At 45.3% G+C, this 68,210-nt stretch overlaps 9 protein-coding genes and 2 long non-coding RNA genes across 16 annotated transcripts; 9 read left to right on the top strand and 2 right to left on the bottom strand.

Moving 5' to 3' along the window:
- Positions 1–12,080: 12,080 nt before the first annotated feature.
- On the top strand, positions 12,081–17,935 carry LOC120673508 (glucosidase 2 subunit beta-like). 2 transcript variants are annotated; one of them, XM_039954359.1, is made up of 16 exons: positions 12,081–12,315; positions 12,419–12,532; positions 12,747–12,842; positions 13,024–13,263; positions 13,380–13,558; positions 14,107–14,181; positions 14,276–14,353; positions 14,995–15,334; positions 15,405–15,509; positions 15,600–15,701; positions 16,359–16,416; positions 16,509–16,577; positions 16,964–17,051; positions 17,131–17,192; positions 17,278–17,329; positions 17,411–17,935. In XM_039954359.1, exons 1-16 carry the CDS (start codon positions 12,222–12,224, stop codon positions 17,468–17,470), a joined length of 1,812 nt encoding a protein of 603 aa, XP_039810293.1. In that variant the 5' UTR covers positions 12,081–12,221; the 3' UTR covers positions 17,471–17,935. The 2 variants fall into 2 exon arrangements, with proteins under 2 accessions (XP_039810293.1, XP_039810295.1); XM_039954361.1 differs by lacking the exon at positions 14,276–14,353 and having other exon boundaries at positions 12,108–12,315.
- Positions 17,936–25,176: 7,241 nt separating this feature from the next.
- LOC120673507 lies at positions 25,177–25,784 on the top strand. The gene is made up of 3 exons (XR_005674671.1): positions 25,177–25,311; positions 25,509–25,652; positions 25,757–25,784. It is a non-coding gene; the product is annotated as an uncharacterized LOC120673507 (long non-coding RNA).
- Positions 25,785–25,885: 101 nt separating this feature from the next.
- Positions 25,886–27,230, top strand: LOC120674599 (zinc finger MYM-type protein 1-like). Its single transcript, XM_039955757.1, has 3 exons — positions 25,886–26,118; positions 26,284–27,085; positions 27,195–27,230. Exons 1-3 carry the CDS (start codon positions 25,886–25,888, stop codon positions 27,228–27,230), a joined length of 1,071 nt encoding a protein of 356 aa, XP_039811691.1.
- A 107-nt stretch (positions 27,231–27,337) lies between these two features.
- Positions 27,338–28,518, top strand: LOC120673505. Its single transcript, XM_039954357.1, has 2 exons — positions 27,338–28,320; positions 28,497–28,518. Exon 1 carries the CDS (start codon positions 27,355–27,357, stop codon positions 28,315–28,317), a length of 963 nt encoding a protein of 320 aa, XP_039810291.1. The 5' UTR covers positions 27,338–27,354; the 3' UTR covers positions 28,318–28,320; positions 28,497–28,518.
- Positions 28,519–28,521: 3 nt separating this feature from the next.
- LOC120673503 (pyruvate kinase, cytosolic isozyme-like) lies at positions 28,522–34,513 on the top strand. Its single transcript, XM_039954351.1, has 3 exons — positions 28,522–28,856; positions 32,923–33,384; positions 33,464–34,513. Exons 1-3 carry the CDS (start codon positions 28,590–28,592, stop codon positions 34,274–34,276), a joined length of 1,542 nt encoding a protein of 513 aa, XP_039810285.1. The 5' UTR covers positions 28,522–28,589; the 3' UTR covers positions 34,277–34,513.
- A 211-nt stretch (positions 34,514–34,724) lies between these two features.
- Positions 34,725–37,178, bottom strand: LOC120673504 (E3 ubiquitin-protein ligase SIRP1-like). Of its 4 annotated transcripts, none has more exons than XM_039954354.1 (2): positions 36,817–37,178; positions 34,725–36,201 (listed from the first exon to the last, which is right to left on the bottom strand). In XM_039954354.1, the coding sequence occupies exon 2, from the start codon at positions 36,132–36,134 to the stop codon at positions 35,064–35,066; it is 1,071 nt and encodes a 356-aa protein (XP_039810288.1). In that variant the 5' UTR covers positions 36,135–36,201; positions 36,817–37,178; the 3' UTR covers positions 34,725–35,063. The 4 variants fall into 4 exon arrangements, with proteins under 4 accessions (XP_039810288.1, XP_039810290.1, XP_039810287.1 ...); XM_039954356.1 differs by having other exon boundaries at positions 36,655–37,172; XM_039954353.1 differs by having other exon boundaries at positions 34,725–36,204; positions 36,817–37,170.
- Positions 37,179–37,839: 661 nt separating this feature from the next.
- LOC120674598 lies at positions 37,840–39,695 on the top strand. Its single transcript, XM_039955756.1, has 5 exons — positions 37,840–37,855; positions 37,976–38,118; positions 38,261–38,551; positions 38,683–38,797; positions 39,345–39,695. Exons 1-5 carry the CDS (start codon positions 37,840–37,842, stop codon positions 39,395–39,397), a joined length of 618 nt encoding a protein of 205 aa, XP_039811690.1. The 3' UTR covers positions 39,398–39,695.
- A 1,101-nt stretch (positions 39,696–40,796) lies between these two features.
- LOC120673506 (histidine biosynthesis bifunctional protein hisIE, chloroplastic-like) lies at positions 40,797–44,639 on the top strand. The gene is made up of 5 exons (XM_039954358.1): positions 40,797–41,083; positions 42,152–42,397; positions 42,488–42,583; positions 42,662–42,810; positions 44,215–44,639. Exons 1-5 carry the CDS (start codon positions 40,865–40,867, stop codon positions 44,414–44,416), a joined length of 912 nt encoding a protein of 303 aa, XP_039810292.1. The 5' UTR covers positions 40,797–40,864; the 3' UTR covers positions 44,417–44,639.
- Positions 44,640–46,281: 1,642 nt separating this feature from the next.
- LOC120673502 lies at positions 46,282–47,389 on the top strand. The gene is made up of 2 exons (XR_005674670.1): positions 46,282–46,496; positions 46,652–47,389. It is a non-coding gene; the product is annotated as an uncharacterized LOC120673502 (long non-coding RNA).
- Positions 47,390–50,459: 3,070 nt separating this feature from the next.
- LOC120673501 (presenilin-like protein At1g08700) lies at positions 50,460–53,695 on the top strand. The gene has a single exon (XM_039954350.1). The coding sequence runs from the start codon at positions 50,556–50,558 to the stop codon at positions 51,999–52,001; it is 1,446 nt and encodes a 481-aa protein (XP_039810284.1). The 5' UTR covers positions 50,460–50,555; the 3' UTR covers positions 52,002–53,695.
- A 4,071-nt stretch (positions 53,696–57,766) lies between these two features.
- Positions 57,767–63,248, bottom strand: LOC120673499. Of its 2 annotated transcripts, none has more exons than XM_039954349.1 (3): positions 62,470–63,248; positions 58,748–60,628; positions 57,767–58,375 (listed from the first exon to the last, which is right to left on the bottom strand). In XM_039954349.1, exons 2-3 carry the CDS (start codon positions 60,617–60,619, stop codon positions 58,043–58,045), a joined length of 2,205 nt encoding a protein of 734 aa, XP_039810283.1. In that variant the 5' UTR covers positions 60,620–60,628; positions 62,470–63,248; the 3' UTR covers positions 57,767–58,042. The 2 variants fall into 2 exon arrangements, with proteins under 2 accessions (XP_039810283.1, XP_039810282.1); XM_039954348.1 differs by having other exon boundaries at positions 61,360–63,247.
- Positions 63,249–68,210: the final 4,962 nt, after the last annotated feature.

The following is a 68,210-nucleotide window of genomic DNA, read 5'->3' as shown; positions in this document are numbered from 1 at the left end:
CTCAACCATTTCCTGGTCACCTTGTTTATTTCCTTCTAGAATTGAAGTTGTTCATGGCTTTCATTTGGTTTACGGGAAAAGTAACACAAAAGGTTTATCAAAGTTGAGTTGATCCTGGATTCATGGGGTAAAGGTTATGCAATTCACACTTATTCTATCTATCACAAATATAAGTCCACTACGACATTGACGTGACCTCCAAATCCAATAGGACCTTTTGAGTGACGTGCACAGTGGGGTCCAGCCTGTTACGGGCTTGAATTTTGAAAAGATTGCGTATACGGCCTTGTAGGAAGATATAACATTGTGGTGCTTACCTTGTTAACTGCACAACCCTATTACAGTGGTTTCTACGACTTTATACCAGGACCTAAGGTCCTACAGCTTCTTAATTCTAGAAAGTACCCGGCCCTTTTGTAAAATGAGAAAAAACATGCAGAAAAACATGTCGAAAAATAGTCACAAAAATGTAAACGTTCATGTCATTTCGAGGTTTCTTGTTGTACAAAGTACAAACTGTATCCCCTTTGATTCGAGTGTCAAGCTCAGCATGCATGTGTACGTGCGTATTTTCATAATCTATTTTTAGAAAGAATTTATTATAGACAGAATCTGTACATCCATATATACGTCATATGTAGGTATTTGTGGAGAGAGTATGGTGTGTGAGCTCAGCTATACATGTGTCATCCCACCTTGCACTTGATAAGACGTGGTCACATGGATATACTGGAGGTCCTCTGTCCGTGCAATGAATGATGTGATCCATGACCATGCAGCTAGCATGTCCGTGCAATGAATGATGCGATCCATGACCATGCAGCTAGCATGCATGTCATCTATCTACCATGAGCATGTCATCCATGGAACCTTGCTTCCTAGGTCATATCCCTCTGATCGATATGACCTTTCTAGCAAAGGCACCAAAGAGCACCACTACCTGTCCACCAATACGCCCAGTATCATTTGGGTCACAGAGACAAACAAAAAAGATCTTTCCACTCCAAATTGGCCATGTTGATGTCAGAGGAAAAAAATGTGCACAGTGTGGCACTAAGGCAGGCTCTGTTTAGTTCTCACCCCGTAAACGCAAAAAAACCGTAAACGCAAAATTTTGCGAAGGAATCTTACTAATTTGAAGTACTAGATGAAGTCTATTTACAAAATTTTTTTGCATGGATGGGCTATAAATCGCGAGACGAATCTCACGAGCCTACTTAATTCATGATTTGCAACAGTGATACTACAGTAACCATCCGCTAATTACTGATTAATCATGAATTAATTAGCATCATTAGATTCGTCTCGCGATTTACAACCCATTTGTGTAAAAAGTTTTGTAAATAAACTTCATTTGGTACTTCAAATTAGTAAGATTCCCACACAAAAAAAATTTGCGTTTACATGTAAAAGAAACTAAACAGAGCCTAATAGCTCTTTGTTCAGACATGAGAGGAGAGCCACACGAACAGGCCCCGAGTTGTGGAGGCGCGTGTGAGGTGCACATCAGCCAGCCACCGTGAGCACAGGTACGTGCTGAGATGATGAGGATGACATCGTCAGGGCTGGCATGGGATGGGCCATGGCGCCACTAGCTACCGGCTTGAGCTTGATCCCACGAGACGGAGAGCCCCCGACTTGAACAATGCATGCATGCCTCAAGAATAATGCTCCCCGATCTTCTCTGCCTCGGCCTCACCACCACGTGCTCGATCACACTGCTCACCGTATGTATAACATCGATGTCGTCATATCCTGATTGTTTTCGGAATTTATCCGGATCTGGTCGATCGTTAAGTTCATCAAGAGCTCCAGTACTCCCTCCATCGTCCTAAATTGTAAGGCATTTTAGTTTATCATAGGTTCAAGTTGTCTAAGTTGATCAAATTTGTAGAGAAAAATATTAGCATTTAACATATCTAATAAATAAATATAAAAAATATATTTCATAATGGATCTAATTATTTTCTTTTGACATTGACAATATTATCACTCTTTTCTGTAAAGTGGGTCAACAGTTTGACTTAGGGTAAATCAAAATATCTTACATTTCAGCATGGAAGGAGTAGATTATTAGATTTCTGTGACTTGCGCAGTGGGGTGGATTATTGTACGTGTTGTCAAACTTGCATGCCAAAATGCCAGACACAAGCACTATATATGGATCTGGGTGTGTGGGTGTGGGTGTGGGTGTGCGGTGATGACCAAATAGGGACGAAAAAGGAGGCGAATGCGGCGCCAAATCATGGATCCATGATCTCCCGTATATATGTTAGTGGAGGTGAGACGCACTTCCTCTGGATCGATCTTCCTGCTGCTTCTTTCCTATAGAGGCCGGGATCGGATAATGAGGGACCGAAATGGCGACCAGAGGGGTGAATGGGAGCCGATTAAAATTTCTTACAATCGGAAAGATCGGTTTAGTCCCGAAGTACACGCCCAACCCTAGAGTCCTAGACACAGTGTGGAGTAGCTATGGAGAAACTACACCAACACAAGAAAGCCCTAGGAACAAACAACACTCAACGCGGAAGCAATCAACGAAAAGCAGCGCGAGAAACAGCAAGACACAGCACGGTATAACTCACCGGTTGATCCGACGCACTGATTTGAACAGCGTCGGTTCAACCGATGAGCAGAGCTGGCAGCAGGAAAAAGCAAGCACCAGTTGAACCGACGCTACGGTTCAAACAGCGTCGGTTCAACCGACGATGGTGCACCGGATAAACTGACAAAATCAACTTTAATCGTCGGTGCAGTTGTCCAGAGACGCCTCAAAACGTGTTTAACGAGCACCGGTTAAACCGACGCTAGCAAGACCAAAGCACCGATGCAGTTGTCCAGAGGAGCAGCATTTCGAAACAACCTGATCACCGGTTTAACCGACGTCTAGGAAAATCTATACGCCGATTGAACGAGCGAAGCAGCAAATCCAGTAGTAACACCGGTTAATCCGATGCTCGTTCGAGAGCTATGCACCGGTGCAATTTGCGAACAGCAGAAAACCCTAACCCACGAAAAACCTACTCACCGGTTGAACCGACGCACCATATCACAAGTGGCGGTTTAACCGGTGATAGGAAAAAGCCTGCCCGTGCCCAGAAGCGATTTTTCAGCCCGCATTCTTTGAAAAACGTGGTGATTGGATGATCAAACCAAGTCAAACTCTCACCAAATTTTGCAGGCACGATCACAAAGACCTTGTGAACATACCCACTAAAGGAATCGACGAATCACTCCATGGTTTGGGAGGAATCGACGAAATCCTAAGCAAGATTGGGGTTTTCTCAAGAACGCCAAAACTTCAATTTGAAGGAGCTCGTGAATACGAGGGTTATAGGGCTAGGCAAGATGGATTAGGAACACCCCAACGAGTCACAAAAACGTCAAGAAACAACCCGTCATCTTGAGTTCGAGAATCGACAAAGGAAAATCGAATTTCAATCAAACCAAAGCACAAATCGTATGAGATTGAAACGAAATCAAAACCCCGGAGGGCACTAGGAGGTTAAGGCCTCCTTTCCCGATCAATTTCAATACAAAGTCTCAAGAATCCATCAACCAAATTCCTACTCTAGAGAGAGGAAGGGGGAGGAGGAAGAGAGGGAGGCGCCAGAGAGAGGGGGAGCCGGCGTGCTCTGACCCGGTAAAAAAGGAGAGAGAGAGGGGGGGTTTTAACCCCAACAACTCTCAACCCAAAAGACTAAACTACCCCTAGACTCAATTAGACACTAGAAAGCCCATAGGGGCAAAACCGGAAAAAGGTACAAGGACTCATCCGACGGTCGAGATTCTTTCTTCGAGTCGAAGTCTTCTCCGCGATGCCGCCATGTCGATGAAGATCCGGTTCGCGGTTTTGGGGGGTCTGCGAAACCCGGGTAGGTGGCCGGTTTTGAGAAAACCGTCAAAACTCCACGCGCGGGAAGATTCCCGCCTCCACGCCGTGGCCCTAGACGCCGTTCCCGCCTTGGCCTTCTGACGGCCCTAGACGCCGCCCGATGCCCGTCACCTCCTCGCCCGCAGCGAGGCCCTAGACGCCGTCGACGCCTGTCGCCTCCGTCAGTCCTGAGACCGACGCCCGTGCCTCCACGACTTGGCGTCTTCAACAGTCGTCCGTCTCCTTGGTTTTGTGGCGCAAACCAAGAAACCCGTCTTTCGTCGCCGCTTGCGCTCTTGATCCAACAGTGGACGCCACAGCTGCCGCCCGGCCCGAGCTCCTCCACGGCAACTCTCCGTTGACACTCGACGCCCGTGTACCTGCAATCCAAAGACCAGGCGCCCGATCACACCGCACGGTTGACAATTCACTCATCACAAGCAGGATAGAGTACTCAACATTCCTCAATCTCCCCCTTGATGAGTGCATTGTCAACACACCACAAACGAACCAAGATTGAAACAAAAACAATGAAGAACAAAGAAGCAAGAGAGAACTTGAACAAGTGACAAAAGCTCGAAAGAAGCAAGAACAGGTCACTTGACCAAGCAAAAATCGATTCCCTCAGACAAGGGCAACTGCTCGACGCAATCGATCAAACAAAAACATGACTCCTCAAAGACAGAGGCAGGGCTCGACACAGTCATGTCAGAAGCAAAGAGAAAACCAGGAGCGAAACAAAGCAGAAACTCCATGCATTTCCCCCTTACCAATGCAACTCTCACCACATGTATGCACTCTCAAAACCCTGTGCACAACAAATTTTTGGATCTCTCAAAAATCAAACAAGTTTCCCACTTGTTCGATCACTAAACTTCTCCCCCTTGTTGGCACATGCACACATCAAGGCTAAACAAACCTAAAGCTCCCCCTGAAACTGAGACTCCCCCTGAACATATGCTATGCAATGAATGCAATGCAGGTGGTGTAAGTGAAAGTAGTCAGGGATACAAGGATATGAGCGACAACTAGTCACAAACACATGTGTATCCATAAACAAGACCTGCATCTAGCTCAACAGAGTATATCAAATCAGTCTAGAGCTAGGCAAGTTCCAGTTCAGGAGAAATAAAAGCATCACCCTTGATCTAGCACTAGCAAGTAGGGAATGAAAAACAGTGCTAATCAAACTCATACAGGTGAGCCAAGAACATCCAAAGTATGTTGTAAACATTTATTTTGCGATCAAATTATATCAAGCAATTTAATACCAGAGGTTGAAAACTTGTCATGCTTTACTTAGCAACGAGATTAAGCCTATGCCAAAGGCAATCAGAAGCTTAAAGCACTCGTTTCAGTCATGCACAGTCTTGCCCGGGTTCTCACAAGTGCAACGTGAGCCATCCCGAAAGCTTGATCAGTGCGACAAGCAATCCCACATGGATCTTTCCATTCCATTTCAAGCACAATTCAAGCAATTTTATCAATTTTAGATCATATCAAGTATGAATTGCTGAACGAAAGGCTATACTAGCATGAATGAGATAGCAAAGCAAATCAACACACCCTAACATGCTAGTAGCCAAGACAAGGTGACCATGTTTTCAAATTTTCAAATCAGAATAACTTAACTCAGATGAAGTCATATACACAGTGGAGCAAGCTATACATGATCACATTTATAAACTCACACTAGCAAGCACTAGGAGATCATAGCAATGTATACAAGAATGCTAGTGCAAGTGAAGCAATGTAAAATGCAGAAATGTACAATGCATATGCACAATGCAACTACCAAACCTAGAAAACTAAGAGAAGAACAAATAAACCCTACAAAGCTAACCAAAGAAAAGTCAGCGATCAAAAGGGGTAACAAACCCCAAGCTCCTCTCGCAAGCGAGCAAAGGTGTCCTGATCAAGAGGTTTGGTTAGGATATCTGCGGTTTGCCTCTCTGATGGGACATGGATCAAGTCTATGTGGCCTCTCTCATGGTTATCTCGCAAGAAGCGGAACCGGATATCTATGTGTTTGGTTCTGGAGTGTAGGACATGGTTCTTTGCAATGCTAATAGCGGACATGTTGTCTACAAAGATGGGAACCCTATCAAAACTCAGTCCATAATCCTGCAAGGTTTGTTTCATCCAAAGTATCTGGGAGCAACAGATAGCAGCTGCAACATACTCAGCTTCTGTGGAAGAAAGCGCTACGCTAGCCTGCTTGCGAGAGGACCAAGACACCAAAGATGTATCGAGAAATTGACAAGTGCCGGATGTCGACTTGCGATCCAACCGACACCCACCGAAATCGGCATCAGAAAAGCCCACCAAAACCAGAGAAGAATCCGCAGAGTACCAAAGACCAAACTTAGGGGTGAATTTCAGATACCTGAAGATGCGTTTCACCACCTGCCTGTGGGAGGTGCGCGGCGAAGCCTGATACCGCGCACAGAGGCCGACGCCGAACTGAATGTCCAGCCGCGTCGCCGTTAGGTACAGGAGAGAGCCGATCATGCTCCTGTACTCCTTCTGGTCCACCGCCTCGCCGTCCAAGTCCTCATCAAGCGCCGTCGAAGTGCTGATCGGAGTCGGCTCAGGTGACAAGTCACTCATGTCGAACTTCCACAGCAAGTCCCTGGTGTACTTGGTTTGATGGACGAACGTGCCCTGAGGAGTTTGCTTGATCTGCAGCCCGAGGAAGAACTGCAGCTCACCCATCATACTCATCTCGAACTCCTTGGACATCTGATCAGGAAACATGGAGACAAGGGCGTGAGAAGAGCCACCAAAGATAATATCATCCACGTATATCTGAACTAATAGAAAATCAGTGCCAGACCGCATGAGGAACAAAGTTTTATCCACACATCCCATCTTAAAACCCTGAGCCAGCAAAAATATTTTCAGTATATCATACCAAGCTCTAGGTGCCTGTTTCAAACCATAAAGTGATTTCTGAAGTTTATAAACACGATTTGGAAACTTGGGATTTTCGAAACCAGGGGGTTGTTTCACATAAACCTTTTCTTCGATAAAGCCATTTAAGAAGGCAGATTTAACGTCCATTTGGAAGACTTTAAAACCCTTAGAAGCAGCAAATGCAAGAAAAATCCGAATCGCTTCCAAACGAGCAACTAGGGCAAAAGTTTCCTCAAAATCAATCCCTTCTTTTTCGCAAAACCCCTGGACAACAAGACGAGCCTTGTTTCGAACAACCAACACATCCTCACCTTGCTTGTTTTTGAAAACCCACTTCGTTCCGATGGGATTACAAGCAGGTGGAGGCTCGACTAAAACCCAAACTTGGTTTTTTTTCAAAATTTTCGAGTTCCTCATGCATGGCATTGACCCAATTAGAATCAGAAAGAGCGTGTCCAATATCTTTGGGCTCAAAAGAGGCAACAAACGCTGAATGAGCAAAACCAGCGATACTTGTTACCTTGGACCGTGTGACTCGCTCATTGAGGTCACCTAGCATCTGTTGAGGTGGATGACGACGCTGAATGTGTCGCGGTGCTTCCCTTGTCGAAGTCGTCTCCTCCTCAACCAAAGCTGGTGCCTCCTCAGGTGCAGCTGGTGAAAGCTGAGTCACCTGCTCGACTGGCCCTCGGGGAGTAGACGTAGTAGGATCGGGGCCGTCATCATCGTCCGAGCTCGTGGCGGAGGCAACTGAGTCCACAGCACGCGTGGTAGCCTCAGCATCACCCTCCGCAGCTTCTTCCTCCTCATCTTCAAAGATGGAGGTGCCGAGCTCATCTTCTCCTGCAACTTCAAAGACAGAAGCATTGCACGGTGCAGTCTCGTCGAAAGTGACTTCACAAGTCTCTCTGACGATGTTAGAATCAATAAGCAACACACGGTATGCTCTAGAATGAGATGGATAACCGAGAAAAATGCCGTCAGACGAGCGAGACTCAAACTTATCAAGATTTCCTTCTTTCAGCACAAAACACCGGCAACCGAAAACTCTGAGATGGTCAACACGGGGCTGGCGTCCAAATCGCAACTCATAAGAAGTCTTGTGCATAAAAGCATGCAAGAAAATGCGGTTGGACACATAACAAGCGGTATTGACCGCCTCAGCCCAGTACTTTCGAGGAGTCCTATGCTCGTCGAGCATCGTCCTCGCCATCTCAACCAGCATCCGATTCTTCCGTTCTACAACTCCATTCTGTTGTGGAGTGTAGGGAGAAGAATACTAGTGTTCAAGCCCTTGATCACTACAAAAGGTGTCAAAATGAGTGTTTTTGAATTATGTGTCATTATCACTGCGAATCGCTCGCATGACCTAGGGTAGCTCGTTTTTCAACCTGAAGATCAAGTCTCGAACAAACTCGATAGCCTCATCCTTGGTTCTCATGAAAAAGACCCAAGAATAGCGAGAAAAATCGTCCACGATCACAAGAACGTACCACTTCCCACCAACTGACATCACCCTAGAAGGTCCGACTGTGTCCATGTGTAGCAACTCTCTAGGGTGAGTGGTCATCACCTGATTCACAGGCGGATGAGAAGTAGCAATCATCTTCCCGTGGCGACACGGATGGCAAACAAGGTCCTTTTCAAACTTCAATTTGGGCAATCCTCGGATTAGGCCAAGTGAGCTAAGTCTCGACAACAAGTCAAAGCTCAAATGTCCAAGTCTCATATGCCACTTCCATAGATCAGAAGAAGGACCAGCCAACAAGCAACAAGAAGGGCCAAAAGGCGTTCCAGAGAAATCGACCAAGAAAACTCGGTCACGAGGAACGATCCGGCAAACCAGGTCTCCTCCGGAATCCAAAACACGCGAACATCCCTCCTTGAAGCGAACTTCAAACCCCTCATCAAGAAGTTGCGAAACAGAGAGCAAATTGAATCCAAGGTTCGAAACAAAAGCAACTTCCCTTAGGGTAAAGCGATCAGAAACTCTAACAGTGCCAACACCACGTACATTGCCCTTACCATTATCCCCAAATATGATGTATTCTTTGTGGCGTGTTGGGGTGAGGCTGGAGAACCATTTGTCATTCCCGGTCATATGGCGCGAACAACCGGAGTCCATGATCCACCTGTTCTCCAAGCCTCCAACCTGCACATCAGTAGTGAGACAAAGGGTGAGCAAATGTCTCAACACTGGGGTTAGCAAAGTGTGAAGCAAACCAGTGTCGAGCCATTTGCTCTACAGAGGGGTTAGCTAAATCAGGCAAATCGTATCCCCTGTCCCGTCTACCGCGAGGCTGACGAACACCACCGCGAGGAAAGCGTGGTGCATCGTAACCTCCTCCAAAGCCTCGGTCCTGTGGTCCATAGCCGTACTGAGGACGATCAGGAGCACGACCGGCAAAACGACCACCCGCTGGAGCACGGTAAACACCACCGTCTCCCTGTCCTCCACCTACACGGCGCGCCCTAGCATCTTGCCTACTACCACGCCGAGAAGGACCATGCACCCGAGCAGAGTACATGTCCGAGTTGCGTCTCTCCTGCTCACGCCTCACCGCCCGCTTCCTCCTGAAGCAAAACTCCAGGTGACCCTCTCTTTCACAGTACTCGCAGTGGTACCTCACCTCTCTCTTGGGAGGTGGAGGCCTAGCCTGCGGACGGGGAGGAGCAGCCCCCTTCTTCTGGGTAACCTGGGCTATGGCAGCAGGGAGCGTATCGAGGGGATTCCTCAGCTTATTGGGCTTTGGAACCCAAACCTGCTTCTGTGGATGTGCTTTTGATGGTTCCTTAAGCACACCATCCACGGTGTCAACAAGTGAAGGCGGTGTGCTCGTGCTAGCAGTGTTCAGAGCACTTGGGGCTCCAGCAGCCTTGCCGATCTTACCTTACAACTTGTCAAAGTCTGACTTCGTGTATGTGTAACCGACCCTAAACCCATCACCACGCTTGAACTGCTTGATCATCATGCCCAACTGCGGCTCACTAGCAGAAACCCAACTAAGAATCGCCCTAAGATAGGTATTCTCATTCTCCAAGTTGGTTTTCTCTACCGCAAGATTATCCAAATCAGAGATCAAACCAGGGCAAACATGACAATCAATAGGTGGGCTAGACTCCCCGACCTTAGTCTTCCCCAAAGACTTAATCAAGGTGTTCTTCTCATCTAGCTCCGACCTAAGCGTGGGACAAAGCTTACAGGCACCAAGCAGAACAAGCCTAGATCTAAGCTCCTCTAGTTCACAAACAACAGTGGCAAACTTAGACTGCAAAGAAGCTAGATCAGACTTAAAGATAGGACACTCATCGCATTCAAGCACATCACTAACAATGGGAGCGTCCTTAACCAGTTCAAGCTCATGCTTGGCCTTGGCTAGCTCGTGAGACACGTCAGAAAGCGAGGTCTTGGCAACATCCAAGTTCGCGACGTTCACATCATGCTTGGCACGGAGAGCAACAAGATCATTCATGTGAGATATGCAGCCAGCGCACTCATCCTCACTAGATTTCTCCCTAGCACAAGCCAGCTAAGCCCTAAGCTTTCTACGCTCTCTAGCTGCTTCCTTAAGCAGCCTCTTCTGGTTATCGAGAGCGGCATACAACTCCCTAACCTCAGTATCAAGGAGGTCGATGGTAGAGTTTACCTCTGAATCACTCTCGGATCCAGGAGAAGAGTCGACGTGCGTCGGTGTAGCATGTTCACCCGAAGACACACGAGCACCATTTGCTTCACCCGCCATGGTGCAGAAGCCCTTGCGCCAGCCGGCCGCCAAGCAAAGGCCGATGAAGCCGGTGGCATCCTTGTCCCGCTTCTTCTTCTTCTTGTCGTCGTCATCAGAGGTCGGTGAAGAAGAGCGGTCGGTGTCGGAGCTCTTGTCGAGGTTGCTGAGCTGTGCCAGGAAGGCCTTCTCCCGCTTCTTGGCCTTATACTGGAAGCGCTTCTTGAGCGACTCCTTATCGAAGCGTCCTCCCCGGTCACGACTACGGTGCTTGTGGCGCCGACGCTCCTTGTTGGAGCCTCCCTCGTCGCGGTCGCGGCGGCGGTAGTAGTCGGGGTTGTTGTTCTGGCCACCGCCGGACTTCTTGGGACACTCGGCGATGAAGTGGTTCGGATCGCCGCAGTGGTAGCACCCGGGGTTCTTCCGCCTCTGCCGGTTGTGGTAGACACGCTGGAACTTGCTAATGAGAAGGCACGAGTCGTCGTCGCCCAGCGTCTCTAGCTGCTCATCTGTAACAGAGGGCAGAGAGGCAAGAGAAAAGCCAAGAGCAGAGTTAGCGTTAGAGCTCGATCCACCTGGGCCAGTCACAAGAGCGATGCTCTTGGAAGGAGGGCCACCATTGAGCTTGGCTCGTGTCTGGTTATCCACCTCCGTGGCCTTGAGCTTGCTGAAAAGCTCATTCACAGTCAGAGTCTCATAGCCTGCAGACTCGATGATCGTGTTCACCTTGAGATCCGGCACATAGCGGTCAAGTGCGTAGAGCAACTTGAAGGCATTCTCATGCTCTGTGTACTCAAGGGCATCAGCAGATGGAGCCAGAAATTTCTAATAATCAATGTCTGACTTAAGAGTGGGAACATTTTGAATCTAGCCTTATTTCTAAAACCAAGTTGCAATGTTCCAAAATAAGAAGAAGGAAAAATGAAGAATGTGAGTCGCTGTGTTCGTTTGGTTGTGGCTGATGGCTGGTGTTGATTTGTTATGAGAGAATATTATTGCTGACTGGCTAATAGCTGGTGGTTGGTGCTGATTTGGTATGAAAAAACAGTACTGCTGGCTGGTTGACTGACAAGCCAAACGAACACAACAATTAATATTAGAAAAAAACAAAATGAAGAATAAATTGACGGTCACTGTCCCTTGTAATCTTGCATGTTCATGTTCGCGATAAAAGATATTCATCATTATCGTACGTCCTCTCTTAGCCTAATACGATATTTGTTTCAACTTGCAATTGGTAAGTTGTAACGGCACAACACAATATTCAACAAACACCCACATTTCAGCACAAGATTATAAACTCTACATTATACTAACAATCCAGCAATACATGGTTCACCAGTCTTTTAGAAATTATGTTCTTCATCTACTGGTATAGAACAAATAACACGCCCATAAAAATAATAAATAGAATTTAGCTATAATGATATGCGATAATCCTATAATACCTTCTCACAAAGAAATGCCAAGAAAATGTAATGACACCCATTAATTCTTGAACTGTGAAATAGATTTGCAAATACGCAATACGCAATATACGAATAGGTATGGATCTCGTGTATTCTACCGACGGGTACCGTACACACACAACACACTCGCCTCCGGCACTCGTTCCCGTTCCCTGATAGGCGGAGGCGGCGTGGCCTGAAGAACACCCCAGACTCGAGCAAGCCACCGCCGATCCGTTGCTCCGTGGCCGCGCAGGCATGAGGCTCCTCCTCGTCGCCGCCGTCCTCCTCTGGGCCTCCGCGGCGGTGGCGTCGAAGCCGCCCCTCGACACCCTTGGCACCCCCCCGCAAGGTTCGGCCGGATCTGTCCACGCCTGCTCTGCTGCCTTCTCCCCCACTTCCTCTAGTGCCTTCCGCAGATGCGGTTCTTGATTCGGCGTCGTGGGGATTTGCAGATGAGGCGTACTACAGGGGCGGGGTGATCAAATGCAGGGATGGATCGGGCAAGTTCTCCAGGGACCAGCTCAACGACGACTTCTGTGACTGCCCCGACGGCACCGACGAGCCCGGTACTTTCTCACCCTTCTTGCCTCAAAAGATGTTTCTTTTCCGGGTGTGATTTCCCTGGGCTTGCTCTGTTAGCTTTCGTGGTTTCATAACTTGTGCGGTTTAGTTTCAATTTCGGGAGTTTTGGGATCTATGCAGCTGAAGTTGCTAAGTTGCGATCTTGTTGGAACTGCGGGGCGCAACTAATCAGTTGAATTATGTTTCTCTTCCATGTAGGGACATCCGCGTGCCCTGAAGGGAAGTTCTACTGCAAGAATGCAGGCCACACTCCAATCACGATCTTCTCGTCACGAGTGAATGACGGCATTTGTGGTAAGTGGACAGTAATTGCTGGTATTTCTCGTTTGATTGGTTAGTTGTTTTGTTAAACAATGATGCACATACAAGGCTAGAAACCACCATAGTTCTTGGAGCTCATTGTATGCTGCGGTGCTTCGGTGCAATCTTAGCACGCTACTCTAATTCTCCATATCTCTTCCTTCCTGCCTTCTAGATTGCTGTGATGGGAGCGACGAGTATGATAGCAATGTCACCTGTAAGAACACTTGCTGGGAGGCTGGCAAGGTGGCAAGAGATAAATTGAAGAAGAAAATCGCTACGTACAAAAGCGGTGTCGTTATTCGGAAACAGGAAGTTGAAAGGGCAAAAGAGGCTTTTGCTAAAGATGAAACGGAGTTAGCAAAATTGAAGGGTGAAGAGAAATTACTCCAAGGACTTGTCGATAAGCTCAAAGGTGTGGTCTCTGTATCCATTAATCTTGAGCCATTTGTCAATGAATGATATGTCAAAGAAATGCTAACATTTTATGGAATAGTTTTAATGATGAAGTAAAGCTTTCCATCTATGCAGAGCAAAAGAAATTAATAGAGAAGGCAGAGGAAGAAGAGCGTCTAAGAAAAGAGAAGGAAGAAAAGCGAATAAAAGAAGAAGCTGAAAAGAAAGCCACTGTTGAAAAGGAAGCACAGGATGCTTCTCAGGAAGCAGATTCTAAGGAAACTGTCCCCCCTGTGCAAGAAGATGAAAGCAAGGTTGGCATTTTGTTCTATGTTTTTGTTGCCTTCCTAACTACATGTTCCTTTGTTGATTACACTTACCTCAGTTTGAGCATGTATTTTGACATTAAATATCTAAAATTGACCTTAAGTTGGGTGTTAGCATGATGAGCATGTAATGTGAATTTAGTATTGTGCTTATTATGCGTGGGAAAGTAGGTTGTTTGGATGACTATGGATTTAATCAAATCATTAACATTGCTACTGAAGAAAGCCTCCTTGCAAGTTTCATATAATTCTCTGATTATTCAGTATTCCACTAAAACAATAAATCTTAAGGTGTCATCTAATTCTGAAGCTACCAATATGCCCTGGACACTGGTGTTTCCGCAGTTGTTATTTATTGAGTATATCACTATTGTGGACTCACAGTTCACAAGGATGCTCCATTACTGTGAAACATATAGTGACCATTGTAGAACATATGCAGTAACCTGTAATCCTCAGCAGGTGTTTGCTAGGAAGCTTGTATAGTTAAACTGCTCAACCGCAATATGTTACGTTGTTTTATCTGTTGAACATAGGTCGGTGAACAACATGATGGGCATGCCACGGACCATGATAATCATGTGCCAGAAAGCAGGATATCTGTTGAGCAGGTATATTCTGATCTTTGGTATTACAAAATCAAGATTCTACTGTTAGTGTCTTGTGAAAAATTGACCAATAATATATGCTGGTCTTATATTTCAGCATGGTTCTGAAAGCCAAGGTGATAGTGGAACTGTAGTTGAATCGCCACCGAAGGAGTCTACACCTACTTTAGAGAAGGTTTATATGTTAACTGCTTGCAGATCGCTCATGTTATTTCCCCTTTTAAATAAACATATCATTCTCTATAAGACAAGTGATAGGTATCATTTTGCTGGTCTTCTCCCTACTAGTAGTTGAACCTGTATAAAAAACTAGTTTACGACCAATCTTATAACATATTCATGTGCTTCTTTATTTATTTTCAACTTTTTACCAGTTTATTGCTGTGCTCTCATCTGCCAGATTCATTTGATTCTGAGAGCCAGCAACTGCACAAATTTGATTATTGTGGATTGAATTCTAATTCCTGTTATGGTTCATGTGTGTTTTTGTAATGATATTTAGTCATTACAATTAACTTAGTTAATGGCAAGTTGCTTTAACCAGTTTTAAAACAACCTTTGGCTATTCTTTGTAGTGATTAGTTCTTGGGAAATTGACTGAAGATATATCTGTTCAGCACTTTTAATTTGCACATCATCCTTCTTCAGTGGTCAAGGGTGGTAAAAACTTTGGGACATTATCTATATTACTTATACTAGCAAAGGAAGGTACAAATTACAACATAGTAACAAAAAGATACACGGTAGGATACGCTTGGGCAATTGTTTAAACTATTGTATTGCAAATTCATCATGATATGTGCTGATAAATTTCAGGAAACTAGCTCTGACAATCCTGAGGGTTTATCAAGGGAGGAGTTAGGTCGTATGGTGGCTTCTCGCTGGACTGGAGAAAGTGTAAATGAGGTTAGTAAGGACGATAAGAAGGGGCATGAAGATGTGCATGAAATACCAGAACCAGCAGAAGAAGCATCTGAAGACGAATTAGAAATACCAGAACCTGCTGAAGAAAGTTATGGTGGTTATCATTCAGAAGTTGAGGACGACAGGCATAAATATGATGATGAAGAGTTTAATGAATCAGAAGATGAATATGCTGATGAGCATGTTGAATCTTATAAATCTGATGATGACCAGAAAGGTGGTCACCATTCAGGTAGGGTAATACAACCCCACTATTATTCTTGTTCTATTTGTCATTTTTTAATACTTATTTGTTGTTTCAGATTTAACTGCAACAGGACATTCCTCGTGGATGGACAAAATTCAGCAGACTGTACAGAATGTTCTCCAAAAATTCAACTTTTTCAAAACCCCTGTGGATTTATCAGGTAATTTGTATGTGTGTGTGTGTTTCTAATTGGCCGATCCTTAATGGATCATGAGGGGATGCTATAATACTTGCATATCTATTTTTTTAGAGGCTTCTCGTGTTCGTAAAGAGTATGATGATGCCAGCTCAAAGCTTTCAAAAATCCAGTCCAAGATATCCACGCTAACTGAGAAGCTAAAGCACGACTTTGGTAAGTGTCATTTGAAACTTTGTTCACTATGAGATTGGGTGCTCCTGCCAGTTGTATATTATAGTGTAGCTACAATGGATTCCTGTAATTTTCTCTTACATCAAATATTTCTTCTGATTGTCAAGAGTACATCCCTTAGCAAATTCACCTTATTGTTATGTTTTTGGATAGACTGACGATTGTTTGAACTTCTGGTAGAAAAGCTGTTGTCAAAATGCATAAAGAAACTCTCAGAAGCTTTGGCAATGAAGTACCTCCAAGATAAAATAAAGTTCACGCTTCAAAATTTCTGCTGGATATCTTTTTGTTCTACGAGCTGAGAGCGCTTGAGTTATAGAATTCACCTTTGCAAGACCAGACACCTTGAGTGCATCTTTACCTTTGAACTTAAAGTTTGCAGAACAATATTTTGGTACAGTACTGTTAATAGCTTTTTCAGCGTGCTTTATCTTGTTTGTTAGTGTAATTATATCAAATACCTTAAGCGCATCTTTACCTTTGCACTTTAGCAATATATTTTTGTCTATACTGCAAATTAGTAGATGTTCTAGATACACTTCATCTTGTTTATTAGACTACATGATGCATTGCCTCTGTAGAGTGTAGATTACAAATGTCTATGGAATTGGAATTTATTGAATAACATATTCTTGTTAGGTAAGGACAAGGAGTTCTATTCCTTTTATGATCAGTGCTTTGAGAGCAAGGAGGGCAAGTATGTATACTCATCCAATCTCTCTTGTTCCGTCTTGTTTATTATTTTTTTATCATTTGGTTCTCATTTGTGAACTGCATCTCTATGGATAGGTATACTTATAAGGTCTGTGCATACAAGAAAGCAACACAAGCTGAAGGACACAGTTCCACAAACCTGGGGTATGTTTATATTTCTTTGCTGTATTCTTATTATCTTTCTATTTGTAAGTTAAACTCCGTCATGTAGCTCTTTGTTGTGTTCCTTCTGATAATAAATGAACCTAGTTTGTTATGGATTCCATTGGAAACACATTCTCATTATTCCAAACTCTTAGCTTTTCAACCTAAATAAATTTGCATATTAGTAGGGCATTCTTCTAAATACATACAATACTTTCAAATCAAGGGTAACAGTGTTAGTATTTAAGAAAATGCAATGCATGATCACCTAATTATGTTTTGGAAGGTGAAGAACACTCGCTCTTTTAACATGCGACAGAATTACTTGGCTGACCTTTTTCTCTCATCACATCTTTATGCCATGAAATTAATTTTTCTGCCATCAGGTGTTGGGACAAATTTGAAGAGTCATACCGAGTAATGCAGTTTTCAAATGGGGACAGATGCTGGAATGGTCCAGACCGAAGCTTGAAAGTATGTATCTCATATGTGTTCCCTTTCTGTTTGCAGGTCGTAAATTCTAACTCTTTTTATTATTTACACTCTCGTGCAGGTTAGGCTTAGATGTGGGCTGAGTAATGAGCTTAATGATGTCGATGAGCCTAGCCGATGCGAGTATGTGAATTTGTACTGATTCAGTTTCCATTCTTCCTTCAAATTCATACTACACCATCTTATTATACACCTATTACCGTTGCAGATATGTAGCTGTATTGTCAACTCCTGCACTTTGCGTCGAGGAGAAGCTGAAGGTTCTCTCATTTCTTTCACAAATGCCTTAATATCCCTTTTTGCGAAGAGACTTGGTCCTTATACAGTTGTTAATTTGACAGGAGCTGCAAAACAAACTTGACGCTATGTCTTCAAAACAGCCCGGGCATGATGAGCTCTAAACCATTCTGGTGTGATCCAAGGAACAATAAAGAACATGTCACACTGGGAAGCATAACTCTCACATTTACAATCATAACCAAAGAGTGGAAGTCTGTGAGGTATATGAAGAGTGAAGGTCGAAGCTGGAGAAATGGTGATGTAGCGTTCAGATCACCACCGAGGCAATGTTAGGTCGCATAGAACCCTACTTTTTAGCTGAATTCTTAGGATGTTGCAATTTTGCTGCCTCGTCCTGACTTTTGTTTGGTAGAGGCGACTGCAACTGAGCTTTAATTTGTGATTTGACATTGCTCTATCTTAGGGAAAGATGCTGGACCCGTGTTGTGCCTCCAGCTTCATTGCCAACTGGACATCTGAAATTCAGAATGTCTTAGAAGTTAGAACTTGTTACTCATTTGGTGAAAACCAGTTTGAAACAGTACATCTGGAAGCATCATAATCTGAAGCCCCAGGTTGTTACGGAATCCTTTGTTCCGCGCGGTCATTTGAAAATCGCGAGGGAATTTGCCTGGTTACCATCAATGAAACCTTACTTACTTTGCAATAATACCATCAATGACATTCTGGTAATCGGGATCTTTTTTGAATTAGAACATGATTTGATATTGGTGCGGCTTCTGGAACGAAACGTGGTCGTCAGCCAGTTTGAAATTCTCCATGGAAACACGGGTCCCGTCAAAGTAAAAAAACCGGGGCTTGGAGGACTTGGCTTTGGCAGATGACAAGAAGATTCAGGTACGGACAGCAACCTTGGCCCCGTTTGGTTACGCTCGGTTACGCTCTGGAAGTTCCCGGAAGGGATTTTGACCATTAATTATGGTGTCAAATAAAATTAATTTACAAAATTAATTTTAGAACCATTGCGTCAGGAATCTTGATGATGCTAGGAACCCTGATGAACCTAATGAGGTCTTTGACTGCGTGATTAGAGGATGTTTACTATAACAAATTATGAATTAATTACCGTCATTAAATTCGTCGTGAATAATTACACTCATATTTAAAAATATTTTGCAAATAGACTTTATTTAATACTTATGTGCTATCCCTAACGGAAATCGAGGGGGAGAGAGGATGCTGTGGGTTGGAGTGCAGCGCCCCGGCCGACAGCATCGTCGTAACGTGACAACAAAGAGAAAAGGACCCCGTCTGGGAGACAAGTTATTTGCCACTTGGCCAGATCATCGGGCCGAATCAGGGCGCACACCTTGATTGAAAACAATGTTCCATCTTCTTCTGATGAAACGAAAAGGAAACATTGTTTCGCTTCCCGTTTCAAACTATACAATATACATAGAGACAGAGTCGGCTTCGAATGGTTGAAATAAAATAGATTGTTTGATGCAAGTGTTAATGTCCAAAAGTGCTAAAATTTAGCACTAGTCCATCCAAACAAAAGTGCTAAGGGGTGAGCTAACTTCAGATAAAATTTAAAAACTTTAGCAAATGTATAATTACTAGTATGTGCTAAAGTCTAGCACCTAACTTTAACCCATCCAAACAGGATCTATATAATCGAACCTAGCTGAGAAACATGAATTGAATAGGTATACCTGAGTCAATGATAAATGAGTGGAAAATCCTTCGACGATGGCCTCCCGTAGCTAGCTTACGATCCTCGGACCTTCTGAAGGTCTACGAACCAGTTTGGTTCCATGGTCTTGCTTCACCACGCTGCGCTTGAGGCGACGCCACAAGACCTTGGGTCCCGCTTGGTTGCTTAAAAATGTGCAATAATTGCATTTTCGGTGGGTGTTAATTTTTTACTACTCTCTCCGTTACCGAAGGAATCAACTCTCACTCCCTAACGAGTCGTACAATTTTTAATTTATTTCAATTTAAGTTTGACCAAAACTTTTACAGATATTATCATTATTTACATTATAAAGTATCATTAGATTAATCATATAACATACTTTTATACTAAATCTATTTAAAGATATAAATGTCAATAGACTTTTATATAATATTGATCAAACTTAAAATTGCTTGACTCCTCAAAGAATGAGAGTTGCATTATTTTAGGACAAAAGGAGTACGTTGCAAATATGACATTGCCGTCGAGGGGGTGTGGCATGTTGGGCTTGTTTGGATGAAGGCCTCGCCCAGGTAGCAGGGCCTTGTTTGGTTTGTAACGCGCTAGTGAATAGTAACTTTTGACCGCTAATTATGATGTCAAATAAAGCCAGTTTACAAAATCAACTTCAGAACCCCCGCGCTAGAGACCCTGAAGAATCTAATGAGGCCTTTGACCGCGTGATTAGAGGACTGTTACTGTAGCATAACTGTAGCCAATTATCAATTAATTACCGTCATTAGAATCGTTGCGAAATCTCTGAAAAGATTTTGCAAATTGACTTCATTTACTACTTCATGCATACAAAATTCTCTTATAGAATGGAATAGAATAGCGTGAACCAAACGAGACCCATACGCAACTTTCCTAAAGTGCCATCCAAATAATCCAGTGTGCCTGCATGCCCTAAAATTACATGGCCATAATTGAGACAACAATGATTGTGTAAGAAAAAAAAGGCAGTTAGAGAACTCCGGTGTCTTTTCGGTATTTAGGATCGGTGCTACAAAAAGATGGCGACATTGATGAAGATATTAGGCATAGAATTTCAGCTAGCTGGTTGAAATGGCGGCAAGCTTCTGGCATCCTTTGTGACAAGAGGGTGCCACAAAAGCTAAAAGACAAATTCTATAGGACAACAATTCGTCCGGCGATGTTATACGGTGCTGAATATTGGCCTACAAAAAGACGGCATGTCCAGCAACTGAGTGTAGTAGAGATGCGGATGTTGCGGTGGTTTTGCGGGCACACAAGGAGGGATAGAGTCCGGAACGAAGTTATTCGGGATAGGGTCGGGGTGGCACCAATTGAGGAGAAACTTACCCAGCATCGGCTGAGATGGTTTGGACATGTCCAACGAAGGCCTCCTTAGGCGCCGGTGCGTAATGGGGTTCTTGAGCGGGTCGATAATGTAAAGAGGGGTAGAGGTAGACCTAAACTGACGTGGGATGAGTCAGTTAAGAGAGACCTTAAGGATTGGAATATCTCTAAAGAGATAGCTTTGGATAGGAGCGCTTGGAGACTAGCTATCAATGTGCCTGAACCTTGAACTTATTTCTTTCGGGTTTCATCTCTAGCCTACCCCAACTTGCTTGGGAAAAAAGGTTATGTTGTTGTTGTTGTTGTTGTAGAGAACTCCGGTGCCATCCCGCATCTTCCTCCCTGCGCACGCGGAGGGGACAGAGGGGGTGGTGAAGAGGGCGCGGAGAGGTTGAAGGGCGCACGGGAGGTAGCGATGAAAACGGACGGAAAAAATCTTATTTCTACTTTCGTTTCTATATTTTTTTGGTGGAAACAGAATCGGGTTCGGAAAATACGGGTACGGAAACGGGATCGGGTTACGTAGAAGTACGGAAACGAACTAATACGGACGTTGAGCCGGAAAGAATAACGCGATCAAATATTCTCGAGTATATATTAACAAAGTCACAAAATAATATACACGTACGAAGTTATTAGTCCAATATTCACTAGTATGCCATGTGTTAACATGTTAACATGCATACTTAGTGATTGGTATGTTTTTGAACATATCAATTTATAGACATATCTTATGTAGATTAAAAACGGGATAAAAAACGGAATAAATACGGGTCAATTCCATGTAAAAACGAGATTTCTCGGAAACGGATGGAGAAACCTCATTTCTACTTCCGTAAATACGGAAATGGGATCCTACAAATACGAAAACGGACGGACAAAAATAGAAAACGGAACGAGTCGGAACGGGAATATTTCCGTAGGTTTTCAACCCTAACGGAGGGGACCAATTAGCGAGTCAAGTGACTAGCAAAAAAGAAGCTAGGTACACTAGAACGTTAAGCGCGCTTTGCGCGCCCTAGCATGACTACCATAAATTTTAATAATATAAATGAATTAAAGAGCATCTACTTCTTCAAAAAGTATGTAAAAAATTATATCTGGTATCCCTAATATAGTGAGCGTTGCTAAGCCTATGCTTCCTTTTTCTTATTCTCAATAATCAATTTATTACAATTACTTTAAATAGCATCTGGTAAAAACTTTGATGGAGTTATGATGATGAATAGAAGCTCAGACGATCAGCTATTAATTCTACAAAATAAAGTTGCATGTTCCCAATTAACATCTACTCCCTCCGTTTTGAAATATAAGTCATTCTGGCATTTTACCAGATTCATTGAATATTCTCTAAATCTAGACAAACTGTATGTCCAGATTCATTGAATATTTTATAAATCTAGACACAATAAAACACTCTAAGAATGATTTATATTTCAGGACGGAGGGAGTACACTATATTAGTGATAAGAATGTAACAAATCTTGTTCTTTTCTATTTATTGTCTTCCTTCGCTTATTTCTCTTGCTCTTTTCTTCTCTTTTCTATTTCTTTCTTTCTATGTCTATTTCCCTTCTTTTTCCCAATCCTTTGTATCTATTTATTTATCTATTCTCTCTCTTTCTTTCTTTCCTCATTATAAATCTCATGTACATAATCTTTGTTTGAGTATATAATTTATCTTTGTTATAATTTTTATCAACCTTGTTTGTTTCGTTTATAAGATATTAGTAGATCTATACTTACTTACCTTTTACTATGATCTAAAAAAACTTTTACTATAGTATCAAACTATTTGATCACAATTGAGAATGAGCCATACTTATTTATATTAATTTATTTGTGTTGTGGACTCATAAGTTGGGGTGTGAAATAATTTATTTCGTTTTATGAGTTAAGTTGTTCATCATATGTATATATACTTATAGAATATATTTTTTCAATGTAGATGTATTTGTTCTTCACATAAATTTATTTATCTATGTGTAACTAATGTGTTTACAAATGCACAATCATCTGTTCACTTTGTACCTAAATTTTTTGGACTGTTTTCTATTATTTATTATATACAATTAAATGTTCGTGATATTTAATATTTTCTTCATAATATGTTATTATTTATTCGATATGTTTAATTTTTTAACAAAATATTTATTCCCAATAGCTGAAATTAATTATTTAGTGTAAAAAATGTTTTTTTCAAAATGTCATGCAAACAAAGGTAACTGAGGTCTTGTTTGAAATATTTTGCCATAAGAAAAACAATGGTGCAATCCAAATTTAATTTGGATGCTTGGTTTAATAGTTATAGTTTTTTAATTTTGAATTTACATGCATGTGGGTCACGCCAGCTAAAATTATCATCCCGCAGTACGCGTGGAAACAATTCCACAGGTGGGCTGATGACGGCCCATTATAGAATGGAAACAGTTTTGCAGTTGGGCTGATGATTGTCCATCTAATATATCTTTTTTTATGGGTATCTAATATATCCTCCATATAATGGTAGGTGGAAATGTCATCTGAAGTGATATATAACCGCAGCCTGAGCCCCATCTATTGCTTTTGCCCATCGCTTCAGGTGGGGTAGTCACAGCTCAGGACCCATCAATTTGTGTGGGTGGAACTTGGGCATACGACACAGATGAATGCTGCCGTATTTTTTCCTCCATGTCCGCTCTCGTCTACCAAGCTGAACCTGTTCCGCGCTGACTGTGTGGTCCATCCTTCCGTTCTAGCACGTTATGGTCCTGATGTCCGGAGCCTCGAAGGTTGTCTAGGCCTCCGCCTGGGGTGTCTACTCATAGCATATGCGACTACCGTCATACCATCGCACAAATCCGTCGGAGTTAAAAATATTCTAGAAATGCAAATTGTTCCAGAACCAAATAAAATATTCCAAAACAGGATAAAATTATCCCAAAATAGAAAATGTTCCAGAACAAATAAAAATATTTTTTTTAAAAAAATATCATCTAAATATAATCTAGTGTGGTCTAGTTTTGAAGATCTTGTCGTAAGAAACATAACGGTGTAATCGAAATTTAATTTGGATAACTGGTTTGTAAAGTAGAGTATTTTTAGTTTAGGATGCACGAAAATCAAAACATATGTGCACATCTACTCTTTCCCTCCACCAGCACGAGCTCAACTTGAGGACGTGGCGTGATGCGGAGAGCAGCGGCGGGCGTGAAACGCGGAGAAGGCCGGAGGGGGCACCGGTCTTTAAGAAACCCGATACCTAGCTAGAGAGTTTGGAGAGACCCGTTGGATCTGGATTTAGGCCGAGTTTAGATGCTGTAAAGGCAAAACGCAATTTTTTTTAAATCGCTTGTATGATGTACTAAATGTAGTCAAAAAATAAATCGCATTATAAAAATAGACTGTAAATCGCGAGACGAATCTAATGAACCTAATTAGAACGTGATTAGACACTAAATTACTACAGTGATGCTACAGTAACAAAGCTCTAATGATGGATTAATTAGGCTCATTAGATTCGTCTCGTAGTTTACAGACGAGATCTGTAATTAGTTTTGTGATTAGTCTACATTTAATACTTCAAATATTAACGATTCTCTGATAAAAACACAAAAACGCAAAATGCAAAGTGATCTAAACACACCCTTAAACCCAATTCTAATGATCCCGCCTAAAACTCGACGATATCCAATTATCCATGCCTACAACGTGAAAAATATTTGAGCATACGGTGGAAATCGAACAGTTATGTACTAATTTTTTTCTCTTTCTGGAAGAATTGAAATTTTAAATCTGGTCGCGTCGCGATAGTTTCACGGTGGGGACTCACGGAACAATGCACCGCCCGTCCGCCCCCCTGGTTTTGACTTTTGAGTTGAACTGGCAGAGACCACGCGGCCACGCCCATTGGTCGGTCCCCTCCTCTTTTCCTTTGAGTAAATTTCACTGTTTGTCCCCAAACTTGTCCCGAGATTTCAAGTAGGTCCCAGTACTCTCAAAATACACATCTAGGTCCCTGAACTTGTCCCGAGTTCTCATCCCGGTCCCGGTACTCTCAAAATGCACGTCTAGGTCTCTGAACTCGGGACAAGTTCAGAGACCTAGACGTTCATTTTGAGAGTACCGGGAGGTACTTGAAATCTCGGGACAAGTTTGGAGACCGCCAATGAAATTTACTCTTTCCCTTTCTATCCCTCCCCCGGCCCCACCTACTATTCTATTCCAGACCCCACCATTTTCCTTTGTTTATTCCCCAGGAAATCCTTCTAGGAGGCTCGACCGCGCCCCTATTCTTGGAGAGCAAGAACAACGCAGCCCATTCCCACACCAGGGGCGGGCCCCATTAAATTCAATGGTATTCAGTTGAATACCAATTATTTTTGACAAAAAAATTTGTATATATAGTGTATGTTAGGTATATGATACAAAAAAACGAAAATAACATAACAAATCTGACTACTAAAGTCCCAAATTCCTCTTTTAGCCCAAAACAACCTCAACAGCCCAATTCCCTCCACCCCCGCCGGCCCAGATACACCCCATGGCCCAAAATTTCTCATTACCCCAGCCCAATCCCTCTCCTATCCTGTCCCGACGCCCCCTCCCGCGATTCCCCACCCGGCGCCGCCCTAGCCCTAGACCGCCGCCGCCCGCCAGGCGCCAGCCCACCACACGCCGGCCGCTGCCGTCCGGCCGCCCGGGCTCGTTGCCCCAGAGGCTCGGGCCCCACGCTCGCAAGCCGCAGGGCGAGGCGGGGCGGCGACCGCGGCCCAGGCGGGCAGGCGGCAGCACCGCAGGTCGCAGGCTCGCAGCAGCAAGCCAGCAGCGTCAGCGTGGACGCCAGCAGGGAGCAGGCGCGGTCGGCGCCCAGGTTCCCAGCGGCCAGCGGCCAGGACGCCGGGCGGCCAGGGGACAGGCCGACAGGGGCTCAGGGCCGGCGTCGCTCTCAAATACTCCGTACAGGTGCATACATGTTCTGTATATCGCGCACACTCCGTTCCCAACGATTTGGTGTGTTGAGATGATATCTGTCATTTGATGCCTTGAGACCAGTAAAGCTTAGCACTTGTGTAGAGTACATTATTTCTCATGCTGAAATGATTAAAGATTTGGTGCTCCAATTAGGAATTGTTGATGCGACAGTGAGTTTGGTGTGGCAGATAAAACTTACGCACATAACCAGGGGGCGCAGCTCGGCGCCCAGGTTCCCAGGGCGCTGGGGGCAGGCCGCAGGCTGGCAGGCAGGGACGGGCGGCCGGGCGCAAGGAGAAGAAGACAGCCAGAGCTAGATCCAGTGAACTAAGGTGAATTAGTTATGGTTGTGGATTTGTGAAAAAATTAGCAGCAATCTATACTTATAGACATGAAGTCAGAATTTTTCTGAATCTTGAATACTTTTAATTTATAGGTTTGAACTATGAAAAGAAAGAGGGGTGGCAGTGCCGCTACTGATTTGAGATCGTTCTTGCAAAGAGCTGCTGCAAAAAAGAAACCTCCTGAGGCAGAGGTTGTTAGTCCACCTACTAATGAAAATCAAATGCAGATAGTGATATTTCAAGGACAGAGTACCAGTGGGAGTGGGAGAAACACCATACCTCTTGAAGCAGAGAGAGATGAGCAGCAGCAGCAGCCACCAGCTAATCCCTCAATAATTAAAGATGATGAATCCATGCCTATAGATGAATCTGACTCCGGCGATGTAGATGATAGTAATTATAATATAGAGCATGATCCGGGATTGAGGCCTCCTATCTCAAGCTATCCTGTCAATGACAAAGATTCGGTTAGAAGGTCATACATTGCATTGGGACCATGTCAACCAAGAATGAAGAGAGAATTATTTCCCCAACATGACTGTGGAGGTATGCGCCGATTCCAACCTAAATGGTTTGATGAATTCAAGTGGCTAGAGTATAGTATGCATACAGGTGCTGCATATTGCTTTGTTTGCTACTTGTTCAAGGATAGTAGCAAATATCCTGGTGGAGATGCTTTTGTTAATGAAGGTTTTCGAAATTGGAATATGAAGTGCAGAATTCGTAGGCATGTTGGTGCTATCAATAGTGCTCACAATGAAGCTGAGGAGAAATATAATTTGTTCATGAAACCTAGGACTTCAATTCGTGAGTCTATAGGCTCAAACAGTGCATATTTCAAGGCTCAGTATCTAGCTCGTTTGACATGGTCACTAAAGTGCATAAGGTATCTTTTGCGTCAAGGGTTAGCTTTTCGTGGTCATAATGAGGGAAAGGATTCAAACAATCAAGGGAACTTCAGGGAACTTTTGGCTTGGCTGGCAGGGAATTTTGAAGAAGTTAATATGGTGGTTCTTGAAAATGCCCCACACAATTGCCAGATGATTGACCACAAGATTCAGAAACAACTTATTGCTGCTTGTGCTCATGAAACAACCAAATTTATTATAGAGGAACTTGGTGATGAATGCTTTGCCATTCTTGCTGATGAGTCTAGTGATGCCTACCAACAGGAACAATTGGCTCTTTGCTTGCGTTATGTCAATAAAAATGGAGAACCTGTTGAGCGGTTTCTTGGTCTTGTGCATGTTGAAGATACTACTTCATTGACTCTTAAACAAGCAATTCAGTCGTTACTTATCAAATATCAGTTGCCTTTATCCAAGATACGTGGTCAAGGGTATGATGGAGCTAGTAATATGAAAGGTCATGTCAATGGTTTGAAGAAATTAATTATGGAAGAGTCATCTTCTGCATATTATGTTCATTGCTTCGCCCATCAACTTCAGCTAACCCTTGTAGCTGTAGCTAAAGAGAATATTGATTGTCAATGGTTTTTTGGGCAACTTGCATATTTGTTGAATGTTCTAGACATGTCTTGCAAGAAAATCCGCATGCTTCGCATAGCTCAAGCTGAATACATGATTGAAGCACTGAAATTGGGTGAAATTGAAACTGGCCAAGGATTGAATCAAGAGATGGGCTTAGCAAGACCAGGTGATACACGTTGGGATCTCATTATAGAACTGTTATGCATGTGATTCATTTGTATCCTTCAATCAAGAAAGTGCTTTTTAGAGTTGGGAAAGAAGGTAAAGGGGTTGAGGCATTAGGAGCTCAAACTATGCTCAGAGTATTTACCTCATTTGAGTTTGTTTTTCTGCTCCACATGATGAATGAAATATTTGGATACACAAATGACTTATGCAATGCTTTGCAAAAGAGGGAGCAAGATATTGTAAATGCAATGGATCTTCTTGAGCTCACAAAGTTGGAATTGGATGTTTTGAGAAGAGATGCTGGATGGGAAGAATTTATTAAGAATGTCACTTCTTTCTGTCAGAAGCACAAAGTTAAAGTTGTTGATATGGATGGAAAGTATATTCCTATTCAAAGATCAGCTAAGTTCTATAGAGGTGCCACAAATTACCACAGGTTTCATGCTGATATGTTTTTGGGTGTCATTGATAGGCAACTTCAGGAGCTGAATAGCAGGTTTGATGAGGTAAACACAGAGCTACTTAGATGTATGGCAGCATTCAATCCAGCTAATTCTTTTTCTGCCTTTGATAATGAGAAGTTGGTTAAGCTTGCCGGGTTCTATCCTCATGACTTTGATTTTCAAGAGAGGAACCAACTTCGTTTTCAACTACACAACTATATTAATGATGTGAGGAATGATGAGAACTTCAAAAATTTGAGAAGTCTAGCAGACTTGTCTATAATGCTAGTTAAAAGAGATATGGTTTCTCGGTATGACATTGTGTACAAACTTCTCAAATTGGTTCTAGTTCTTCCTGTTGCAACTGCTGGTGTTGAGAGGATTTTTTCTACAATGAACACTATCAAAAACAAGTTAAGAAGCAAGATGGGACATGATTTTTTGAATAATTGTTTGACCACATTCATTGAAAGGGAATTCTTCTTGCAAGCGAAGGATGAGGACATCATCAATTATTTTCAAGCTATGAAGGACCGAAAAGTTAACTTGTAATTTGTAAGCATCATTATCAATGCCATTTATTGTTTTAGTACATCTATTTTCTATATGTTGAACAATTTCAGAATTCAGATTATGAATAATTTATGTTGTTAGTACTAAATCATGTGCTACTAATATATATGTTGGGCTGTTAAAATTTTTTTCCACTACTTACAATTTTGAATACCAAGGTCCCAAATCCTGGGCCCGCCCTGCACACCACACACGCCGCACCTTCGCTTCCCCTTCGCCTCCGTCTCTCCTCTCCCCGCGCAGATCTAGCGATGGCGGCGGCGGCGGCGGCGGGCGGCGAGCCGGCGTGGGGGGAGGCGCCCGCGGGGCGGCGCCGGCCCAAGACCAAGATCGTCTGCACGCTCGGCCCGGCCTCGCGCTCCGTCGAGATGATCTCGCGCCTGCTGCGCGCCGGCATGTCCGTCGCGCGCTTCAACTTCTCCCACGGCTCCCACGAGTACCACCAGGAGACGCTCGACAACCTCCACGCCGCCATGGAGCGCACCGGGATCCTCTGCGCCGTCATGCTCGACACCAAGGTCCGTCCCCCCCACCCCACCCCGCTCCCTCCCTTCTCGATCTCCGCGGCCGCCTCGCGCCTCGTGCTCTACAGCCTGCGGTTCGCGACCTGTGATTTTCGGCGCTGCTTCCCTGCTTAGCCGTGCCGCCTGCTCCACTTAGTAGGTCTGTGCTGGCCTTCAGCATCTTGCGGCTTTCGGGGTTTCCCGTTTCAGTGGTTAGGGTTACTTCCTACAGTATGACTGTTTTAGCCCAAAATTGAAGTTCCCCTGCTCCAACTTTTGAGAGATCTTGACCTTAGATGTGATCTCTGGCTCCCCGCAGCCGTTTTTGGACGCTTCTATGTACTGTTGCTCGTTCGTGATTCCTGGGGCCGAAACCCCCACCATTCCTGTTAGTCGAACCCGAAGTGCCTTTGTCTGCTTGTGATTGCGTAGTCTGCTAGGACTCGCTTTTAGTTACCACAGGTTAATTCCGGCCTGTACCATTTAAGCTGCCAACTGTGGTCGACCAATTGAAATCTTTGAAGATCTGCGCATTGATGTCCACCGTCCAGCATTTTGCTCGCCTTACATGTGAATTTTGCATTTGAATGGAGCCACACCTTGTACTTACCACCGCCTGAATCAGCATTGGTTGGTTTGCTGGCGTCAATTTCATTGCGTTGTTGGCTGTGGTCCTCATCCCACAGCCACTTGTCCTGGGCTCCTGGCTATGTCTCAGCCTTAACTGAATTTTGTTCGGTTCTGGTCTGTTTTTGACCTGGGGGGCTAAAGTGTTAAGTCTGGTAGCATTGTATAACTGTCAAAAGTGCTGATGAAATTGTGAGAAATCGCAATATTGTTTTGAGAACTTCCATTCTTTTAATTCCGATGATGGAAGAAAATGCAGATAGTGAATTATGTTGACTAATTGAGCAAATGAATGATGCTACGGAAAGGGGGACATCACAATTATTACATCTATAGTTTTATCTTTATGCTTTTCTTTGTTGATTTTTTATATGTTCTTCTGTCATTTACGTGACTCATAATTATTATTGTGAATGCATCCCTGATGTAAGTATAGTCATCTGTTGGGTCAATTTTCCGGCAGCACAATGGTATAAACTCATAAGCATCATATGAAACAATACCATACTGAATACAAAACTTATTTTGAGTCAATCTGTGGGGCTCTGTTTGCCATTATGTGAATCTGGCACCTTAGCCAAGGCTCTTGGCAATATTATTTAGTAATGGGCCTAACCTATTTCCAGCTATGCTTTTAGGGCATGGCAATTTTCCATAAGGCGATACATAAATAAGTCTGATCATTTTTATGTATGAGTAACGGAATAACGGAAGGAAGTGAACTTGTATAATTTTTGTCATCTTTTATCTGCAAGATAGAAATATGCTTGTAAAATCAATTTGGGCTCTGTGGTATAGAATCTTTATAATTATGAAGCACAGAAGGGTGGTTTTGGACAAGTTGGTGAGCAACTCAAATTGAACTTCCTATAGGGCAAGACCTTATTTAATCGAGATATCAGTGGGTGTGATTAACATAGATAACCTGTTCCTGTTTTTTTTTAATTTTTTTTATCGTTCAAGTGCTTGTGAACTCTCTGAAGGCAAGTTGGCTTCTTTTATATTGTTCTTCTCACCTTACACTGTCCAAACTTGCAACCTATCCATAAGTCAACCAATACATGTCAGTCTAGCTTGCATACTTGCTCCCCTAATGTATTGTGAACAATGAGTATCATCATCGATCTCCAATAGGTTTATGTCAGCAATTGATCATGGTCAGATTTAGGGTTGGAGCAGCCACCCATATTCAAACACAATTAGTGCCGAACAGTGTTCAATCTTGTCAGCTATTGTTTAGCTCCCTTTGTGTTTATGTTACCTTCACGGAATTTATTATGTTTCTTTGTCCCCTTGACCTTGAGGGCAGATGGCCTCAGTTAGCTGTATAGTTTCCTGCATGAAACGCGCAGCAGATCCAACTTGCAAACCCTGAGGCCTTATTTTGTAGTTGTCATTCAGGAAGTGAAAAACATGTAAATATAGCTTATAGTTGAATTCCCCCTGTAATTCTCCCTTTACCACTGTAGGGAGCTGTCAACTAGTGGGACTCTTTGCTCGATACGAATAGGTATTGGGCATACTGTTTATTCAACCCTGATCTCTAATCGCACATCTGCAGCAGGCCTGATAGTTTGCAGGCCTGATAGTTTGGATGGGATGAAATGGTTTAACTAACAGTATTTTAACTCAGCACATTACCTCATATGACCAGCCAAACCACATCCCTACTTGCATTCCCTTATCCTGCCCCAACTAAATGGGCTTTTGTTCCATGGAGTTATTCTAACAACCAATCCAATAAACCCTCTTAGCTAGTCAGTAGCTTTGAACCCAAAATTTACATTATTGTCATTGCAGATCTGACATAGTACAGCTTACTGAACTTAGAAAAGGTTGGCAGCAATTAATTTTTAAAATATTTGTGATTGGTTTATGAAAGTTGATCCAGTAATAATAATTTTCAGAAGCACCATTTGTGGATAACATTAACATAGGTGTAGTGTAGTTACCCTTTGTTGCTACTCCATGACTCTGTTGGATCAATGTTTTGGTATTCTTAAAGTAAAGGCTATGATCAAACTTGAGCATCGACCAATACTATGCATGTGCAGTAAAGGTTTGTTGTCGTACCAAAATGTGCCTGATTTGTACATGGTTTGTGCTGCTTTGGTAGAGCATATCACTGATTTTATTTGATTTGTTTGTATCAGCTGTGATAAGATTCAAATCTAGTTTACATTTAGACATGTACTGACAAATAGAAGTCATCAGGATGTGCCATCCTTGTATTTTGTTGTAGAAAATTGCAGTATGCATGGTTGGTTGGGTTGTAGTGTTAGGGCGACGCTGTTTGAGGCCTTCTTTTCTTTCTTAATCGGAACACACATCTTCAGTTCATCTTTCCTGTGAGTTGTGAGCACATTCTACTATGATATCCAATAGTAAATTTTCCATGCATGGACATCTTAGTATAAACAGCTTGCTAGTCTGTAAAAGGAAACATAATTGTCACTCTTATATTGCATGAGCTGTGTGGCTTATGAATTATCTCTGGGTTCACTTTTTTTTTTTTGCCGTTGCGCAATTGTGTCTCGGGCTGGGCATTCGGGATCAGTTCGGTTCCTCGGTTCCTACATAAATTCGGTTCTCGAAAAATAGGAACCGATCGGTACTTTTTCTAGACAAGAACCAAGGAAGTTTGGTTTCGATACTAACCGAACTAACAGAGTTGTCGTGGAGAAGGTGTCGTCGCCTGGGGCAAGCTCGCCGGCCGCCATCGCTGTCACCGTCGCGCAGGCCCGCTGGCCGCCGTCGTCCTCGCACATCGCCGGCCGCCGTCGCCCTCGTGCGTCGCCGGCCGCCGTCATCTTCGATCCGCTGCCTCCCTGCCTCCGCGTCCGCCCTGCCAACGCTGCCCTGCCTCCGCGTCCGTGGCTCTACGCACGTCCGGGCACCGGCGACGGGAGCTAGGCTCGTCCGCGCGCCCGCGCCAGGAGTTGGAGAGGGGGCGGTGTGGTGGGGACGACGAGGTGGCTTGGTGGGGAGGGGGCGTGGGCCGCCGGGCCTACTGGAGAGTGGCAGGGGCGGCGAGGTGGGGAGGAGGGCCGGACGCCGCCGGCGACAGGGGTTGGGGCGACAGGGCGAGTCGCGGCCTCGCGGGCGCGTCGAGGGTGGGGGTCTGGGGGGCGCCAGCTCGGGTGTGTGGGCGGGTGGGAACTGGGAACAGAAGGAAGGAGGGATGTGGGCTAGGGTTTCTACATGGGCCGGTTCAGATTGGGCCTAGGTGGGCCAAATTTCGGTTCTTCGGGGGAACCGAGCTTAAGAACCGAAAATACCTGTAAACTTCGGTTCCTCTCATCATGGAACCGAACAGGAACCGAACTTTTTCGATTTTGGTTCTCGGTAAATTCGGTTCGGTCCTCGGTTCTCGGTTTATTTTGCCCACCCCGAATTGTGTCATATAGTGTATATTGGTCAATATCTTCATGCCATCTACTGATATATATTGCAGGGTCCCGAGATCCGAACTGGATTTTTGAAAGATGGGAAGCCTGTTCAATTGAAGAAGGGTCAAGAAATCACAGTTTCCACAGATTATACCATTAAGGGTGATGAGAAAATGATATCGATGAGCTACAAGAAGCTTGCGGTGGATCTGAAACCAGGCAGTGTCATATTGTGTGCTGATGGTACCATCACTCTTACTGTGCTTCACTGTGATAAAGAGCAAGGCTTGGTTCGCTGCCGTTGTGAGAACACTTCTATGCTTGGTGAGAGGAAGAATGTTAATCTTCCAGGAGTTATTGTTGATCTCCCAACACTCACTGACAAGGACAAGGAGGATATCCTTAAGTGGGGTGTCCCAAACAAGATTGACATGATTGCCTTGTCGTTTGTTCGCAAGGGTTCGGATCTTGTGGAGGTTAGGAAGGTACTTGGCGAGCATGCCAAGTCCATAATGCTGATGTCAAAGGTATGGATATGGCATTCTCTTCTGAGTTTCGAGTTAATTGGTTTCTGAATTCAAGGTTATAATTAATTTGAATGCGCAGGTTGAGAATCAAGAGGGAGTAGCTAACTTTGATGATATCCTGGCAAACTCTGATGCGTTTATGGTGGCAAGAGGTGATTTAGGGATGGAAATTCCTATAGAGAAGATTTTCTTTGCGCAAAAGGTGATGATTTTCAAGTGCAACATTCAGGGCAAGCCTGTTGTTACTGCCACTCAGATGTTGGAATCTATGATCAAATCTCCTCGCCCTACTCGAGCAGAAGCAACTGATGTTGCAAATGCAGTGCTTGATGGCAGCGACTGTGTCATGCTTAGTGGGGAGACAGCTGCTGGAGCATATCCAGAGCTGGCTGTGCAGACTATGGCCAAGATCTGCTTGCAAGCGGAGTCTTGTGTTGACTATGGTGCTGTTTTCAAATCAATCATGGCCTCAGCTCCAATTCCAATGAGCCCATTGGAGAGCCTTGCATCATCAGCTGTCCGCACAGCGAACTCTGCCAAGGCAGCACTGATCTTGGTCCTGACCAGGGGAGGAACAACTGCTAGGCTTGTGGCCAAGTATAGGCCATCCATGCTGATACTATCTGTCGTGGTTCCAGAGCTGAAGACCGACTCCTTTGACTGGACCTGCAGCGATGAGGGGCCAGCAAGGCAGAGCCTCATTGTGAGGGGTGTGATCCCAATGCTTAGTGCCGCCACTGCCAAGGCCTTCGACAGTGAAGCCACTGAAGAAGCTGTCGGTTTTGCCATCGAGAATGCAAAGGCTATGGGGCTATGCAACAGCGGCGAGTCTGTTGTGGCCCTGCATCGGATCGGGACTGCATCCGTCATCAAGCTCTTGACTGTGAACTAGGGGACGGGGAAGGAACACCATTTTGCCTGGGTGTGATTTTTGTGAGTCTGCTTAAGCATACCAGCTTATCCACAGTTTTTGTTGCCAAAGATAGTGACTTTGGGTTTTGGTACCTTGGTGCTGTGAGAATTTATCATTTAGAGGTTAGGCATTTAAACAATCACCAACCAATATAGCTACTTATTGCTACTGCTACTATATTATTGAAACTTCATGATTGTTTCTCATGCTTGCTGATTACTTTTTGTTCCTTGGCTAGAAATCTGCTTGTTTATGCGTTTGCACAGATGATCAAATATCGATCGGTCTTCAGTAAAAAAAAAACAATTACCTGTTGACTAGCTATCTGGAGTAGAGTGCTGTTCCACTAACAGGCCTTTGAGCCGTTGACACCTCTGCCAATCGTTGAAGCTGCATACTGGCATAGTCAAATACATGTGGAGCGATGTGGCATGTTAACCTTTTCTTATATTCATAATAAAGATAAGTTTGATTATGATGCCGCTCATCAAACTGCCAGAAACCCAGATAAGCGCTCTGCAGAAACCATACTTGACTTGTAAGACGCTGCTAGCACCAGATTCACGCAGAAGGCAAGTTCATACACTTGCCCATATCTGTTCTTTGGTCGACCATGAGGACTGTATCACAGTGAATATTACATGAGCAAAACTAACACACTGAAAAGGGGCTCCAAATTTCCATGGCACCAACCCGGCATGCTTCCTCCCTATGTACACTGGCACCGATGGGCTTGACCAGCACCAGCAGCCATCATCGTCATTGCTCAATCCTCCCAATGCTGAGAGCTGCTGCTGCTGCTGCCGCCGGACGGCGAGAACATGCTGTTGAGCCACTGTATGGTCGCCGGCAGCCGCCTGTTGCTCTCTTCGGCGTCCACAACGGCAACGCCGATGCGCTCTGGCTCGGCATTGCCAGCAGAGCCTGCCCTGCCATCCCCGCCGCCGCCATTGTCGTTGCCTTCATGATCAGCATCGACGCTGACATAGCCACCGCCGTCGGGGCCACTGCCGCATGAGCTCTTGTTGTCGTCGTCGGCCGGCAGCTGGAACCGGCAGACGGGACAGGAGCTGTGCATCTCGAGCCATGGCACGATGCAGTTGGCGTGGAACCTGTGCCTGCAGGGCATCTCCCGGGCGCGCTCGCCAGGCGCGTAGTCCTCCAGGCAGACCGGACAGCTGGCCGCGTCGTCGCCGTTGCCCCCCGCGATCTCCACGGTGGGCATCGCCTCGACGGCCTCCTTCTTGGCCGGCGGCGTGCCCTGGCGGCCGGGGTCACCCTCGGTCAGCTGCTGCACCAGGGCGTCGAGGCCGGTGCCGAGGAAGTAGTCGCCCAGCGCCACGCCATGCTCGCCGCCGCCGCCAGCGGCGCCGATGAAGAGGCTCCGGCCGAAAGGGGTCAGCTGGTCGCCCTCGATGGCGACGTCGGCGGCCGCCTCCAGGCGCTGCAGCTGGCGCTCCCGGAGCTCGTGCAGGAGGCGCAGGAACGCGGTGACGCGGCGCCGGCGCCGCGTGAAGTCGTGCTCGTCCCAGTCGTGGAGGAAGCCACCGGGCTCCTGCTGGCGCCGGCTGCGGCGGCGGCGGACGGAGCTGTCCACCGTGCTGAGGATGGCGTGCGCCCAGATGGAGCTCGGGCGGTCAGCGCCGGGGTCCACCTCGGTCAACGCGCCGCCGCCTTCGCCGCCGTCGGCCGCGGCCGCGCTGTGGGCCGTCTCCATCTCCTCGAGGAAGCCGCTGTGGCAGTGCGGGCACTTCATCTCCGGCTCGCCCTCCGCGGGCCTCACCGCCACGGCGCACATGTGGCACCAGTACCTCCCGGCGCCCTCCGGCTCCGCCATTGCTGCTGAGCTCCTCGCGCTTTCCCCGCCAATGCAGCTACCGCTAGTTGTTCGGGGCAAGATTCAGCTGCTACAAATCAAGCAGGAAGGAAAGATCAGAGCCTTGACGCTACGCTACAATCAATCGCGAAATGTCTAATCAGTGATTGGGGAAACAAATTTTCGAGATTCGGCGGGCCAATGTCTCCCACTGAATGCAGGAATGGAGCATTTCTTGATGCGCTACAATCACAGATCGAATCATTTGCATGTTCTTGGGATACACGGATCAGATGCGGGATTCTTTGAAAGCTCGCAAAGACAAGGACACGCGCTCGTGCTAAGGTATCATTTACGCAAGAGCAAGGTCAAATCATCAGGCCATCAGGGAAACAGGAACAGGGCAACGGGATGTAACAATCTCATTGAATCCCCCCAAGATGTGGATCAAACAAGGTGAACACGAAGAAACAAGCTAAAGAAAATGCACATCACATCATGTAGCAAGTTCCATTAAAAAGAAAAAAAAATCCCAACCAACCTTTCTGCAAGATGAACATAAGTAGCACTCCAGAGTACCAGACACCACCCCAATCTGACGCTAATACCAGCAGCACGAACGGATCCAGGAGATGCACAGATTGGAGCAAAGAGAGGGGGGAAAGCGTGAAACGGAGCGAGCAAGAGGCAATCAATCAATCACCTTGGGGGCAGCAGGGCAGGGCCGGGCGGCGGGGGTCAGGGCATGTGGGGGACGGAGGTGGGGGAAGAGCAGCAAGGCCAGAGGGTCGGCCTCTCCTGCCTCTGCTTTATATTATCAGCGGCAGCATCCTCCTCCTCCACGCATCGATCACCACCTCGAGCTCCTCCTCCTCATATAATACGCCGGGGAGAAGGGGAACACATGTTCAGGGCAGCGATTAGGAGGGGGCTCCTGCCGTGCCCGCCTGCTCAATTATTGCGCTGGCCTTCTAATTTTAAGCTCCCCCCAACACCTGAATTCCTCGCTGTTCTTGTGATATAAAAAAAAGTTTTTCCCCTTCGGCTTCGGCTAAAAGTTCAGTGGTGGTGGCATTTCGCTTTCCGGCCAGCCCAGAAATAGGCGAGGATTCTGAAAAGGGCGAGAAATAAATAAATTAATTAATTAAAAAGAAATCTGTAAAAAAGTTGCGCTTGCTTCCTTGCTGATCATCACTGCATGTGGCCGTGATTCCGAGTGGTGGTGGGTGCCACATCAGCTGAATATTTTACGGATAGTTTTTTTGGTTCGCTTCATTGCTCGGTTGTGGTTGGTGGCTGGTGTTGATTTGTTATGAGAGAACAGTACTGCTAACTGGTTGGTAGCTGGTGGCTGGTGCTGATTTAGTATGAGAGAACAGTACTGCTGGCTGGTTGGCTGATAAGCCAAATGAACTTAGCAAATATATTTCTGAAAAGGATGGTTCTCTCTATCTGTGTGTATGTGAGTGTGAGAGAGAAAGATTCTGATGTCAGCTCTTACTCACTCATGGGTGCACTGACTGTGTTGCCACGACTCCTTGAGGATGTCACTGACTCATGGGCACTTTAGCATGGTTAGCCGCCTTGCTGGCGTGCGCCGGCAAAACGGTAGAGTTCCTTTCGATACTACTAAACGTATAGTACATTACATCCAAGACCGTCTCGTTTCAAATTCCAACTCGATTCGACAAGAATTGATGGGAAACAAACTGAAAATAAAAAGGAGATGGGCAAAGGATTTAGTATCTAGTGACCTGGTAAATATTCATTGCAAACCATCTTTTCGGTAGATACGTGAAAACCATTCGAAAATTTATAATTGCGAGTATCTAAAAGAGTTTCAAATGATGCGCATCCATAAGCGGGGCGGGCTTCGCCGCAAGCCCGCTGGGCAAACCCGCGCCATAAGCCCGTTAATCGCCGCAATTCAGCCCGCATAGATGAAGCAGCGCTACGCGGCTTGCCAACGGGGCCCAGCGGCGCCGCAGAGCCCGCAAAAAGAAGGGTTAGTTGGATCCATGCCACTACAACTTTTTGAAGTTGGATTTCATGTTGAAATCCATGCCATTGAGTGGCATGATTTTCAACGTGAAACCCAAATTCACGGAGTTGTGGTGGCATGAATCGAATTTTCCCCAAAAAGAAAGGGTACGGGAGAGAGAGGTCCGGGTTCGAGCGGTCGAGGCGGCGGCGCCGTCGAGGCCGTCCGCTTGCGCGCGGGTGTAGCACGCTCTAGCCATGGCATCACCGTCCGCTTGTGTGCCGTCGCCACTGGTTGCCGGCGGATCCACGCCTTCCCTCCTCAACCACGCCCCCTTCACCGCCTTCGAGCTCATGGTCTCCACCTTCCCTGTCGCCCGGAGCATGGTTCCTGGCTTCTCTCCTGCTGCCATCACTCCTACGGTCCTACCTTTGTTGCGGCACCCATCCCCTCCCAGGTAATTTCTTCCACCCAGATCTGAGGATAGATTGCAATATTTGACTTGGAGAATCTATCTTAAAATTTTACAAGAATGAAGGCCGGGGATGGGGAGAGGGGCCGCTCATGAGTTGCGAGTGGTGATTGCAGATACGGTCCTCGAATTTTGATGCTCCCGCTAGCAAGGTTGCTCTTGCCTCCGTTGGTCAAATCTTGCAACTGTTGGAAGGAGGACCACGGTTCTCCATGTTGTGGTATAGATTAGGTAGTAGGCACTAGGTTGTCTTCTACTTTCAAAGCTTGATTTTGTTTAGGTGCTCACTTTTCTGAAATTGGTTCAAAACGCTTTAGTAGGATACTATCATACTAGTAGTTTATACTCTATTGGCTTTTGTGGTGTTTCTCGTGCTTAATTAGACCCATATATACTGAATATATACTGAACAGCAAACTGAAATTCAAATGAAACAGCTCTCAGCTTTTGTACACTGACCCATTTAGATGTTTGATTAGGCTGTTGATTAAGTCAACTTTGCTTATGCATTATGATTTCAGTTTGTTTTCGAACAGTACTACTACATGAATTAGAGGATAACCAGTTTTGCTAACCACCACAAGAATTTTATAAGCTTAGAAAGACTTGTGAATCAGTCCAACCATATTGTATAACCATTGGTGTTATATAAGTACAAATCCACTGTCCATGCTCAAAACTGGCTGACCAGCTTATGTTTATGTAATATGCCAGTTTTGTTTTGACTAGAGATGTAGAGCTACTTTCTGAATGTGTTTGGTTTTTTTTCATGCTGCAGCTTATTATCACTTTGGTGGCCATAAGAGAGAAAGAGTGCTTGATGTCACTTAGGAGAGGCTGAGGAGCTTATCATCACTCTGGTGGCCAGTTGCTTATGAGTTGATTGCAGTGTGAAAATCATGCATAGCTGTCTCCACGTAGCTTTTAGCTTTTAGCTGAAAATGTCAAGAAAATCATCCATAGTTCTCCCACTTTCTATAGAATGTTGAATTAGCACATCCTGTAGTGAGGGGTTGATTCAGAGGTTCATTCGCAGATGCTTTCTATTTAGTTGTACCTATATATATTTACTGTTTGATACCACTTTATCTACCTAGAACTTGTTATACAATTCATTTTGATTTGCTGTACCTGCCTCCCTGGTACATGAAAGTTGAAGCGGCATTAATTGGCTTGCCTCCACTTTCGACAGCGTCCCTGTTTGTTTCCTTTTTACTGGTTGCTTCCTCTGGTAAAACGATGAGCACGTGGTGAGGACTTCCGCCTCGCTATGCGACATTCACATGGCGGGGAGGCACGCGGGCTGCCGCAATGCACCGCAAAAATTATGCGGCGGCATGCGGGTTGCTGCGTTGCTCCGCAAAATCTATCGCGGCGGGTGCGGACGCGGGCCGGGCAGCCGCAACCCGCCTCGCTTGCATCAATAATGCATACATTAAAAAATTAAGATTATGCATACTCAATTTAGAAAAATTCAAACAAAAATGATAAACTCAAAGTGTACGAGGCCCTAAAAGAAAAATTCCTATGAATTTGTCCTGTAGTGCACTTGCATAAGAAATTTGTTATTTTTATATGAATTTTTAGAGAATGATTTTGCATCTCAATTTTTGCCACAAAATATATTTCATGATGCGCAATGGATGTGTATCATTTGAAACTTTTTGAATACTAGCAATTATAATTATAATTTTTAAGAGATTTTTATATTTCCACCGAGAAGACGGTTCGCAACGAATATTTTTTGAAGAAGAAATAGAAAAGAAGAAAAAATGTGGAACCTACCATTTGTTGGACGTGAACGCACGTACGATTAGCGGCTCCGTTGATGTTCACTATCATTATGTTTGGTGAGGAGTTCTTCTAAACCAATTTTGTTTATATTGCTTCATAGCTAAATGTTGACATTATTGTCAAACGGATCGCAGGATCATATCGTTCAAACAGTTTTTTTTTTGCCACTAATAACCACAAAAACCACACCGGTTGGGGGCCGTTGAGCCGTTGTCCGTGTGTGTGTGACTCTAAGAGGAATACTTTTCAAAAAAAAAAAGACTCTAAGAGGAAGTGCCGGTTTTTTACCCGTTCATTTTTAAGAAAAAAAAAGGCTTTTGACTTGGTGGGCTGGGCCAGGCTTATCCCAGCGATCTCTCTCTGCGGGCTCAACAAGCAACCAGGCCCGCCTCAGGAGGCCTGGGCCCGCCACCTGACCAAAGCAGAGAGCATGATGACTCCCGAGTGACCAGGTCACGTCAAGCACTCACGCTCGAGCCGCGCGTGCCTGACCGACGGACGCAGATGGCGGCGGCTCCGGCGGCCGCACCGGCTCGCGCCCTCGTGTCCTCCTCCTCGTCCCCGAGCCGCGGCGTCCACTTCTGCAGTGGGACGTCACACCCCAACCTTCGCGCCGCCGCGGCCTCGGCTTCGGCCCCGGGATGGCGGCGCAGGGACCCGGCTGTCTCCGTGGCGGCCGGCTCCGCTCAGTCTGCGCTAGGAGCGCTAGCCGTCGACCCCAAGGTTTGGAATTGTTTTTTGCTTTTTTTTCTTTACTTTTTTGTTGCCATAGGTGCGAAATCAATTGGGGACTGGGGCGAACTGTGAGCACCAATGCTGGAACCGACGCAAGCCATTTTATGCATTTGTGATTTGTCTGGATAATTTATTAGAACCTGAAGCGCATACTCGTAGTCCTGAACTCCCTGATCTATCCTACTTTATGCATTTCGTCATCATTTGTAAATTGGTGATGTTGGAGATTTGATAAGTTGCTATTATAGTTGTCTACTGCATAACACGTTAAGAATGATGCAATTATCATTGCTGACTGCTGTTCCACCTAGTAAAGTGCTTCTGTTTTTTGGAAGGTAACCTCCGTAGCAGGTGATGTTTCACAAAAGTGAGGCTTTTGCAGTGCTTCAGATTTAAATTTCCACAAGTTTAAAGGAACTAAGGACAATCGGAACATTGGATCCTCCATTTTGTGCTTATATATAGACCAAGATGCATTTTTTCCCACAGAATATTCTCTTAAAATGCATTTTCTACTAAGACATTAATGCTGGTGGAGTTTATGTAAATATGTAATTGGTTTGGGCAATTATATATATCTCGTGCTTGCTTGGAGAATTTAGGGTTCATCTGTCTTTCCTTAACATGCAGACATATTCTTCTAACCTTTTGAATATCAATATCTTTCTGCTGTACACTCTGGTAGTAGGTAATACAGCTAATTCAGTTTTTTGCACTAGCACTGCTGATTTTGCACCATGCCACCATCAGCTGTGAATGGAAAGATAATCAGTCCGTTCGGATGGCTGGGCTGGTGGCTGGCTGGTGCCAGTAGCCCAGCCAGTGGAGGCAACCATCTGCCCATTCCCGGCACCAAAGCCCCATAAAAATTAAAATCCCCAGCTAGATTCAGCCCACCGGCCGAACGGCTGGGCTGGTCAGCCCAGCCAGATTCATCCCAGCTAGTCGTTTCTATCCATCAGAACAGGCTGACTATCTGTTTCTTCTTCTAAGATACAGTTTAAACTTTCATTAATGCCTAACATAGGTTTATTATTGTGCTTGTCAAAAAACCAGGTTGACACATTACTAGACAGTGTGAAGTGGGACAGCAAAGGGTTGGCCGTTGCTATTGCACAAAATGTGGATACTGGAGCCATTCTTATGCAGGGGTTTGCCAACAAAGAAGCCCTTGCAAAAACTATATCAACCAAGAAAGCTACATTCTTTAGCCGCTCGCGGTCTTCGTTGTGGACAAAAGGGGAGACATCCATGAACTTCATTAATGTGCATGACATTTTCCTGGATTGTGACCGTGATTCTGTAAGCATATCCTGCATCATGCATGAATACTTTCGCTTTGACATATGCGGGTACTAAATACGTTAAAGTTTTATTTCTCGTGAAACTTAGATAATATACCTTGGAAAGCCTGATGGACCTACCTGCCACACAGGAGCAGAAACCTGTTATTATACTTCAGTTTATGATGCTCTACAAGGTTCGAAGGTACCCATTATTAAGTTATCCTTTCCTGCAATAGACTTCTAGAAGTGATTATGGTTAAAATGTGATCTACCTTCTCAGCCCAACGAAGATAGGCAGGTCACAATAACCCTATACTCACTCGAAGATACGATTAGTAGACGGCAGGAGGAGGCGACTGATGGAAGTGGCAAGCCATCATGGACAAAAAAATTACTGCTTGATAACCAGCTGCTGTGCTCAAAAATACGGTCAGTAATTTTATGTTTCTTCTGATTTTTTGGTACTGTGTTATAAAAAGTGTCAATAAAATTAATGGTATGACAACAAATAGAAAAGCACGGAGCCTTTTCTCGCCCGGTTTACTAAGTTGTGCATTTTTAAAATAGACCAATGTGTTTGTTGATATCCTTATTATCTTGTGCTATATCTGTCTCCTTGCCATCTTTAGCTGTCCACGTATGTTTCTTTTACGGGATATCAGTTTGTTCCTGTGTATTCTTGCTGTCAATTTATTTGATAGTTCACAGTTTTGTTAACATATGGTTTTTGATTGTCACAGTGAGCATGTGTGCTCGGGTCAACTTCAATTTAACTGTTCATATTTTCTGAGGTGCAGTCGAATCAGTGGTTTTGGTCATAATATTTTTAGATTACAAAATGGTTGGTAACATTATGGAAGTAATTTTATTAAAGTAATAGGCCCTTCTCAGTTGTGATGAATCTAAACATTCAAAACTGTTTTGTGCATCAAGGATCACAAAGGTTCAACAGGGAACTTCCGCCAGCTTTAAATGTTTGTGGCACAATGGAATAATCCACTAGAGAAATCTCCTCCTGATTGTCATATTATGTTGCACGTTTTTGTAGCTTGATACCTCAGTTGTGTTTATTTATGATTCCATAGTACTTTATTCGATTGAAGAATTGATGGATTGACTTGGCACAACAGAATTAATTGGCATAGGAGACCAAAATATATAAAATGTGTGCAGTTGACTGTTTTGTGAATAAATGTATATATATTAAAGAATGGTGCCGCCATCAGCGTATTCCTAGTTTTAAACGTAAACAAGTATTTCTGGAGCTAATATCATACATTGTATGTGGTCCATATGATAGGACTGTTTAGTATACAGCAACTTAGTGATTTGTAAACAAAAAGGAATTGTGTTTATATTCATTTTTAGCTTGACTGTTTTGTCCTTAGCTATCTAACAATATAAATTCTTTAAATTCATTTTTAGCCACTCCTTTCAACAATTTCACATGGTAGAATGCACATGGAGAATAAAAGGTACCACGACAGATCTAGTCAGAACATATTTGCTTCCCAATCTGATACTCCGCATGTTAAAATGGTCCTAATGTCTGATTCTTCTCTTTATCCTTATTCGAAAACTTTTAATGCAATTATCTTATGTTTTTTTCTTATATAAATTAAATTTGGTATCATAAATCAGCAGTGGCAGGTGCTATGCAAGATATAACTCGTAGCATAGTTACAGTGTTTTTTTTTTCATTTGCCTCAACTAACAAGACACCCTGTGTGGCAGAAGAAAAAAAAAGATAACTCTTAGCATAGTTGCAGGCCTCATTCATTTGCCTCTGTGTCAGGATTTGTTTGTTAATTGCTCCTTTTGCATATTTTCCAGTGAAGAAGCAGGTGAACTGATCCAAACACTGCTGGAGAATGAGGACCAATCTCGCACGGCTTCGGAGATGGCTGATCTGCTGTACCATGCAATGGTGCTGCTCAGAGTCAAGGATGTGAAGATGGAAGAAGTCCTTGAGGTCCTGAGGAAGAGGTTTTCGCAGTCTGGTATCGAGGAGAAGGCCAGTCGCAATAAATCTTAGTGTGCTTAGATAATGGCAGATGACTTCTCCAATTCCCTGTTGTATTCCAGCACTGACTCCGAGTGTGAACTGTGGATTAGTTTTGTGTTTGATGAACAATAGCGGAAATGTTTTTTCCTTCTCCCAGAAGACTGAATTTGTGGGTACTGTTTTGATCTTGAAGACAACTGAGGCCCCAATAAAGTTGTCTCATATATAGACATGCAATTATGCACCCTTTTTTTGTATCTGGAATGCATTCTTTATCCTAGAGACTTAGAAATGCCTGGCTATTAAAAAACACAAAATTTGCTATGACTGAACCAGTGCATAATGGAGCACAAAGTTGAGGCAGTATAGTGAGCTCACTGGACTTGAGGAATAAGAGCAGCCACAACACGAGCAAAAGATGATGCGTGGATAGCAGAGTGAAGTTTTCGGTATCCATTTTGTTACTGTACTAAGGGGGTGTTTAGTTGGCGAAAAAGTTTGGGTTTGGGTACTGTAGCATATTTTTGTTGTTATTTGATAATTAATATATAATCTTGGATTAATTAGTTTTAAAAGATTTGTCTCGTCCTAATCAGTCAAACTGTGTAATTAGTTATTTTTTTCAACTGCATTCAATATTTCATGCATGTGTTCGAAGATTCGATGTGATGGGTACTGTAGATTTTTTTTTTTGAAAACTAAACACCCCCTAAATGCTACGTTAGAAAATGCAAACAACGGAGATAGTATGGGTGTGATTGGATGGTTGGGCTAGCCCAAGCCTAATCTAGATGTATGCATGACCAGGACCCTAGCCAGGCTATTGCAAGCCTTTGTAGCTGTGTTTGGTTGCAGGTATAAACGAAGCCTGGTTTTATTTGGTTGTGTTTGGTTTGCTGGCATATGTGAGTGGCGTCACCACATCTTTCTAACCGGTGAGCCATTGGTCTTCTCACCTCCTCTCTTCTAACCGGTAGCTCGTGCAGCGTGCTCCTCGCTCACCGCCGCGATGCTCCCCGCGGGCTCAAATTAGCTCAGAAACACAAATTAGCTCAGAAACACGGAAACGCCAGGGTAGGCGCGTATCCTGTGTCGGAGACGTATCCGATACAGATACGCACCGGATATGTATCCGCGATGTGTTCGCGTATCCCAATTTAAATAGGCCGAAAACTAAGAAAAGAAGGATACGTATCCTTGCCATCGATACGGCCCGGCCTAACCTTCTGCGTTGCTCTACTCCCGACCCCTCCCTCCCACGCGCAGTCTGCCTCCCGCAGACGCAGTCGCCGCTGCCTCGCGACTGGGCGAGACTTCCCCACGAAGTGCCTGTGTCCACCGCCCGCCGCCGCCGGCGACCACCCTCCGCCCTCGCCGGCAACGAGCCCCCACGACTGCGACCGCGACGGGCCGACGACGCCCGGCCGGCTGCAACGCTAACTATCCCCTGCGACGGCGAGTCCGTGACGAGCCCCCGCGACTGCGACCGCGACGGCGCCCGGCCGGCTGCAACGCCAACAATCCCCTGCGACGGCGAGTCCGTGACTGCACCCTGCCTCGTGCCCCCTGCTTAGGTGAGTTCCTCTCCCTCCCCAATCCAATTTAGATCTGAGCCAGTGCGCCCCGCCTAGTTTGCTACTACCTTTTAATTATTTTTTAATTTAGAACCTGCTGCTATCATGTTATTTTGAGTGTAATAGATTTTTAATGTCTCTATGTTGAATTAGAATATCTATTTTGTAATTTATTATGCACTATTATTATTTATTAAAAAATAGTTAAAATATACCCGTGTGTGGGTTTGTTTAGGAAATTGCCGTATCCGCGTATCGGTATCCGATACCAATACACATCCGTATCTGTGCCTCTTACCAAATTAGACGGCAACACTGGAAGCACCGCCACGTGAGAACCGCAGCCGCGAGAGCGGGATATCAGCCGGGCGCGCGGGCCAGCGAGCTCAGCGGGAGCTCCGCCGCGTGCGTGCAGCTCCGTCGCCGCGCGGCGGCGGGCTGGAGCTGCTGGGCTCCTTCCCCGACGGCGAATCGAGGTCCGCTGCTGCGGAATCAAGATTCCGCACCGCCAAATCGAGCTCTGCTCTGCCGACCCGGTGCGCACTCCGCGCCCCCTGCTTTCTCCCTTCTCCGTGATGCTAGGATCATCGTTTGCTGCAAGAAGAGATTGCCGGGCTGTGTATTTCTGTCACCTCACTCTCCACCACTCGGCAAGCTCTCAATCTCATGAGTTTATTTCCCCAATCTGCAGGACGAGCGTTTCCCCAATCGATTTGACACAATCTCTGAATCAATCAGCAACGCTAGCACACTCTGCTCCCCCTTTTGCTGCTGGACACCAGCCTAGCATCTATCCCAAATCGTCAAGCACGAGGGCGCAACAGTCCGTTCAAGCATGTGGCTCCGCTCTTCATCTCAGCCTTGGCATCCAGTTCTGCAGAGATGGTCACCACCGTGGCCGAGCAAGTCGTAGATGCAGCTGCTGCCCCCATGTCGCGCCGGCTTAGCACAGCGGGTGGAGCTCAGCGGCCGCTGCAGAGATCGGAGGCAAGCAGCTCAGAAGCGGCAAAGCTTGGAACGGCGGCGCAGTAGGGGGTAAACAAACATACGATGGTGAAACATGCGCTCACATGCCCACCGTTAGCTTGTAGGCATGCCTAGCTTGTACAAGCCTGGCTTACCAAGTACGTTCGATTCCGGCATTCTAGCGGAGCCAAGCTAGAGGGTCCTCGCTGCATTAGATAAGTCTGGCTTAGTATAAGTGCATCTAGGTTTTAATAGGTTTTGGTGAGTCGATTGACAACAATAATTAAAAGACTAACAATATTATTGAAGTTGTTATGAGCAGAAATATATTTGCAAATCAATTATTGTCATTAGCTCATGTGATATAGAATCAAACAGAAGACAAATATTAGTAAAAGTCAAATATATTGTGAAGAGAAACAAGAAACAAGTGTTCATGCAGTAATATTAAGAGGTTTCTTTATATGGCTTGACATAAATTAAGAAGTGTTTGATTAAAAGAATGATTGCAAAGCAAAACACATGTATGAGATTATTTCTTATTCAAGTCATTGATGTTTGGAGGAAGTTTGAGATATAAAATATTATATGTGAGATCAAGCTCAAAAATCAAATAGAAAGTTCAAATAAAATTCATTGTTGATGTGCAAAACTTAACTTAATGTGATAAGAGTAAGTGATGAAGAAACCAACCAAGATGACTAGTGCGAGGGACTAAGCAAGTTTTGGTGTAGCGACGGTTTACCATGTGTGAATTACTAGGGTGAAGTTGCTAGTATCCGTGAGGTTTTCGAAGTATCATATCTAAGCTATTCTGGGAGAAACAATGCAACGCATCAAGTATATTATGGAGTGACTTGGATTCAAGGATATATTTTCCTAAGAGTTGGAATTCCTAAGTCACTAGTTCAAGTATGGATTTGCTCAAGAAAAGAGAATGCAATGTTGAAATCCCAAGATTGACAAAGTCAAAGTATGGCAAGACTGAAAGTAATTCAAGACTCAAGTGGTTGAATTGTGTTTTATATTTAATCTTGAGTATATGTATGTCGTACTATCAAGAGGGATGCAATATTGATTATTTGACTCGGTCAAAAGTGCTCATAGATCACCCAAGTGAGGATACTGAGAGAAAATCTCTGAGAACTAACTTAAAAATAGTTGAATGATTAAGTCTTGACTTGATGGATTAAGTAGGGTCTTATAAACAGGGGTTTGGGGTTCTCTGGTCCTGACCGGTCTGGGAGTAACGGCTAGTTTCTGGTTCAGACCGGTCTGCACTGACAGCTCTAACGACTAGTTTTTAAATGGTGGGTATTTATACCTTTTGACCCTCTCTTACGAGGGCTGCTGGTTCCTTAACTTATTCTGAGCTTCTTGAAGTTTTTTCTTGACCAGCTAGCTCTTCCCAACACTCTTTGTGAGTTGTGTTAACTAGATTGCATATCATTTGATTGGGTTGAGAGATTCAGTGTGTGAGCAAAGTGGCCATTGTGAGAGCTGCATTTAGAGCAGCTGAGAGCAACCATAGCTTGAGCACTCTTGGTTTCGTCAAAAATTCAAATTTGCATTTGTTACTCTTGGAGGTGAGCCTCCTAGACGGCTAGGCGTCGCCGGCTAGCTCTCGACAGTGTGGTGAGCAGCGGCAAGTCTGTGCGGGCGTGATCTTGCCCTCTTGGTGGAAAAGATCAAGATAGTGGAAATGAGAAGTGGTTGAAAAAGATCCAACTCAAAAGATCGAGTTGCAAGAGACTCAAGCCCGACAAGTTCCTCAACGGAGACGTAGGATTCACTTTGGTGAATCTGAACTTCGGGAAACAAATCTTTGTGTCTCCTTGTGGTTTGCCTCACTATTCATTTCTCTAGCTTTACTTTGTGCTTCCGCTTCGATCTACTTGGTTGCTTTGTTTCTGTGTGTGCAGAGACTCAGGGCGGATTTACAAGGGGGGCTAGGGGGATTAAGCCCCCTACCTCCCTAAGACCCATGGATACCCCCCTAAGCCCCCTCTTAATTTTTTGGAAGAAACAATGAAGAGGAAGAGGGGAGGAAGAAGAAAAGAAAGAGAGGAGGAAGAAGAAGAGAAAGAGAGGAGGAAGAAGAAGAGAGTGAATATGAACCCCCTCTATATTTTTGAGCCAGATTCGCCACTACATGGACTTGAAATATATTATATAACACCTGCAGAGGCACTACACCAAATTGTTTTTGTGCTAGAGTCAAAAGAGGGGAGAAACTCTAATATTGGGCAGGTTCTGCCTAGGACCGATCTGACCGGTCACTCCAACTGGTCTGACTGGTTAGCTATTTTGTTTCTGCGGTTAAGTCTTCGACCGGTCTGTGCTCTGACTTTGTTTTTAAGTGCTGATTTATGCAGAAATTTAAAAACACCTATTCACCTCCCCTCTAGACGACATCCAAAAAATCTTTTCACTTAAAGTGCTTGTGCAGGCAACCAAACACGACGAGACTGCATTACACAAGCTTGGCCTAAGCCAGGGAACCCATCACGCCCTATATGTCCTGATGATTCCTGAGTCAAAAATTAATCCACAGCAGACTAGTCAGACGGACTATCACATTGCGGAAAAACAAGCAGAGGAGAAGGTAAGTCACCGAGCACCGTAGCAGTGACTTACCACCCTTTGAGAGCCGTTTATTGTAAGATCAATGGTCAGATCTGGATGAATAGTTTTCGTGTTACGTTACAAAACAATACGCATACTACAGTATTTTGCTATAGTATCCACTGCAGCACCATTGCTACAGTAATTATTTTTGTCCTTTAGCGCAAGTCACCTTGTGAGAGCCAAGTCACTAAATCCCGATCCAGAGGAGAAAGCGGTTGCTGGTACCATAGTTTCGAATGGGCTGGGCTCCGCATCATGCGAGACGTAGAGTATCTCCAACACATTATACCTATTTTCTTTCTCGATCACTAATAATACTTTTATATTTTTAGTTGCCAGTACTGCAACAGGAAACTCAAAGACAAATAAATTCTGCTAGATTTATGTAAGAGGAAAACGCTAAATATATTTTAATATTGGAGATAAAATTGGTAATTTGTTGTAGCACCTCCAATTACAAAAAAATAATTTATTATTATAGGAAGAAGAGTGAGCAATCTGTTCCTTCTCAAATGAAAGAGTGAGTAATCTGTTGGAGATTTTTTTTCCCAAAATACCTCCGCCCAGTCGGTCAAGAATGAAGCTGCTCAATAGAATCCACCTTCTCCATAAAAAAAGAGTAGAATCCACCACAACGTACTGCAGGCGCAGATTTCATCAGTGCACTATATTTAACCGCAAGCCACCGTATTCAGCAATTTGATGCATCGTAATATGCTTGCAACTTGTTGAACCAAAATAAAACTATAATGAAACTTCATTCACGGTGGATATACTTTATTCTATTCATATCTGATGGAGATAAATAAGATAAAATTTGAGCAGTTTTCTAGAAACAAACGGTGGCTCGAATGGTTGGTTCAAACTTCAACAGTGAAATTTACGCGATTTTGTACAAGCGCGTGGACCAAATCGAAAAACCCCAAAACTCCGGCTCCGGTCGGTCTCACGCCGAGGAGCGAGGGAGAAATTCTCCCCCCATCGATCTCCCCCTCCGCCGCATGGATCCGTCCGCCGCCTCACCGGCGCCGGAGCCCGCCGCGGAGGATCCGCAAAGCGCCTCCTCCGTGCTCGACAGCCTCGGCGCGGAGGTTCTGGCGGTCATGTCCCCGGTCTCAATCTGCATGGCCCTCGTCGTGCTTCTCATCTCCCTCCTCTCGCCGCCGTCCTCCGGGTCCGCGGGGGGCTCGCCTCCGCCAGTCACCGCGGCGACGCTCGTCTACCTCGAGTCCCCCAACGACACCCCGGGCCAGAAGCTCCTCGGCGCGCTTCTCGATGCCGCGGTCTTCGTCGCCCTCGTCGCCGCCGTCACTTTCGTCCTCGTCGCGCTCTACTACTACCGCTGCACGGGCTTCCTCAAGAATTACATGCGCTTCTCCGCCTTCTTCGTCATCTTCTCCATGGGCGGCGCCATCGCCGCCGCGGTGCTCCGCCGCCTCGCGGCCCCGCTCGACGCGCCCACCGCGTTCCTGCTCCTCTTCAACGGCGCCGCGGTCGGCGTCCTCTCTGTCTTCGCGTCCGCCGTCCCCATCCTCGTCCGCCAGGGGTATATGGTCGCGCTCGCCGTCATCGTCGCCGCCTGGCTCTCCAGGCTTCCCGAATGGACCACATGGATCATGCTCGTCGCCCTCGCCCTGTACGACCTCGTCGCCGTGCTCGCGCCGCGGGGACCACTCAGGATGCTTGTGGAGCTGGCCTCCTCCAGGGATGACGAGCTCCCAGCGCTCGTCTACGAGTCCCGGCCTACAGTCGGCCCGGCGACAAGCTCTTCCTCTTATGCTTCAGCCATGGGGTCGGTGGAGATGCAAACCATGACAGATTCTGGTCGGGCTGGTGGCAGCCGGTATGACCGGGTGGAGCAGGATGAATATGCCAGCCATGCTGTTGTGGAGATGAGGGATCTTGGAAGAGGCCGATCAAGCATTGGTGAGATGAACAGATCAAGAGGTTCTGTGCTTCAAATGGATAACCTTGAAAGGGAGGTTCCAGTGACTTCAGCAGAGCTGCCATCAGATCAGGGTGGGAATTCACAGCATGCTGTCATTCAAATTGAACAGCATGAGGAAGAAGAGACAGCGCCTCTGGTGTCGGCAGCATCTACCAACAATGCAGCTTCAGATGAGGAGCATAGGCAAAGTTCATCCTCGGAGCCTCTGGATTTTGAGATGTTTGAATCTACCAGGGGCATCAAGCTGGGCCTTGGTGATTTTGTTTTCTACAGTGTGCTTGTTGGGAGAGCTGCTATGTATGATCTGATGACGGTGTATGCATGCTACCTTGCCATCATTGCTGGACTTGGCTGCACCCTTATCTTGCTGTCGATATGCCGGCACGCACTGCCTGCACTCCCGATATCTATTATGCTCGGAGTGACATTCTACTTCTTGACGCGGTTGCTGATGGAGCCATTTGTGGTTGGTGCCTCAACAAACTTGGTGATGTTCTGACTTCTGACTTCTCACTGATATGCTGTTGTCATCTAGATCTGTCTGAACCAAAAGAAAGAGGTTGGTTAGCATTCTGTGATTCTATGTGAGAGTGACTAATATTTTGTTGGTCACTTCTCTTAAACAGTCATTTGTATTTGTTGCTAGGAATGCTTAAGACCTTAGAGTCTGAGCTAGTATCGGAGATAGACTAAGCCCATGTCTTGTTGTGTAGTTCTACCAACTTGGCATGATATTCATGAAGAGCTATCTTCATTCCATGTTCTTTGGCTTATTCTATTATTCTTGGAAATTGGTATATTCACTATAGGATTAGTGGTGAAGTAATTGATCATCGATCATGTTTTTAATCAGTCTCTGTTCAATTAACACTCATTTTCCACCTATAGATGAAAGTTTTTGAACAGGGTTTAGCCCTCCTACTTTGTGCATTTTTCTCCAGGCCTTTTCAATATTTTGATAGATTCAAGTAAATATGGAGCCGGTAACTAATGCTTCTCACTGTTCTAATTTGCAAGTTTGAAAGAACTGAATGATTGTGCAAGAATTAGTACCTTCTCAAAATCTTCTTTAGGTTTATTTTATTTTAGCATTGGAAATTCATAGGCACAGATGAGGCTAAACATTTTAAATAATTGTTCCTGTCAATTTTTCGATTATCATTAGTGCAAATTCGTTTTTCTTATACCATCCAACATGTTATACTGGGAAGAAAAATCGCTTTACACCCTTGTCAATTCCAGTTACTTTATGTCACCTGAAAATGTTGGTAAAACATTTTTTTACATTGTCCTTGTCAAGCACTTAAGTTATTTTAAGCTTAGGTAAGTCAAGTGATGGAAATTTGAAGAGCATTTTTCAATTAGAAACCAGATACTATTTCTGATGAGGTAACATTGCGAAACTGAATGCATGGCTGATCTCAGAAACTAAGTCCATCTTTTATTAAGTTCATTTTGTCCAGCTTCATTTTTTTTGGATTACGCTACAAAAATAGTGCTTAACTGATGGCCTAAGCTTTTAATAAAATTGAAGGACGGCAGCAATGGAAATGGCTTGAGCCATGGTCTTGATTCACGTTCTTTACTTACCTGCATTTGACAATAGCTTCCCTTTTTTATCCTTGGGCTGCAAATATCCTCTATATAAGCAAAGGTTCCTCTTACAGATCTGCCTATACGCACCGGTAATCCCAGTTATGTGAACTTGGCAGAAAGACCTTTTTTCTTTTTGTATCCATATCCATGCTATGCGCATATGCGCTAGCAGGTTACTTGTGTGGTTGTGCCTCTGTCCTCTAGCAAGTAGTTGCATATGATTCCAAGTCTTGTGCATTGAGTTGGAGATTGGCTGAAGGATGTTAGATTTAAGCTGCTGCAGTGTGGACTGTGGAGCCCCAAATATTTTAGCAAATCAACAGATGTGGGAGTTGTGTTGAGTTAGAAATGAGGCTACTGAACAGAGCAGTGTAAGGTTGTGCGAACCAAGATCACAATTTCTAAAAGGTTATTAAATTGAATCGAGGCCACTATTTCTGAAGATTACTGGATTGGTATGGGCGATGGGCCAGCTCTTGCCATATGTGCTGTTAGTTAATCACCTTGCTTGCTGTACTGGCATCATTTGCTCGAGTTGAATTGTGTATATATGGTTGGCATATATATGAGGCATTTATGTATAATTTGATATGCAAATTATGATAAGGAATTGTTGTTCTAGTGAGGTGATACTGGTATAGTGCTGATTATGATCCTAGACCAGCTGTCTTGTTTGAAGTATTATTCCTAAAAGTTAAAACGGCCTATATTTTGGAATGGAGAGAGTACTTTAGAATCAATTTTAAGGACTCTCCAACCAGGAAAGTGTAACACCCTGCCTCGCGGACAGTCCGCTTGGGGCGGCGGACGGTCCGCGACGCGCCCTGTTTCAACTACTCCATGACGGAACCATGACCGAGGTTCGTTAGTCGCCGCCACGTGCCGACCGTCGAGCTCTCCCGGCCCTCCCCGTATGCCGCATTTAACTCGCTCACTGCCCTTCACCCACCCCGCGCCCAATCCCTCGTTCTCTCTCTCGGTTCACTCCCTCTCCCTCCCGACGCCATGGAAGACGCTTGAGCGACTCTCGTTCGCCGACCGAATCCGCGAACTCCCCTCCATGGATTTCAAATCCACCGCACCCAAAGCTCAACCACCTCCCTAGCTTCCTCAACCCCTCAAACCATAGCCACGACCCCCACCTCGCCAGGAATCCCGGATCCCCCGGCCGCCGGTTGGAGTTTCGCCCAAATTTGACATCACTGTGGAACTCCATCGCCCGACCACCATTTCTTTCGTCCAAGAGCTTGAATCGAATGTGATTAAGCCGCTAATGCTCGTGCTCCCCTCGTCCCTCCACGTTCAAGTTGTTTCTGCGCACGTTCTTAACAAAGTCATTTTTTACCGCCACGGGCCGCACGTTGCCGACTAGGTTTGGCTTGATTTCTTCGCGTGCGTCACCCATGCCCGTGTGCGCCTCTTCCAGTAGATGGTGTAGTGCTAGCCTCGCCGTCGGTCGGGCCACCGTCGGCGGGAACGGCGCTCCGCGCTGCCGCGCCGGTCTCACTGGTGGCGGCGCACGGTGTCAAAAGACAGGAATCGCGGACGGTCCGCCTAGGAGGGCCGGACAGTCCACAGGTCAGGTTAGAAGTTATCCAGAAACGTTGTTGTCTCTGATGGTTTCGCAGAATTTAACTGCTGATGGTCCGCTATTTGGGAGCGGACAGTCCGCCGTAGAGTTCGAAATTTGTCCAGAGACGTTGTCGTCTCTGGTGGATTGGCAGAGTGAACAGCGGACGGTCCGCCAAGGAGGGCCGGACGGTCCGCCGTAGAGTTTAAAATTTGTCCAGAGGCGTCATTGCCTCTGGTGGGTTTGCGGAGTTGAATTGCGGACGGTCCGCTATTTGGGAGCGGACAGTCCGCCCTATAGTTTTGAAGTTTGTCCAGAGACGTAGTTGGTTCTAGTGGGTCTGCAGAGTTGTACTGCGGACGGTCCGCCACTTCGGCGCGGATAGTCCGCAGGGCATTTCAGTTTGAAGTATAGTAGTTATACCATTTGAGCTGCACTCAATTGTATCATGTGAATTCATGTAGCATCCGCAGTTGAGGACGTCGTGTACGAGGTGATTGCGGCTCCGCAGGAGCAGCCGGAGCAAGCCCAGGAGGAGAGGCGTGAGAACCCGGCCCAAGGTCCGTCTGACCCTAGCTCTGAGCAACAGCCCGAAGGCAAGCCCCGATGCACAACCCAGTATTTTAAATTATGAAACCTTATTTATATTTAGTACTTGTGCATTATGTTCAGGTATTGCTTGAAACCTTAGATGCATAATCCTTAGGTTCCATGAGTGTCCTACTAGTATGTGTAGGTCGACAGTCCTACTATGCTAACTAGGACTCGGTAGAAGTCGAGTAATTTCTTGTTACTCACGAGATATAGGATGTCTTTATATTCCAGCAATACGAGCTACTGAATCCAAGAATGAAAGGAAAATGGAAGTGGAGACCGGACGGAAAATGTTTAGTCCATCTGTGTCGACTAAGGACCGATCTGTTGTCGGCAGTGCTGATCGGGGATTGAATTGTACTAACCGCATGCCGGGAGTAGGAGGTAGTTGAAACCGGTAAGCTTAGTACTGTCTTTCTTCGAAAGTACAGGACTCCTTCCCACCCCTTAGGGTAGTCAAGTGGTCGCGGAGAATTGGATGCATGTATTTACTTTTGGTGGTCTCTCGTAGGGCTCGGCTGACTATACGCTGGTGGGGCGATCCTGTAGTTCGAGGCAGGGAGGGGAATTGTTGGCTCGTATCGTCCGACGGGGCAAATGCGTGCCGTGTTGGTTAGGTCCGCCTTGCAAGGTTAAATCGAATCGATTCGTCGTGTCTCGTGGATACGAGGGCCTTGATCTCTTTGTCGCATTGTAGTGAAGAGGTGGAACCTTAATGATATATGATGATTATGATTTTTGAATTGTTACTAAATGCTTCACCATGTTTTGCTCAAGTTGTTATGCAAACATTAGCTGATAGTTAGGTTAAAGAGAAATCTTGAGCTAAAACATTACAATTAAGGATTCAATTTTAGTTGCTTTTCTGCAAAAATAAGCCACTAGCCAGAAAAGCCGTGCATGTCTAGATATGTGGGTTAAGTATACCCAATAGTCGGGTAAGTCTTGCTGAGTAGTAGTTGCTCAGGGTTTTTTGTTAAAATATTATTTCAGGACACACAGACGTAGACTTCTGTCCCTGCTGCGTTAAGTTTATCCGCCGGGACGCAAAGGGATGGGAGGTTGTGGAGCCAGACACTTAGTTAGGGGACTCCTCGGTATACACTTGTGGTAGTGGTAGACCTTTTCCCTCCGTTCGCACCGTACTTTCGGTAATGTAAAGTTTATACATTATATATGTATTCAAACTTGGTTTGTAAAACTTATGGCAGAGTCTTGTGTATAGTGCTATATTTTCAAATATATATCGTGCTTGTATCATCTGCGCTCACCTTCGCGTGAGACTATCAGTGTTGTTTCGATCGGGACGTGGGCTGAGAAAGGACTGTCAAATTAAACCATTAAGCTAGTACGCCCGATGTGTTCAAATGATGGTCATTAGGCTTAATTGAGAGTTTTAATTTGGCGATTCCGTCACAAAATTGGCAAATTTTTGTTAATTATTTTGTTAGATTAAAACTTGAAGCTTAAAAAGATACTCCTGCACACGTAAACATGCGATTTCCCAGCGGGGTATTTGCAGTCAATGTGCTGGATTCCACGGCAGAGTTTCTCTGAACAATTGAAAGGTAAGAAGCTCTTTTATGTTCCTGGGCAAGCAGCAGGGCAATGGGCAGAGCAGTAGAACAACACCATAGGCTATGTCATCAAGCTTAGGCATAGCATGATATTCTAGCTGAAAACACTCTGTTCTACTTCTTGACGCTAGAATAACCAACATAGTAGGAGCAGCAGGAGGTGAGCTAGCATATGCAGACTGCACAGTCGTATGGTAATCACGGAGTGCAGAAAAGCAGAAACCTTTCGTTTCTTCACCAAACAAAAAGCGCACGTTTCATGTCTCATGTCTGCTTCAACTTTTACTTTGCTGTTAAATTCTTGTTTGGAGTACATCCACCACATGCACTTGACAGAGACAGGCTCTTCAACTTGTCCAGGTCCCAGGAGGGACCAAAGCAAAGCAAAAGCCAGGCAGTCAGGTCACAGGCACAAGGCTGAAATTCCAAATATGGGTCTGGGTCACATATGGTCCACCTTCTCAAACTATCTGTCCTCTTCTCCTTTGAGCCTTTGCCAATTGCCATCCATCATCTACTCCTAGTCTCCTAGCAGCAATTTCTCTAGACAAAGCACATGATGCTGCCTACCGGTCGTACTAGCAAACCAACAAGGCAACAAGCAAACAACGCCACTCAGTCACGCTACAAACGGCTCCACTTGCGTCAGGCTCCAATCCGCCCCCGCCAAAATTTCCAGAATTTTCAGTCAAACCGTAGGATTCTTCAGCACAACATACACGAGCAAACAACACTCAAGATCCCGACAAAACTTTGCCCTGCCTTAACTCCTACCTACTTGGCCGGCCTGAACCCACCCGTGTCATTGTTAAACAAATCACGATTCATAATAGCACTGCCACCAAGGTTTGGAACGGGCGCTGCATTCAAGAAAGCCTAATGCTAGTAGGTTAATGGTCAAAACTGTCAGTCCCGATGCGCCTCCAGTTTCAAACCTCAGAAATGCAGAACCAACACTATACTATGCTACACTGTTTCAAGTGAGTGAGTGATGTTACATACAGAAGCGACGGCCACCTTTTCTTCATCTACTTATGTTCTTCAAACCGGTACATGGAACTGCTCCTAAACTTCTCTTCTATTCGAGAGTTCAACAGTACAAAATCTAAGACTACATGCAACCTCCATCTTTATGAACAACATAAATTTGCCCCTTCAATCAAAAAAATATGAACACCAAGACAAATCGACCGGTATTGATGCCTATACTCTTCCAATGGGAGAAAAAGGTGGATCAAGCACAACAGATGGAGGTGCCTTTTCTCTCCGGCTCTTCTTCTGCTGCTTCTTCTCTTCTGCGGTGACTGCCTCAATTAGGCGCCGCACATCCTCCTCAAGGAGCAACTTGTGTGAGCTGGAATACAGCTTGTGCTTCCCCTTCTCAAGACTGAATGCTATCGAAGCTTCAGAACAGTGCAACAGAGAGATGCAAACTGAGAATGCCTGCAATGCTGATAACCGTGCATGGAAATCCACCAAAAACTGTTCTTTCCCATTCGCCTTCATGGAAAGGGCAGGGAGCTCTTCTTTGCTACCCTGTTTGAACAATGGAAGCAAATCACAACTGTTACTTTTTGGAGTAAGAATGTAAGATCAATAAATGGGTGGTCTAGTGTGCGACACCGTGCTTGTTGTGCTTAGTAAGGCTGCAAAGCCTTAAAAATTGAGTTTCTAGGCTGTTGACCATTAAGTAAGCTTCAAAGTTGGTCATATAATTTACAAGAGATTTAATAGCTAAAGAGCATGACTACAAAAACCAAGTGGATAATTGTCCTGAGCAGCAAGTTACTTCTAGAAGACATTTAGATCATTTTTGGATTCTCCTTTCGAACACCCCAGTATCCTCAGAACACTCATAACATAAATACCGAAAGAAAAGTACATCAAGATAGGGATTTTGGAGTGTACCTGAATGAAGAGCTCCATAGGATGTTTTGCGTTTGTGGTTATTGACTCAGCCCAGTTATCATCATAGGCATTGCCAAGAACACCAATGGGGCAAGCCATGTCCCATCCACCACAGTCACAGCCCCCACCATACCTCCATCTATCTAGCAAAGGAGATGGGAAGGCTCCTGATTCGCTCGGTAAACCATGCAGTCCACTAGGTGTAACCACTTTGACAGTACAAGGAGAGGAACCTTTCTTCATTTCCTTGGACTTATCTTTACTAAATGGAACCTCTATTACAGTTGCTGCGATCTCCAAATGAGGATAAAGATCTTCTTCAGACCATGGGCAAGATGTTGATACATCTGAGTTATTTCTTCCTATCTTGTGGCCCATCGGATTAAGCATCTGTGGAGATTCACCAGAGATTGATCTATCAACGGTACTGCACAGTGGCTGTTGAGGCGTCTCTATACATTGAGTCTTCTCCACAATTCGCCTTGCATGAGCAATATCGTACGAAACAAATTCGGTAATGACAGAGTTATTCAGCCTACCATCTTTTCCAACTTCAGAGCATAAATAAGATGAAACCTGCAGCTGCCCTACAATTGGGGGTAAATTCCACCCTCCATCTTTGGAGATCCTTCCAGCAGCACTGGATCGTTTACCACCACTATGGAAGGTGTAGGTAGAGTTCAACTCATTTCCAGTTTTCCAATTCCGGGCAGAAATGGATTCTTCCAGGCCCTCAACACAAAATTCTAAAACCTGTACACCATTCTTGGAATCCAATCTAAGAACTGCTTGGAGATGAGCAGGTGAAAGAGCAGATGTGATATGCTGTATTTCTCCATTGGACTGGCAATTAGATGCTTGTTCAGTTCTTGAAAAATCGCCCAACAATGATTTGCAGGACATTGAATTTTTCCTGCTACCTGTCCCAGTTATAGAGTTGGGATCTCCCTTTTCAATGAGAGACGGACTCCTACGAGATTTGGACTTCATGATTGGGTCCAACATCTTCTTGAAGGGGCTTGATCGAGCCTTAGCGTTGTTCTCTATGATATGATGCTGAACGCTGCCAGATGGGCAGGTACCATCAAAAGAGCTTACTTTCGCCGACATTGATTTGGAACTGCTTGCTGAATCTCTCCCCTCCTCACCACAATTATTCTCACTGGGACATCCACTGGTCTTGGGTTGGTAATTTGTTTCAGTACATTTACCTGACTGAGCGTCTAGCAAGTCAGGAGCTGCATGTCTGCAAGGGCCACCCTCTGTGGTCTCTTTCTCAAAAGAAATCTCCAAAAAACCATCACCTCCTTCATTTTTCAACAAAGTACTGTCCAAGCGTGGTCGATCTAGATTAAAATTATCATCAGGAAGCTCGCGGAATGAAAGGTCCAGAAAGTCCTTTGATGCTCGATTAATCCTACGACTAGTTTCCACAGAAGCCTTAGCCCCCGACCTCCGATTCCGGTGGGAATGCAGATAAGCTCCGCTTGTGCTCGGCCGAGAGGATGCATCAACAATGTCAAATAACAGAAACGCATCCCCATCAAATGCAGAGTCTATTTTCCTCCTGCCCTCCTGGATCTTTTTTATTCTGCTAATTTCACTAGAGCTCTGGTACATAGAGCCACGCTTCCCCACAGCGCTTTGTTCTACACTCATCTTGCGCCTTCTTGTTGGCAAGCTCTTGCAGTGGAAATTTGGGACGTAGTCCAGGCGTGACTCCCCTGAGTTGCTCTCTGAGCATTTCAACTGATGGTATCTTCTGTTTCGACTCTCATTTTCTTCATTGCTGCAGCGAGGGGTCTGCAATATTCCAGGACCTGCTCCCAATCCATAATGATCCTCGCGTTTCAAGCCAGTATCTTGCCCCATAGATGAAACCTGCAATGTGAGCACATGACGTAAAATTAGGTTCCATGAAATGTGATGTAGAGCATTGCCAGAACAGGGGATGCGGTATTCTAGTGTGTCATCTCTTTCTTTTACTTGCGAGCTATTACAAGATAGCAATTTAGATAGCGCATTCCCGTGAAACATACACAATTGTTTTAGAGGAAACATGCACATTGTTGGCCCCAAAAAGCTGATACTAGAATCCAAGACATCAGAGCCGCGTTCTCCATTATAAACTAGAGTTTAAGCATGATGGATAGGCCCCACTGAGCACATATATTATATAAAGAAGAACGGAAATGAAAGGGAAAGCTGATGAACAGCATCCACATCAGATCTCTTGCTCTGTTTGACGACAAAGGCGTACCAAATAGAACCAAATTAAAAGATTGAGAAAAAATGATGCACTCCAAATTCGAAACGCCCGCCGCAAGAAAATTCCAAATACTCACAATGTTCTCCAAAACGGAGCCCTGAGAAACAATTTTTTCTCCCTTTGAAGGTACAAATTGGCTGTGTTTTCTAAACTACACCAGATCTCACCCAAGAGGCGAAAAACTACCAAATGAAAGCTGAAAAACAGGCAAACGGAAAGACATTTTTTGGTCCCTCAAATAATCCCAGCACTGTAGTCAGGGGCGGACGTAGCTGGGTCAGATCCGAATACAAACAGCCTACATTTCGCACATGAGGGAGGGAGGGAGGAGGGGCGGGCATACCTGGCGGGTGCTCGTCGCCGGCACAGGGCCCGGCGGAGGGCGCCGCTGGTCGGCCACGCCCAGCCGTCGCCGCCGCCAGGAACGGAAAGGCGAGCGAGGAGACGAGCTGGGGGGACGGAACGCCAAGGGGAACGAACGGGGAGGGATCCCCGCCTTCTCTTCCTCAGCTGGCCCTCATGGAAGCAGGCGGGGCAGAGTGGAGTGTAGGAGATGCTGCTCGTTGCGGCTGTGGAGAGAGCCAGAGAGGAAAAGAAAACTGGAGGGACAGTCTAGGGGGAGCAACACTCTCTCACCGGGTCTCCAGGGATCTTTTCCTCCCCCGGCACCTAATGATGATTAGAGCACCCAATAATAATGATTAATTAGTGCCTGTCTTTAACCCGGATGGAGGCATAGCCAAACTAGCCAAACGGGCATGTTCGCTTCGCTAGTGCTGGAAGTTGCTGCTGGAGTGGTGTGAGAGAAAAACACTGTTGGCTGGTTGATGCTGGAGACTACTGCTGGAGTGGTGTGTGAGAAATACACTGCTGGCTGGCTGGAGGCCGCTGGAGCAGAACAGAGTCATAATGGCGCACCATAAGGGCATGTACAATGATTAGACAGCTGCCGTCTATATATGTCTAGAATACCATACACATATAATAAAGTAGACAACTTGTACAATGGTGTGTCTGTGTGGCTGTCTGCAAACTATTTAATACATGGCTAGACATATAAAACGTGATAATCAAACATGTGAAATAGATTTTTATGTATTATTTTGTGACATACATGAAAAAAATTATTTGTGGATGTAAATAAATTACATGCAAATAAATCATTTGTGCCTGAAAGAATTATAAGAGAATTTTGAACATAACATGAATGAATATGTGCTATTTCATCTATCTACTGCCGCTTACGTGTGGGACCAACAGCCCAGCACAGAAGCACCCATATCTTATCACAGCGTTCGGCAGGTTGGAGCTGGAGGCTGGAGCTGAAGTGGTATGAGAGAAAAACACTGTTACCTGACTGGTGGCTGGAGGTTGGAGCTGGAGTGGTGTGAGAGAGAAATACTATAGACCTGGAGGCCTACCCACCAGCCGAACACGGTGGATCGTATCTGACCTGATTGGGAGGAGTGGGAGGCGGCCTGAGCTTCGATGGTGGCGGTGGTAGCGAGCTTCACGGCCGACGGCAGCGAGCTTCGCCAGCGACGCATTAGCGGCATGGTGGAAGCAAAGCTTCGATTCGTACCGTGGATTGCTGCCACCATGGCTCACAAGATCAAGTCCGGGAGCCGCAGGCGCTCACGCCTTCGCGCAGGCCGGATCCGCCCGGCACACCGCCAGCCGGGGCCTCCGCCTGGCCGCGAGGGGGACACGACGGTGGAGCCCTTGTGGCGGTGTGGCCGATGGAGCCCCCGGCGTGATGGCGGCACGGCGCGGCTCGGCGAGGCAGGCAGCAAGGCGCGACGGAGCGGCAGGCAGCGCTGGCGGTGCCGTGGTCGGCTCGACGAGCTCGGCGGTCGAGGCGGGCGGCGAGCTCGGCTTGCGGCACGGCAGCCAGCGCTGGCGGTGCCGCGGTCGGCCTCCGCTCCGACGACATCGGCGGGCGGCCCTACAGCAACGACCTCCCTCACGGCAAAACTGTGGTCATCCGCACCTGATCCTTGGTTGCCGTCGACGAGCCAGAGCACAACGCACAACGGGGCAGTGTTGTCGTCTCCTCGCGTTGGGCAACGAGCCCGCGCCGTCGCCTCGCGAGGCGTCGTCTTCCTGTGCTGAGGTGTTTTTTTTTTGCAAAATCTACCTCTTGTAGACGGCATACCGACGCCCGTTGTACATGCCCTAACTTTGGCTGCCCTCCTGCCCCCCCTGGTGGTCAAAGAAGCCGCCCATCCCTGGTGCTAATTTAAGTGGGCCCCACTGACAGTGACAGGAGCTTCTCCAGCCTCTACGGCCCTCGCCTATTTTACCACAAATGGTGGTGGGGGCCCTAGTGGTAAAGACAGAGGAACGCAGGATTAGCAGACGAAATCAAGTGAAATTACGAGCAGATCAGTAGGGGAGTCAGGTGTCCTCCCCCCATACAATTACTGCACGGATGACTCACCCGGTTAGCATATAAATCACGCCGGGAGCGTCATGTTCAGCCTGAGGGGAAAATCATGCATGGGTGAGAAAGGCTACTGTTGGTCTGTTGCTTGGTTTCTTAGAAAAATAAATAATTCGATTTCCACGTCATGCAGTTTGGTGATTAAGGTTTAGTTCGCTTCCAAAATATACTGTAGTACCAAAATATGGGCAAGTTCATAAATTTTAACTCTCGTTTAGTTAAAGGCTAAAAAATAGCCCTCCTATCGAAGTGACATTCAAAGCTTCCTAATGTTTTGGCAAAAGAGATGGAGCATGCCTACATATTAGGAATAGGAATATTAGGAATAAGAAGAACTCGCTGTGTCCACTAGAATCTAGCCAAGCAGACCCTAGATTCGTATTGTCCACTACGTTTTGCACTACTCGCTGTGTCTTCATTGTTCAAGGGGAATAAGAAGAACTCTGTACTATTTGGTGCGTTAAAAGGAAGAGATGGGGGGGGGGATCCGCAGCGCAGCGGATGATAGTTGATGCTTTAGTAGCAGCAGCCGTACGGCCGTCTTGCATGGGTACGAAGCGTGTGATGGCTCTATTTGCTGCGACCGCGAGAGCTCATGCAAGAGGGAGAGCGCAATTCGCACGGGCGGGTGGATGCGGGATCGACGCGGCCGCCCACCGTGGACGGACGTGATCGCTGGGGCACCACGCCGTACCCGACGGATCGGATCGTGCCGGACCTCCGCCTCCCCCTCCTCCCGCCCTCTGCAAATTCAATTCGCACGAGCCGTAAGTGTGCTTCGTCCTCGCCGTGCGACGCGTGACTTTCATCGAGCCTCTTATATTTATATCCGCTACTGAAATGTTCTCTTTCTGCATTTTTATGGTTCGCCAAACCGGCTGGGTGGCCGTTGACCTCGCCGGCTGCTTGTTGGTCGATCGACTTGCACTGCACTGCACTGCACTGCACGGCACAGCTTGCACTTTGCATTGCACTCATAGGCTTCATTAATTAGTGCTCGCCGCAATCTTCTGAAAGATACTGGAGTACATGGAGAAATAAATCATGCTGCTCCCACTCTCTTCACTTCAGTCCTCACACTGTGTCCGCACGTACACACGGCGATGTACAGGTGCACGCGGGATTCGATCAGTTACGCGATTAGATAATTAGATTCATTCGACTCACCGAGCAATTGCGCGCTTGCGTCTACTAAATGTGATCCCCCCTGGCCCACACGCAGGCACACTCCACGGAAGCCAGAGGACGAGTTGAAGACGCAGCGCGTGGTCCGGTCCCCCCGAGCCCACAGCAGCTCCACGACGATGGGCCGGCCGGGCTCCTCGATCTTCCTCTTTCTATCTTTCACACTGCATTTTTTTCCTTGGCCGTGTTTGGTTGTGGGGTGAAAAAATTTTCACCCTACTTTGACCATTGATTACGAGTATTAAATAAAGTCTAATTACAAAATCACCTCCACAATCCCTCTGTAAATCGCGAGATGAATCTAATGAGACCTTTGAGCGCGCGATTAGAGAATGGTTACTGTAACATCACTGTAGCAAATCATCAATTAATTACCGCTATTAGTTTCGTCTCGAAAAGTTACATCCGTCCCTGAAAAAGTTTTGCAAATAGATTTTATTTAGTACTCCATATAAGCGAGATTTTCTTCTCAAAAAACATGCGCAAAATTTACCAAACACGGCCCTTTTTCTTTTACTCGTAGTATCCGGCTAGCTTCTGTTTGACCTGTTTCGCATTGCAATGCATCAAAGCCAAGTGGAGTGACCCAGTGAGCAAGGTAGACAGGGAGAGGGCACGGCAGCTTTTCCATCCTTTGACGTGCCGCCGTGTTGCCTGCTGCCTGCCGCCCTTGCGCTCCCATCCCAAGCACCAGGCCCCCAGCTTTCGCCTGCCTTTCCGCTTTTGTTTTGTTTGGCTCGCGCCACCCACGTGACATCATCATTCATCCGCCACACCTGGCATGGCCGCATGGGTTAGCTTTTTGCTTCGCTCTGCTTTGCTTGGTCACCACCCAATCCATCAGCAATGTCGTGCAAATACCAAAATATACTTACGCCGTCTTTAGATCCAAAATCTCAAAATCCAAAATTTTTATAAATCATCTGCATAGTGTATTAAATATAGTCGAAAAATAAATCGCATTATACAAATGGACTATAAATCGCGAGACGAATCTAATGAATCTAATTAGATTGTGATTAGACACTAAATTATTACAGTAAACATATACTAATGATGAATTAATTAGGCTCATTAGATTTGTCTCGTAGTTTACAGACAAAATATATAATTAGTTTTGCAATTAGTCTATATTTAATACTTCAAATGTGAAAAATTCTCTTTCAAAAATTCAAAATCCAAAACAAACTAAACACACCCTTATATACTAATACATATCCAACTTGCTGACCCTCCACGCAATCCATGCAGCTGCAGGCTGCAGCTCCCGTCCATGTGTGGCTGTGTTTAGTTCCCAAAAACTTCCCCCCCAAACTCCAAACTTTCCATCACATCTCCATCACATCAAAACATTAAATATAGCAAATGACTCATGTATGGAGTACTAAATGTAGTTAAATAAAAAAACTAATTACATAGTTTTGATGTACGTTGCGAGACGAATCTTTTGAGCCTAGTTAGGTCATGTTAGGACAATATTTGCCACAAACAAACGAAACATGCTACAGTGCGCTACAGTGATTGATGTGACTTTTCGCATCCACTTTTTACACTCTTTTTACACATCTAAACACACCCTGTGTCGCAATGATGGAGGTTCCGGCGCAGGCAAGGCATGGCGAGGGCAGGCAGTTACGTAGGGCTCAATCAACCTCTCGGCCTGCCTGCATTGTGGATTGGTTCTGTTTGGTTTTCATATCACACTTATCGCACACGATTCTTTAGAAAAGAATATCACATGTATGGAGTACTAAACGAAATTTATTTGTAAAACTTTTTCATGGATGTGTGTAATTTTTCACGACGAATCTAATAACAGTAATTAATCGATGATTGACTACAGTGATACTACAGTAACCATCCTCTAATCGCGCGGTCAAAAGCCTCATTATATTCGTCTCGCGAAATAGCGTAGGGTTGTGGAGTTAGTTTTATAAATTGCCTTTATTGGTTAAATTTTTTGTGATACTTGAAACCAAATCTGCCGGCTGCCATGCATCGATCTCTTTCTTGCCCGCCCCTACACACTCGCACCGCATGTCATCAGCATGTGCCATCGCCAATCATCAGGTCTGCCGCTCGGCCCTGCAGCTGAAACCTGAATCGACACTAGCTGCATGCTCCTGCCACTAGCTGTGTACCTTTTGGCAATGATCTGAGCCATCGATCGGAGCTTCGTCCCTCGCACTCCATTGGGTCTGCAAAGGAGCTACGAGAGCTTCACGAGTGCGATGATTCACAACGCTGTCCGCTGGGGTTCCTTTATGTGACGAGTTACAGCGACTGAACGATGAAACAAGCAAAATCAATTACAGCTGAGACACATGATTTTATGTGGAAAATCCCTCCAATGCGAAAGAGAAAAACCACAGGCGTCAGCCAGCAACACTTCTCATTATTTTCAAGAGTTCGGGTTACAACGCCGTATGACGGTTTACAAGAGAATGAATCACGGTAAAATTCTAATCAAGGGTATATGTACCACTTCGCTTCGGCCCAGCCTTCGGCTTTACCGGGCCTCCGCTTTGCTCCATCAGAAGTCGGCCTATATCATGAGCAACTGAATTTTGAACATATCCAACACTTTATTTTGCTGCCCTGTTCTTCCAGAAGCTATTGTATATTAGCAGATAGCCAAAGCCAACTAATAATCTTGCAGCCGATGAGATGCATCAATGCATTAAACTTCACAGCCTCGGCGTCCATCTCATGCTCGTGTTGGCCAACATGCCATAGTCCACGTCATGCAGTGAATTCGGCGAGAGAGCACCGGCGGCAACCAGCCAGGCAGCTGCGTGGCTGCTGCTCGACCACGACCTGCTCCCCTCTCTGTTCCTTTCTCTTTTTTGAAGCTGACATCTGCAGTCCAACTTATTTCCAAAACCAAACGGGAATGGCTCATGAATCTCGATCTAAGCACAATTGTAGATGGTACTTTCAGCTTCACATCCTATATAAACTTGTTGGGTTGTTAACCAAAGTATCAAAAGATATCAAGATCTGAACTTTGGTTAAAGTTTGAAACCCATTGCATTGCTGTAAGTGTGCAGGTCCATTCTAACCTGAACCGAAACAAACCAAATCCATTTTATTTCAGCATAAACTTCCCTGAGACTATTAATCCAACGTGTACAGGAAACATAGAGCTTCAACGCTTATATAAATATTTTGATCTGTCGATCAACGAATCCAAAGTTCTTGAGATCTGAACTTCTTTCGGCCAACACTTGAGAACTCACTGTAGTATTTCTTTCTGTCAATAGCAGTCTCTTCTTCTCTAAAATAATTGCACATCATACTTTCCAAACTTCTTTAAACAACTTCACTGCTGATATATAAAACTCCATCTAAATAAAACATGTTTGGGCTCTAAGTCAAAGATTCAAAATATTTTGAGCTCTGAACTTTTGATCAAATGCTGCGTGCTTGATTTACTGTCAAATGACAGTTCACGCCGAAGCCTCTCAGTCCAGTTTCCTTTTCTCTTCATTTTTCACAGCAAAAACCCATCTTAATATCTCCTTATTAGCTTAATCAAACTTGTATCCCAGTTATAGAACAACTTA

This window comes from Panicum virgatum, chromosome 5N (genome assembly GCF_016808335.1).
Source record: "Panicum virgatum strain AP13 chromosome 5N, P.virgatum_v5, whole genome shotgun sequence".
In the NCBI taxonomy this organism is placed as follows: domain Eukaryota; kingdom Viridiplantae; phylum Streptophyta; class Magnoliopsida; order Poales; family Poaceae; genus Panicum; species Panicum virgatum.
The sequence above is the reverse complement of the archived record's forward strand: the minus strand, read 5'-3'. Positions and strand labels throughout refer to the sequence as shown.

Bases quoted from the DNA above. Each gene is read 5' to 3' on its own strand.
- LOC120673508 (XM_039954359.1), top strand. From the start codon at position 12,222: ATGAGGCTCCTCCTCGTCGCCGCCGTCCTCCTCTGGGCCTCCGCGGCG. The intron at 13,264-13,379 runs GTGTGGTCTCTG...CCATCTATGCAG, and splicing joins ACTTGTCGATAAGCTCAAAG to AGCAAAAGAAATTAATAGAG. The intron at 16,417-16,508 runs GTATGTATACTC...CTCTATGGATAG, and splicing joins TTTGAGAGCAAGGAGGGCAA to GTATACTTATAAGGTCTGTG.
- LOC120674599 (XM_039955757.1), top strand. From the start codon at position 25,886: ATGCAGATAGTGATATTTCAAGGACAGAGTACCAGTGGGAGTGGGAGA. The intron at 26,119-26,283 runs TGACAAAGATTC...TACAGGTGCTGC, and splicing joins ATCTCAAGCTATCCTGTCAA to ATATTGCTTTGTTTGCTACT. The intron at 27,086-27,194 runs GTTCATTGCTTC...TGAATGTTCTAG, and splicing joins AGTCATCTTCTGCATATTAT to ACATGTCTTGCAAGAAAATC.
- LOC120673505 (XM_039954357.1), top strand. From the start codon at position 27,355: ATGCATGTGATTCATTTGTATCCTTCAATCAAGAAAGTGCTTTTTAGA.
- LOC120673503 (XM_039954351.1), top strand. From the start codon at position 28,590: ATGGCGGCGGCGGCGGCGGCGGGCGGCGAGCCGGCGTGGGGGGAGGCG. The intron at 28,857-32,922 runs GTCCGTCCCCCC...TATATATTGCAG, and splicing joins CCGTCATGCTCGACACCAAG to GGTCCCGAGATCCGAACTGG. The intron at 33,385-33,463 runs GTATGGATATGG...TTGAATGCGCAG, and splicing joins CCATAATGCTGATGTCAAAG to GTTGAGAATCAAGAGGGAGT.
- LOC120673504 (XM_039954354.1), bottom strand. From the start codon at position 36,134: ATGGCGGAGCCGGAGGGCGCCGGGAGGTACTGGTGCCACATGTGCGCC.
- LOC120674598 (XM_039955756.1), top strand. The intron at 38,552-38,682 runs GTAATTTCTTCC...TGGTGATTGCAG, and splicing joins CGGCACCCATCCCCTCCCAG to ATACGGTCCTCGAATTTTGA. The intron at 38,798-39,344 runs GTAGTAGGCACT...TTCATGCTGCAG, and splicing joins CATGTTGTGGTATAGATTAG to CTTATTATCACTTTGGTGGC.
- LOC120673506 (XM_039954358.1), top strand. From the start codon at position 40,865: ATGGCGGCGGCTCCGGCGGCCGCACCGGCTCGCGCCCTCGTGTCCTCC. The intron at 41,084-42,151 runs GTTTGGAATTGT...TCAAAAAACCAG, and splicing joins CGCTAGCCGTCGACCCCAAG to GTTGACACATTACTAGACAG. The intron at 42,398-42,487 runs GTAAGCATATCC...CGTGAAACTTAG, and splicing joins TGGATTGTGACCGTGATTCT to ATAATATACCTTGGAAAGCC.
- LOC120673501 (XM_039954350.1), top strand. From the start codon at position 50,556: ATGGATCCGTCCGCCGCCTCACCGGCGCCGGAGCCCGCCGCGGAGGAT.
- LOC120673499 (XM_039954349.1), bottom strand. From the start codon at position 60,619: ATGGGGCAAGATACTGGCTTGAAACGCGAGGATCATTATGGATTGGGA. The intron at 58,376-58,747 runs GTACACTCCAAA...TTGTTCAAACAG, and splicing joins CTATGGAGCTCTTCATTCAG to GGTAGCAAAGAAGAGCTCCC.